The sequence below is a fragment of the Manis pentadactyla genome, chromosome 16 (genome assembly GCF_030020395.1).
Source record: "Manis pentadactyla isolate mManPen7 chromosome 16, mManPen7.hap1, whole genome shotgun sequence".
In the NCBI taxonomy this organism is placed as follows: Eukaryota; Metazoa; Chordata; class Mammalia; order Pholidota; family Manidae; genus Manis; species Manis pentadactyla.
This window is the reverse complement of record NC_080034.1, coordinates 23,501,415-23,569,792: the sequence shown is the minus strand read 5'-3', so window position 1 is coordinate 23,569,792 and position 68,378 is coordinate 23,501,415. Positions and strand designations below refer to the sequence as shown.

Here is a 68,378-nt window from a genome sequence, read left to right as displayed (position 1 = left end):
TCTTGAAACCGACTATTTCTCTCAAGCCATAATATTTTTAAATTGCTTGAGAAGGAAAAACACTTCATTTGGTAAGTCTTATAAAAAGAGCACTCTTTCTAATGTCTTTTCTTAATTGAAGATTTTGCCACTTGTTTAATTCTCATTCATTTTGTGTTTAGATCTAAATATTTCTCATTATCAGAAAACTTTGATGAGTGATATCCAATTCATTAGAGGGACAGAGGGTAGTATTATTATTAAATCTGAAGTTTCTTGAGATGGTAGATCTATATATATCATTCCTCTCATTCCCTAGCTTTCTTAAATAATAATGATTACATCCTTAGCACAGTTACATCCAACCAGACACCTCACTTGCCCAGCTACAGCTAAAGACAGCACCAAAGATACCACAATGGATACCCAGAATACTAACAGACTAAATCGAAAGATTCAGTGGTCGATTTCTATATTCAGACATTGTTTCCACAGATGTCCCAACCTCTTACTGCTCCACCTGGAGCCCAGTGTTATGAATACTGTTACATTCTTCTTAGGGAGACGATCCAACTAAAACTCACCTCACAATGGCACTGAGCCATAGTGGGGTGACTGGATTTTGGAGTCTTTACTCCTAAGCAGTTTAGTAATAAGTAATATTCAGATATCTTTCTCATACCCAGAATCATAACTTTGGGGAGTGTATAGACTCACTTGAGATCTTTTTTTTCTGTGTTCTAGGCACTGTCCAAAAGAATTCACATACATTACTGCCTTTAATCCTCACAACAGGTCTGTGATATTTGTTATGAGTCCCATTGGTTTAAAATCTTATCCAAGTATCTAAATCTGGTTAGTGGCAAAGGAGGACCTAGAGAAACCAGATCACCAGCTAATTCAAGGCAGAGCCAAACATAAACTGTAAGTTCCTGACTTGCAGACACAGTCGGCGACACAGTGGAATCAACTAAACATCCAATCCCTTGACAGACTTACAAATTGATAATCCCCAAAGAGCTTTCCTGGCATTGACTGAAAATCGCATTTCTGATTCTGAGGATGCACTGTCTTTCTTCTCTGGAGGCTGAATGCTCTGAAGCATGAAAATGGTCAACTACAGAGTGTGTCTAGTGAACCTGAGATTCCCATACCTACCTGCTGAAAAATATGTATTCTTTCTCTTTTTAGGGTTTTCACTTCCCAAATATTTTCATTCACCACAGAGATGCTTATCTATATAACCTGGAGAACACTTACAGTCCAGCAGCTTTAACTGTAGTTTATGGTAACTTCCCTCCAAGATTCCTCTGTGTTTGTTTCCTCATATTATCAGAGCTGCAGTCCCTGTGCTGCTGCTCTGCTGACCATTTGCCGATCTTCTCAGGACCCGGCCATCTCCATAGAAATGCCCTTTGACTACTGACCTCTGCTCCACCTCTCTGGTTTGTTCTCTGTCTCAGTCTCCATCACTGGCTGTATCCCCTGCCATAGGGAACATAGAGCTTGCCGAGCCTCACTGAACTGGTTTCAACATTCCTGTCTTCTTCCCCATGATAAGGGGAAGTGATGTGCCGAGCACACATGGGTGGTAGGTGCCCTAGCGTAGTTTCCCAAGTCCCTTCAGCATGTGTGCTCAGGCCAGACATTCTGTTCATTTGTGGCAACTTTTATGGTGACTTTCCTCATATTTTTCCCCATAATTTACCCTTGCATTATGGCTAAATTTGGGGTCTGTATCACTTAGGAATCTTTCAGGTGCAAAATAACAAACAAATGTATATAACAGCCTTAAACAAACAAAAAAGGGTCATTCATTTGCTCATGTCTGACATCTGACTTCAGGCACAAACTTGATCTAGAATTCAAGACATCTCCAGAATCTACCATGTTATTCTCTGCCTCAGATTTGGCTCCATTCTAGAGGTACACCTTACGACTCCCACAGTTTCAGGCTCTCTTGTGGCTGCAACACTTTCAAGCTTCTACTCTTAACACCAGAAGAATCTCATTCTCATTATTCCAACTTAAATTCCTGAGATTTACTCTAATTGGACCTTTTAAATCACTTACTCATCTATAACCAATTAGTATGTCTATGAAGAGGGTTAGCTTGACTATTTGAACTAATCAGAATTCACTCTTGAAACTACAAGTTTGAAGACACAAGTTGTGGGTTGGGGTTGTTCTCCAAAAGAAATCTGGGTTATTATTACTAAGAAATAAAAGGAAAAGTAAATGGTAGACAACAAAGTGTGTACTATAGAATTCCAACTGTCCTTAGGCATAATTTCAAATGTAAAACCTCTCAGCCCACCAGCTAATGGAGCCCGAGCTGCAGCCTAGAAACCATTATTTTTTGCCATTCTAATTCAAAAACTTAGATGTGCACCATGTCCCCTTATTGTTTTTTTAATTAAGGTATCATTGATATACACTCTTATGAAGTTTTCACAAGGAAAACAATGTGGTTATTATATTCACCCTTATTATTGAGTCCCCCCCATACTCCATTGCAGTCACTGTCCATCAGTGTATTAAGATGCCACAGAGTTCCCATTTGTCTTCTCTGAGCTACACTGTCTTCCCCATGTGCACCAATCATGACACCCCACAATCCCCTTCTCCTGCCCTCCCTACCCACCCACCCCTACCCCTCCCCTTTGGTAACCGCTAGTCCCTTTTAGGAGCCTGTGAGTCTGCTGCTATTTTGTTCCTTCAGTTTTATCACCTCACACAAGTTAGGATGGCCAACGTAGAAAAAACTAGGAACAACAAATGCTGGCGAGGATGCGGAGAAAGGGGAACCCTCCTACACTGCTGGTGGGAATGTAAACTAGTTCAACCATTGTCAAAAGCAATATGGAGGTTCCTCAAAAAACTAAAAATAGAAATGCCATTTGACCCAGGAATCCCACTCCTTGGAATTTACCCAAAGAATACAATTTCTCAGACTCAAAAAGACATATGCACCCCTATGTTTATCACAGCACTATTTACAATAGCCAAGAAATGGAAGCAACCTAAGTGTCCATCAGTAGATGAATGGATAAAGAAGAGGTGGTACATATACACAATGGAATATTATTCAGCCATAAGAAAGAAACAAATCCTACCATATGCAACAAAGTGGATGGAGCTAGAGGGTATTATGCTCAATGAAATAAGTCAGGCAGAGAAAGACAAATACCGAATGATGTTCCTCATTCGTGGATTATAACAATGAAGCAAAACTGAAGGACCACTAATTGTTGTTTTTGACACATATCTATCTGAGTCAGTCTGAGGTCAGTTAAATTCCTATATCCCTGGTATCAACACTTTTGTAGGCTTTTATCAAATGCAAGTTTATATCTAGTGGTCTTGAGACACCTTTCCATTTTGTAACCAACTTTTAAAAATTTGTTAAAGGCAAGTGTATCTGGCCTAGAAAGAAATGAGGTTCAGACACTCATTTATACATGTATTCCCTTGACATCATCGCCTCTCTGATTAAACTAATATTGCCAGGAAGACAGGACATTATGCCCAGAGTATTTAAATAGTGACTCACAGACAGTCCATTTATCTCACTCCTGACACTATAAAATCCCACCTCTAAAGGACCAAACTGGCATGAGCAAATTATAGGGTTATTCTCCTTTGAATATTTCATCAATTGCTTATAAAAATTCTAGATCAAATCTAAGGAAGTTCTTCTACTTATGGGACCCACACATATCTAAACATGATATTTGCTCACCTTAGTCTGTTCACATTTCATCTGTACTCACTAGCTTCAATTCATAAAGGAGATCTCACCTAAGACTAAATTATTATGAGGTGAACCCTTAAACTACCCCCATGCCACCACTGGCATCTATAATTTGGGTAGTAAACCTCTCCCCATGTCTACATTGTTAGCCACAGGCACTGAAGAGACTGCACATTGAAGTGAAATGCAAAACAGGGTATGGATTCAATTCACCTTACAAAATAAAAAAAAAAGCCCCTTCCATGGTAGTATACCATATGCTTACAAATATGAGTATTATATGAATATTAAACAATGACTTCCAAAGTGCAGATGTGTGTATGGAAGATTATAATGAACATTGGTTATTTTGTAGATGGCTAGTATGCAAATACTTTTCCTATTTGAGGGGAATCTGGATCCATCTCTTACTAGCTAAAAATAAATGACTGTCCCTTCCAGCCCTCTGGCAGCTAGAGCATGAGTGTCAGGCATGCACCAGCCAACATAATCTCACTTGAGAATTAGAGCCTTTGAACATTTAAAGAGTAATACAAAATATTTCAGAGAATATTAGGACTCAAACATTACTAGCAAACAAAATGTACAATATATAAAAATATATATATTTTTACACCATGAATGAGTAGGTTAACATCTGAAAATCAAGGTAATACACCAAATCAGTGAGTAAAGGGCAAACCGCATGATCATCTCAACAGACAAAAAAAATTTTTCACCTATTCCAATATACCTTCATGATAAAGAACAATTGCAAAACTAGGTATAGAAGGTAACTCAAGCTGATAAAAGACATTTGTGGAAAAACTAATACCATATTTAATGGTGACAGACGTTATGCTAAGATCAGAAACAACATAAGTATGTCCATTCTTGCCACTTCTATCAACATTGAATTGGGAGTCCTAGCTAGGGCAATTAGGCAAGAAAATGAAGTAAAAGGTAACCAGACTGGAAAAGAACAACTAAAACTACCTCCATTTTCAGATAACATATCCTGCACATAGAAAATCCTAAGGAATCCACTAAAAATCTAACTGAACTAATAAATGTGTTCAGCAAATTTGTGTGGTCCAAGATCAAATCCAAAAGCCAATTATGTTTCTATGTACAATGGCAATGAAAAATCTGAAAATGAAATTAACAAAATAATTCATTTAAAACAGCATAAGAGTAAATACTTAAGAATGAATGTAACAGAAGTAGTGCAAAACATACACTCTAAAGACTACAAAAATACTGTGCTAACATTGAGAGTCCAACAATAGCAGTGTCTAAGGATAAAAATGCTAGTAGGAGAAAGACAAATACCAAATGATTTCACTCATATGTGGAGTATAAGAACAAAGAAAAACTGAAGGAACAAAACGGCAGCAGAATCACAGAACCCAAGAATGGACTAACAGTTACCAAACGGAAAGGGACTGGGGAGGGTGGGTGGGAAGGGAGGGATAAGGGGGGGGGGAAAGAAAGGGGGCATTACGATTAGCATGTATAATGTGGGGCACGGGGAGGGATGTGCAACACAGAGAAGACAAGTAGTGATTCTACAGCATCTTACTATGCTGATGAACAGTGACTGTAATGGGGATTGTGGAGGGAATTTGGTGAAGGGGGGACCCTAGTAAACATAATGTTCTGCATGTAACTGTAGATTAATGATAACAACAACAACAAAAAAAAATGCTAGTGATATAGGGCCTGGTATCCTGGAGGCCAGTGTTTGGTGATAATGGAGCCCCTGGATTGCTCCTATTTGCATAATGGAATTTTAGTTGTGACATGGCTCCAAATTTTGGCTCACTTTCTAAGTCTATTGCTTCAGCCCTCCCTTAAAATCAAAGTTCTCTGTTTGTCCTTTCAACAAATCCCATTTAGTCAGAGTTGGTTTCACTGGTGCAGGTATTGCTGCTTAGTTTTTCTCCTTGTCCAGTGATTTTGCTTAGGAAAGGAAAAGTCTTTTTAATTCCAAAAGATATTTTTAGCACTTTCTGAGTGTCATTATTTTCCCAAAGTTTAACTCATTTCCACTATTACTTTATAACCTTGCAACTTAATAATAATTACCTTATAAAGCTTATGTTATTAATCTTATTTACATATTTTAGTGAGAAAACTAAAGTTAAAGGTTACATGATTGTCTACAGATGAAAATTCAGATCTGCTGAGCATAGGTCCTGGACAATTCCTACTATACTAAGCTGCTTCCTTGATTTTCTGTCCTCAAAGCACAGCAAGCTTGTTAGCTTGCCTCTCCCTGAGAAGAGCATTGAGGTCAAGTAGACTCCAAACTAAACAACATAAAAGCTCAACAACAGAGGAATAGTTCTATGAATTACTTATATCCAGTAAGAAATAAAGAAACAGAAAGCAATCATTAATAGTTAAAATTTCCAAAAGTAATTAATGACATGACATGGAAATATCAGAATAAACACTGTCAGAAACAAATCCAACTGTGCTATGTGAAAACACACATTTGTGTATGTCTGTTTTACATATGCATCAGACAGAAAAATATAAATATTGTACAAAGTGCTAAACATTAATTAACAGAAAGATAAGGAAGGAAAACTATAAATTTTGAGAAGAAAGGGGTAGCAGGAGCTAGGCAATTATAAAAAAGGTAAGTTGCTCTTAGTCATAGGCCATGGAGGAAAATCTGGGCCCTTGGCAGTCCTATCATGTCAGAAATGCTCATCACTTTCGAATTGCTTGGCTATTAGAGCTTTCTTAAAGTCCAGAGACCTCCCATATCTTCCTAAATGCTGACCTCTCCTGGCCATTTCTAGTACTGCAACTCTTCCAACCGTGGAACACTTTTGAGATAGCTGTCAACCTGTTGTCTTCATTGTTATAGAGGAGCTGAAATGACCAGAGATGCCTGAGAGGTTAACACTGCTGGGGACTCATTGCCAATCATCCTGAATCCCTTTGGTGTCAGTACTGCAGTTAACCAAATCCAAGTTCACAGTGTGTGGGCACTCTTAAAAACTCTCACCGTCTAGCCCCAGGTACTAGAGATCTCTCTGTTGTGGACACTTTTAGATTGGAGCAGTTTTCCAGACTAGGTTGTCATCACTGATTTGAATTTCTCAGTCTTCTTTGTGTTCCCTGTATCTTTCTGCTCACACCTGTGTCCTCCCTCTGTCTAACTGAACAGTATGGCTGATTTTGAGAACTATGAGTCTCCACACTAGACAATAAAACTACTGAATTTGGCAGCAATATCACTTATTAGAGAAGAAAGCCTGGGCCCTTGGACCACTGAAATTCCATCTGTCACTCTGGGGAACTTTCAGTGGAAAGGGCTCTGTCCTAATATCTGAAAGGAGGCTCCAGAAGTCTCCAGCTGTGGTTGAAACAGCTTTCATTTCTGTCAGTTCCTATGGACAAACACTACACTACTAAGCAATTTCATGGGTCATAAAACTGTTGTAGCACTAATGACCAGCCAGCAATCTTGTCAGAAATGGAACCAGACCAGCACAATCACTTAACAAGGACATCTGTCAGTCATTCAAGCAATATTTCCTCTTCATGCTGAAAGTTAATTGCTGACCAGTATAGAATTAGATGGAAAGCTTTAACAATGGAAACTATTCAACTGGTAATATGAATTTGATGCCATTTATATTATGATCATAGCCTGATAAATAATTTTAGGTGGATTATTTTAGGGGACACAAGTTTTAATAGCCTTGGGATTTACTGAGGGCAGTTCCCTTAGGAAGCATACTCACAATTTTGAGTGTTTCTGAGCATATTTGTGGAATAAAAGGAAGCATACTCACAATTTTGAGTGTTTCTGAGCATATTTGTGGCCAGGATTTCTGAATTTAAATTATTTTCTATCTTACTAAATTAGGTAAGTTTGATATACTGATGCCAAGAATGAGAAAGAGAAGAAAGAAGAGCCAAGTGGTTACTATAATGAGGTGAGAGCGGGGCTTTCTCAGCAAGGAGCTGTGAACCTCTGCATTGCCAATCTGCTGGACCACAGCTGGAAACACTGTCCTTGACCATAGTTTTCATTTTCACTGAGTCTTTGTATCTTGCCTACAGCACATCTGTTCTCAATTTAAGTCTAGTTTATCTCAGGCTTTGGGTGTGCAGAATCCTGGTAATGACATGGTCATATAATCTAAAACACCCACGTCGCAAAAACATACAAAGGAGATAAATATAATTATAATCAAAAAGGGGGTATTTAAGAATCGTAACTTAGTCTTGATACTGTGAAGGATACAATAGAAATATGTATTAGTTAGAATGTACTGGGAGCAAGGAACAAGCTATGCAGCTAAAACTGGTTTAATTGGTTAAGGACAGCATTTTCCCCCATAACAAAAGATCTGGAGGCAAGACAGTTACAGGGTCTGTGTAGTCACTCAACAATAGAATCAGAGGCCCATGTTCCCCAGAGCTTTCCACCCTGCCATCATTAAATTACTGGCTCTCATTTTTGGCTTTTCAACTTGTGGTGGCAAGATAGCCATCACAGCTCCCAGCAACCACAGCCAGGCAGAAAACAGGATGTGTTTTTTATGTGTTCTCTTTTTTGTTTGTTTGTTTTTCAATCAGGGAGTTAAATACTTCCCAGAAACCACAGAGCGGATTTCCATTCAGGTCTCATTGACCAAAATTGGACCCAACTGCCCAAGGCCCAGCTGCCAGAGATGTACTAAAGAGAATATTTAGGCATTTTCAGCCTCTGCAGCAGGATGAGGATACCACCAGCAAGGAAACACAGAAGAGCTTGCAGAGTGCCGATAGCAGGTGAATGAGCAATCAACACTTACAAGGTACATTTCACTCTCAAAGAGCTTACAGTTGACTATAATAATACTTTGATTAATAACTGTATCATCTTGCATGGTAACTGAAAGTTCACAAAACACTTCCAAATTATCCCACTTATTCTTCACATTACCTTGCAAAGTAAATTGAATTAATTACTCGTTCCATATTTTTAATGAGGAGAGTGAATTTCATTATGGAAAAGACTAATAATACAAATTAAACCTCCTTCAACTTTGTAAGTATAGTAGTTCACAAACTTAGAAACCATAGACATTAAGTAGAACTGGAAATGGAGACATTAAGATCAGAGACTGAGTCAGGAAACTACATATTACATAGCCAGACTGCTATCAAACATTGCTCGTGGTCTGGGAAAAGAGGAAATGCACAAACAAGAAAAATTAGTACCAGATAAATTGGTTAATTCTAAGACAGGGACTATAAATGCAAGGTCAGCTGAGAAGTTTAATTTCACAGTATTTATTGGACATCCACTCTCTGGGCAAAGTTTAGACTGCAGAGAAAATCAAATTAGACTTAATCTCTACATTCTTAGAGTGGAGTTTAATGTAACACCATTGAATAAGTGCTATAATAGAACATGAATCTCAATATTCCATGAATACATGAGGAAAGCTGGAAGAATATAGGCAGATTTTAGAAAAGCAGCAGCATCTTTGCTTAACATTGAAGAAAGGCCAGTGATCAGGAGAAAATGTACTACAGGTGGAGGCAACACTTATTAGCACAGGAAGACAGTAACAGACCGAAGTGTATGGAAGAATAGAAAAGAGAGCCTCACAGAGCAAGCAGACCGGATAGGTAGAAACTGATGGGTGACAGGGGATGAAGAATGGTATCCTGTGTTGTCATCATAAATGGCAGTAAATAATGCTCTTGAAATTAGGTGAACAGACATACAGTCAAGCCCTCTAGCTGAGGGGAGTAAATCCATGGAACAAAACATACAAAAGCAGCAGCCAAAGAGGAATGGGGCATTTATATAAACTCTGAGGCCCCCGGAGCTGATGCTGAGTTGGACTCTGCCGGACTTGAAGTCAGTTCTGCCCTGCAGGATTCTGTCAATCTATTTTGACGGTGAGCCTCTTTCCTTGCATTTACCCTCTGAAATATGCCTCTGACTTTTGGTCTTTCTTATGATATCCATCTTAAGAACTCCAGCACAAGCTCAAAATATCATGAACAAATCATCATGATTTGACCAAATATCAGGAATCCTAGACTTCCTTCTTTTTGTCAGTTGTGTTGCTTTACTGATTCTTTCTATAGGGCAGAGTAAAAGCTGCAGAGTTACAAAAAACACATATTGGAGCAAAGTGTGTTTCCAAAACTTTTTGTTTCCAAGGTAATATTAAAGAATAATTTTATTTTGCTTGCACTGGCTTTTGCTTGCACTTGCCTCTGTAATTGATGTTTCTCTAGACTTCAAAGGTCTGAGCAGTACAGACATTACCTATCTTAGGAGAGGGAGACACAGATAAAGCTCTATCTCCAGGGATAGGACCATGTCTCCAAGGATATGCCACTGCTTACCTGAGACAAGGCTACTTCACTCCCTCTTTTATGACTAGGATGCATAATTATAGTGGCATACCATCACAGCTTTTCCCTTCAAATGTAAAGAGCTGAGAAGAGGCATCTAACTATTCTTTAATAGAAGAATGAATAATAATGCTGAAATGCATTCAACCAACAATTCCAATCCTGGAAATAAATTTGAAATAAACGTTAAGGTAGGTGCATACACTGACCCATTGTTTATCAGTAGAGGAGTTGTTCCATAACTATGGTTCTGAAGTGCCAGAGAATTAAAAAGAATGGAGTAGGTCCATATATACACTGACATAAGACATATTACATTTTTATAAAAAGCAATTCATAGAACTATACATATGAGTTTGTCCCATTTATCTAAAAACAATGTAAAAACATACATAAATGATACACATATACTATTTTATAGTGATTCCATATGGAGACTGGGGTGAGGAAAGATTTTTGCATTTTCTTCACATGCTTCCATACTGTTTGCATTTTACATAGTGTGTACTGTCTGTCATCTATGTGACTTGAAAGGTTTTGTGTCTGGACATAAGTGGTGACGTGGCAGGACTGAACCAGAAGGGCCACATTCAGGAATCTGGCTTATCTGAACTCAGGAGATCTTGACCTGAAAGCTTGGGAGAGGACAGAAAGGAAGCAGGGGGGAACTTCCTAGGATGGACAGAAGGCACTGAGGTGAGATCTTGCCCCTGTACAGTAGAGGGCACAATGTGTCCTGTGTTATACTACTAGCTAACTAGCTTAACACAGGTAACTGAGGGCCTACCTATGCTTCACCACAATTTGGCTGTGAAACCTTCATGAAGTTATTTTACCCTCTGAGTGTCGGTTTTCTCACCTGTTGGGAGAGGGGAGGGGAGAAGAGCAATGATGGGAAATGCCACCTACCTTGGTAAAGTTGAATTTGAGGGAGCTGGGCACATCCATTTCTGCTCCTCGGCTCCATCTGACTTTGCATACCCAGATGACAGCTCCCTGAATAAACTAGACTCTCCTTTCTTCTAAGGACATTCAGAGTATCCTGGGCCTTCATCACTGTTTTTTAGTCAATTCTTTATGTCTTCTGCATTGCCTGTTGGAGGAGGTCATCAAGAGGACATGACCACCAGTTGACCCAAGAACTGGACCCAGGCAATCAGAGGCTTCTTACCTCCTCCCCTGTCCTTGGAATGTATGTTTCACTCACTGTTCCTATACTAGAAACTACTTAAAGGACACAGCCTTAGGAGACTAATGTGTTATTGAGACTACCTGGACCTTGTATGCAAATGAACCCTGTAAGACCCCAATATAAACCCTTAAGATTCTTGCAGTGGGTGCAGAAATCAACTCATCCTGTGGCTACCCAAGACAAGCCTCATATTTGTAAGTTATTTTGCTTATTAAAACTGCCACCTACTAATCTGGAGAATTCTGCCTCTTTCTTTGGTCTCTTCTTGCCCTCTGTGTATGGCAGTAATTTCAGATTTAACCCAAGAAGTTCCCTAGGCTGCAAACTAACATTGTCTGACCTCCAAGTAAACACAGCAAATCCAGATTGGCAGTCACATGAACTATGCCACACACATGGCATTTCAAAAAAATATTTCAGGGACCAGTCTTCCAAGTGTCATTTAGTATCTCATGCAACAGTGATAGCTTATTGCATATAAAGGTGAAATTGTTTCTGTGATGTGTACTATTGATGGAGAAGAGAAGCAGCCTCCTCAGTAGCTAATAAAAGGCCATCTGGAGACAGCCTTCAACACTGATGTGACATTTCATTTTTTTAATGCACTAGAGATTGCTTGGAAAATTAGCTTTTGTGAAAGGTAGCAAAGTGGCACAACTGTGGCCTTTCCTTGGGACTTTGTCATTTATATTTGATATTATTTTTAAACTGACAAGGTGACTCAAATCCATTTCCAGAACTTCCTTTGGATATACTGCTGTAGATTTCTATATATCACAAGTCCACACTTTGGAAATGGACTAAATAAATATCATACTTTATATACTAGTGTCCTCTGACATCTTCACTAGACAAGATAAAATAGAAAATCCGGTATTTTTTCTTTCCAGTTGTAACTGAGTGAAAAGTTTTGTCCATTGTCTTATCAGATAACCCAGACATTTGTTCTCTCTCTCCCTAAGGGAAGTAGAACATTCTTCATTGTTTACTCTGACACACACATTCATAAGAATACAGTTCAAGGAGGGTATTAAAGTATTAAGTAAACCGAGGTTCAGCAGGACAAGTAGATAAACTTACCCAGAATGCAACATCTGGTAAGAGACTGAAATAGAAATAGAACTTGGATCAAGTCCAAGTTCACGCTTTCTTTACAACTCAATATGATTTCACTGAGACTGAGCTGACATACTATATCCTAGGTGCACAACTATAAAAGCCTAGAGAGGAAGCTTGATCAAGAGGACAGAAAGCAGGAAAGGGAAATGTATTTTCATGTTAGATTCAGAGTCTTAGAAAACATACCCATCAATATCCACATTGGGTTACTTCCACATCACCTGGACATCTTTACTACCATTTCATGCAGCCTCAGCTAAGCGAAGAAACTGTTTTATTTTAGCCCTGAACACATACACACATACACATGTATGCACAAGAATACACTCCCATTAAAATACTCAGATTATTTTAAATAAAGATTAAAAAATAAGGACTTTGACAGAGGAAATGTGTCTGCTTAGATATGTTGAATTATTGTTTAGCACATTGTCTTCTTTCCACTCTTGATTCTCTCTGGAACAGTTTCTGTTGATGTTCTCTTCCGGAAGTGTCCCATTATACATATATTGGGCTCTCCTGATTATTGAACAAAATTAGGCCTCAGTAAAACCATATTTTCATTGGTAATAAAACATGGAGTAGTAGTGTGGAAGAGAGCATAAACTGTGCCCAAGTGACTAAAAGAAACTTTCCTGCCAATTTCCCATTGTTCAGAAAACCCATTGAAAGAATGTGCCTCAATCTCCCTTCTCTGTCCCTTCCCCCAGATTATTACTTACACAAACACTTTTTTAATTCTTTAGCTCATTTATAATTTCTCCCAGATCAAATGCATGTGTGTAAGAAGATCTAACATGAACTGTCAATACCTCTCCCAGAGTTATATACAATATACATTCAATTTTAACTGGAATTAAAGATATGGTCTACTGGTAAATGAATTTCCAGTGCAACTAAGCATTCAGGAAAGTATATTTTGGGGCAGTGTCTTTGAAATCCTACTAGCTGATTATTTCTTCTCTTGATCTACAAATTTATTGTCCAAGTGAATAGTGACTTTGGTGAGTCAGAAAGTTTGCATGAGATAAGATGCTGTTTTCTATGAAGTAAACAAATCATGGCAATCCCAATTAGCCACAATCTCAAAAAAAAAGATGGAGGAAAGGCATCTCACAAAACCATTTTTACTCTACTGAAGAGGTATTCATACCCACAGACTGGCTAACAATCCAATGTTTAAAGAACCCTTAGTGGGGTTCTTAACAAAGGGAAGTCTAGAATTATCTCAAATGTCTTCTATAATAAGGTCTGGCATTTTTTTAGGACAAAAAGGGCACTTTGAATCTTAAGACAAAAAAAAAAAATCCTCTCTGCTCCTGGTTTTTTGCTTGATGATCAAAAATAAATCTAGTCAAAAAGCCTAGTTTTGGAGGAGAAATGTCTTTTTTTGAGAAACCAATATAGGAAGTGATTAACTTCTCTTCCCCAAAAAGGCAAAGAACACAGATTGTCTTAATTTGGGGGCCCTTTATACATACTCTGTCTCTGAATCATTATATACAAATTATGCTGCCTGATTGGTGGTATTTACAAAATGTATTGAAACCAAGGGGTATTTTCTGAGCTAAACTGCATTTTTAGTAAGCAATCATAAAGGATTCCAAAGCAAGTGGGTCATATGACACAATTTGAGAACTATCTCCCTAGTCACTGAGGCCTTGGCCAATTGTAGGCAAAAAGGGAAGCAAAACGTCTCCCTGCCCCTTATCTCATTGGTATTTGAAAAAGCTATTAGATCAAAAAGCTCTTAGTTATAGAAAGGAGAGAGAAAAAATCTTATGGCTTAGATTTAAAATATATATATATATTTTAAATATATTAATATATTAATATATATATTTATATTTGGCTAACTCAATATGTCCTACTGAAATCAGCAAACTACCTGGAGGAAATTTTTAAGAAAGAATTCATGGTAAGATGTTTCTAATAATAAAACCCATATCCTATACTTCAACCTTATCATGGATTCATGCTTTAACCACATGACTGCTCCCATTTCCCTGAATATACTCTGTTTCCACATACCTCTGTTATACATATTCGTACCTCTGCCCACTCTCTCATTGTTTTAAGCTCCAGATGATCTCTTTGAAGCCTTCATTTCTCCCACAGGAGAAAACCAGCAACAACTTTTGTTCTCACAACACTTATGTGGAGACCTCCTTTACAACATGTAGTCACAGTCTTCTTATGAGTTCACCTTCTGCAAACAGGCTACCAGCTCCTTGAGAAGAATCATGTCATATGCATATATTATTTTTATTTCCAAGGGCTAGAGGTGAGATTATCATAAAATATAATAACAATAATTGCTATTGAAATCATTTAGTGCTCTTTTACTGGTGCACAGTTTAGAGCAGGTTACATGCATTAGCTCTTTTAATCCTTAAAACAAATATTTGATGTGGGCTCCATCATTGTCCCTCTTTTTAAGATTAAAAAATGTAGCACAACATATGCAGGGCTATGAAAATGACACTGCAAGACTACAAAGTAAATGGCTTTCCCTGGAGTTGGGCAGTGTACAACCTGTGCACAACTAGCAATGGCCCTCTCGGTCAGTATTTTTAGAATCAAATTTAAAATGTTCAATTTAATATTAGGCTTTTATCAGATGTATTTGCAATTGTAAAGAATATTTTAGAGATCTTGATGTCTTAAACCAAAGAACATGTTAGAGGCAGAGGGCCTAGTGTTCTTCAAAACTATCTAGATGAACATTTATTGTGACAAACATTTGTCACTAACATTGCTCCAATGACCAAATGGTCTAATAAGAATGACAAAACTAAAGAAGACAATAGGACAGATTGCTTAAAGTCAAGTAAAAACAGTCCAGGAAACCTGAGAATATCATCACTGTTACTTTACCCTTCTATCTCCCAAGCACGATCTAGGCTGTTTTCCATTCATAGAAAGAATTGAACAGCAAACATCTCATTGCTAGAGACATATATAATGCTTATTAGCCATGTAGAGCTCTGCTGAAACACAATAAAATCCCCTATGTTTTGATTTCCAAAAGTAAGAAAATGTTAAAATTTACTAAATAAGTCAATCAATAAAATTATATATTGCATGTATTCATGGCATTTAATTATATTTGGCCATGATCTTAGAATCAAAAGGGTATTAGAATAATCCTGAAAGAAGTTATTAAATTCTGCATTTCTCTTTTTTAAAGGACTTCAGGTGAATTTGTGTATTGTGTTATATGTAAATGCTCTTAATATCATGTCCTGTAGTCATGGTAAATGGTATAACAATATATATAAATTGTATAATAATAAGAGGATTGAGTGCAAAGGGAAGAAATAGGCCATGAAAAATTAGTAACTTAAAATGAGTCCATGTGAATTAGGGATGGATTTGCTGAATAGAATTCAGTAAGTTTCATGTCCAAGGTCATATTCTAGCTTCAATGCTAATGAACTAATCATTACACATAAATGCAACACAGTTCATGAACAATTATTAACATTTAATTTTATTGACTCCAGGTCACAATCATGGCAGATGACCTTAGGTGCATCTAAGCAGACTGTTAAAGAGATATGCTTTTTCTGAGTGTTTACAGCACCTATGAGTCTCTAGGATGGGCATCATTTCAAATATTGTTTCAGGGAAATAGAATAATCCTGGCCTTAGGGAGACACCTACAGGTACAGAAGAAAAAAATTAAAGGAGGATTTAAGAACTAGTAAACAATAGCATTATGTTAAATCAGAAAACCAAAATTAGTTCTTCTGTAAATATTTTTGAATGCTGAAGCATTTTTCGTTATGAAGTACAAATTACACAGAATAGTTTAATAGCATATATATGTACACACACACATAGAATTTTTATCTTTCAACTTTAGGCTACTTATAAAATCAAGCTTTGTCTAATGGCCAAAAGGATGGTTCATAATTCTTTGGAAATGACTCAAAATTTAACCTACTGGTGGAAATAACATAGTTGTTATCATCATAATCATCCTTTTTACTGAGTCTCTATTAAATAGCAAAAATTATATTTAGATATTCATCACTTTGGTAAGTTTTTTCACCTCATTTAAAATAAATTACCTCTGCTAAAACAAACATGTATTCCCTGACACATCTTAACATGAATGATTTTATTAGATCCATTTTTTATTTTTAAAAAAAGGTATTTGAGAGGAATGAAATGGATAGGAATTTTAAGATACTGGTGGAGGGTGGTGGTGACATGGCATACATAACCTTGTCTGTATAGACAGATCTAGAGATGTTTAACAATCCCTGTGCCTCTGCTCTCCATCCATGAATTCCCACTCCTGGACATGGAAATCAGAGGAAGGAGAAATTCATCCTGCTTTCTTTTGCTTTACTTTTATTTCTCCTACTTCCAAGTAGGTAGTAGGTTTTGCTCAGAAAGGATGCCTCTTTAAACTTCTCCTCCACTTTCTACACTACTTTTATAAACATACATAAAATATATATATTTCCATTAAGTTGCAAGGAAAGCATTATGATGTCTTCAGAGTACCCTAAAGACATCATTACAGTATACTTCCAAAGCCAGAAAAGCTTCCAAGTTCTAGAATTGACAAAATGATCACTGGAAAACAAATCCCGCAATTTTACCTTTTCCTGACGTTGACACTATGATGTATCTAATTATGAAATCACTGCACATCAAAGAAGACCCACAAAAGAACAACCAACTAGATGAGGGGGCATAGCATATTTCACACAGAAAATACCTAATGATCAGGAGCCGTTGTTTTTTAAAGATAAAGGCTAGATTCTGTCAACTTAATCTTCCAAAATAAGATCATATTCTCTCTGTCTCGGCCATCTCTGAGCAGCACCTAAGCAGATAAGCTGATGTATAATTTCTCTATTACATTATTCTAAGTCTCCTAACTCTTATCCCCAGTCTTGCCCCATTAAAAAGCATCTTCCACTAGCTGCTGTGCTAAAACAAATCTTACCAGATTATTCTCATAGTTAGAATCCTAGTATGATTCTGTTTTTATCTTCAGGATAAAGTCCAAATGCCTTAACTGTACAAGCCTCTATGTATGATCTAGCCTCTACCTACCATCCCAGGTTCATTGCCTTACCATTCATTCTTTTCATAATAGTAACACAATAATGCTAACAACTAAGCTATAAAACATTTACCAAATGTCAGGACAGTCCTACTTTTTTATTCTGGTAAGACATACATAAATTTCACCTTATTAACCATTTTTAAGTGCACAGTTTCACAGCTTTAAGTACATTCACATGATTGCTCAACTATACCACCATCTATTTCTGGAACTTTATCATCTTCTCCAGCTGAAACCCATTTAAACATTAATTCCCCATTCCCTCCTCTCCCCAGGCCCTGGCAAACAACATTCTTTCTGCCTCTGAATTTGACTATTCTAGGTACTTCGTAAGGACAGACTCATACAATATTTGTCTTTTTTGACTGGCTTATTTCATAGCAGGTCTTCCAGGGTCATCTGTGTTGCTGCATGTGTCAGAATTTCCTTTTTTAAGGCTCAATAATATTGTACTTTAAGTATATACCACATTTTGTTAATTCATTCATTTGTTGATGGGCATTTGGTTTGCTTCTACTCTTTGGCTACTGTGAATAATGGTGCTATGAATATGGGTGTAAAATACCTGTCTGAGACCCTACTCTCAATTCTTTTGGATGTATACCCAGAAGCAGACTTGGTGGGCCATTCGATAGTTTTAATTTTTTGAGGAATTATCATTTTCCCCACAGAAGCATCATTATACATTGCCACCAGCAAGAGCTCTGTGATAGGTGACTTTGTGTCAACTTGACTGGCCTCAGGATGCCCAGATTAAATATTGTTTCTGAGTATGTCTGTTAGGATGTTTCTGAATGAAATAAGCTTATATATCAGTGGACTTTCAGAATACCTTGATCTTTGCAATGTAGGTAGGCATCATACAATCTGTTGAGGGCCTGAGTAGAACAAAAGGTAGAGGAAGGAGGAACTCACCCCATTTTTCCTGCCTCACTAATTGAGCTGGGCCATCTCATATCGGCCTCTCTGACCTCTGAATTGGGATTTACACCATGGATTTCCCTGTTCCTCAGGCCTTCAGACCTAGACTGAATTACTAACTTTTCCAGACACATATACCCCCTGCTTCCATCATCATTTTGGAGGAAGTCATATTGACAACTTAAGCATTTTATGGAATATTCATAAATGTTCACCCTCCTGGGGCTAGAGCCAAGCCCAGCAATAACAAGGCCACATGTTCATGCCCAAAAAGAAAGTAAAGTCAGACCTGAAGTAATATTCGGCCATTTCTCTACTATTACAACCTTCAGATCTGATTTAATACTCTTATTAAGGTAATTCTGAGGACTACAACCACAACATATATACTCTCTCACTATTTTATCCAAGATACTTTAATTATTTTTTTCATATATGGATTTCATTTTCTGGTGGTCAAGTCAATATAGTGCTACATTGAAGAATGGGACTAGTCAGACTTTTTTTTAGGTAAAGTTTAATTTTTTAAATAGAAAGTAAATAGATTTATAAGAAATACTTCAAATAAACATGATGATTTTTTAAATACCTTTATCTAGAGTTTCTGATAAAGTATGTGTTAGAGAGAGTTTTTAAGGATAATTTCTTTTTAACTTCTAAAGTGAAGCTGCACATACATTCTTACATGCCAATATGCTTTTAATATTCAAAAGCATGCCAATATGCTTTTAAGTCAGGTATTTTTAATGTAAAGCTTTCAAGAAAGCATGTATCAGGTGTTGAATTAAATTGAAAACATGGCTTCCCTCTCTTTTTTGATCATCATTGGAAGAGTACTTTAGAAAAAAGCTAAAACAAAAACAGGATGTTACATAGATTGCTGCTTCTTTTCCAAACACTTCTCAATATCATCAAGCACTTGAACGGCAGCCTTTGGAATTCGAGTCCCAGGACCAAATACATTGGAAACACCAACTTCAAACAGAAATTCATAATCCTGTTAAAAGAATTTGTTTAATTAATAGAAGAGACAGTATTTCTAATTTCAAGGAAGAAACAAAGGTATAGGAACGCTGTCTTTTCTTCTTTGTCCCCAGTGCTCCAAACTTTCTCACCTGGTACACTGTTGGCATCAGGGCTGAAGAATCCTTCCTGGATTGGGACTGCTGATAGGCACTAGACCCCCTACACTCCAGGTCATTAAAAGAACACACACACTGAGCATTTTCCAAACACCCCAGTGTGTTGTTTGTAGCAGGAAGCTGTGACGACTGCTGACTGACAACTTCAGAGTCTTAAACCAGAACTTTCTCTCACATAAATTGTCACTACTTGTCATTATTTTTGTTAAATTTATTACCACGCTGCAGCTTTGGGTTTACAAGGTCACTTATCTCCTCCGAAGTATTCTGTCTGCAGTAGTGGACTGCGGTACTCTGAACTTGGCTCCCGTGGAATCTGATCCCCATGAAAGGGGATCAGCTCATTTGTAAAAAGACTCTGCTGTCACTGTTGCTGCTTGTTGGTTTACTTTAAATGGAAAGTTTGAGTGAAAAGAATCGCAGGGCACATGTACTGCTCCAGGCTTCAGCTGTTTCAACAACAGATATTTGCAAATATAATATCAAGTTTAGGACAAGCTTCAAAGCCCTGAGCCATACCCACTAGAGTAATCATACATTCCAGGGCTTTCTGGTTGGTCTTAGTGTTGCACTTTTTTGGTCATGACTCTTTTTTGAATTCAGCTATAACTGACATATAACATTATATTTGCTTATGTATATAACATATGTAACCATAATGATTCAGTTGTTTGTATATGTTGCAAGTGATCACCATAAGTCCAGCTAACATCCATAGCCATATATAAGTACAAAATTTTGTGCATGTGATGAGAACTTTAATGATTTATTCTCTTACCAACTTGCAAATACATTATACAATATTATTAACTGTAATCACCATGCTATTACATTCCATACCAGGACTTCATTTTATAACTGAAGGTTTGTACCTTTTGACTCCCTTTACTCATTTTGCCCACCCTCTACCCACACCTCTGGCAACCAACAACCTGTTCTTCCACACATAAGTGAGATGATGTATTTGTCTTTTCTGTGTGACTTATTTCACTTAGCACAATGCCATCATGGTCCCATCCATGCTGTCACAAACAGCAAGATTTCCTTCCTTTTTTTGGTTCAATAATATTCCATTGCATTTATATATATATATATATATATATCCTATCTTCTTCATCCATTCATGCATCAATGGACACTTAGGTTATTTCCATGTATTAGCTATTGTAAATAATGCTGCAATAAACATGGGGTTGCACATATCTTTTCAAGTTAGTGTCTTCATTTTCTTGAGTTAAATACCCAGAAGTAGAATTGCTGGACCACATGGTAGTTCTTTTTTTTTAAGGAACCTCCTTACTGTCTTCCAAACTTGCTGTATCAATTTACATTCCCACCAACAGTACACAAGGGTTCCCTTTTCTCCACATCCTCACCAACACTTGTTTCTTGTTTTTTTGATTATAGCCCTTCTAATGTGAGGTGATGTCTCATTGCATTTTTGATTCACATTGCCCTGATAATTAGTGATGTTGAGCATCTTTAAATATACAGTTGGCCATATTCTTTGTCTTCTATGTCTTCTTTGGAAAAATGTCTATTTAGGTCCACTGCCCATTTTTTAATGAGACTATTTAGGCTTTGCAACTTTTTAATAGCACCCATTTTTATTCTCAAAAATGATCACATTTGGATAATAAGTCATATGGTCATGATAATTATCTTCCAACTACTCCTTTGCTGTCTCTGTCATTTCCTTGTAATAATTTTATAATACTATACTTCTTCAATGGCAGTTAACACATTTTATTGAACTTTTCTCCTTCTAGTCTGTACACTTCTAAAGGGAGAGATCATATCTAATCATCTTTATATCCTCAGCACTTGACACAAAAAGATATTCAAAACATGTCATTATTCTCAGGCAGGTGCTTATAAATTTCAAGACTTCATAAGAGTTGTGGATTTGGAATGGAGGACTCATCTGGAAGAGGACTATGAAATACTGCAACTGGAGAAAGGGTCCTTGACTTACCTAAGGCCTTACATAAGCCCTGCAAAATGTAGTTTAGTAAGGAGATAAAATGTTAGAACAAGTGAATCTGAGTAAAGGGTATACAAGTGTTCTTGGTATTATTTTCATTGTGTACCTTACCTGTTAGTTTGAAATGATTTACAAATAAATGATACTAACATTTAGAGCCAAAGTAATTACATAGCACAAAATATTAGAATTAAAATATGAGTTGAGAAAAAAGACAGCCTTGTTATATAAATGAGTTGACATTTTCAAGAAATATATTTCACACAAGGTATATTAGCCCTCCAGATATTTGAATTACCAAGAACATCTGGGCCACACATATCACAGTGCCTGCTTTATGATGGAAGTAGGCATCATGAGGATGCTTACCCTGCCTAAATTACTTAGAAGCAAACCTATTAGGAGGGTTATAGATCCTAACATAGAAACACATACTGGTGAGGAAAGACCATATTTATTTAATCATGCTGCAGAAACTACAAGCTCCACAATGGCAGTAGTTATTTGATTAGTCACCATATTAGTGCTTTCTAATTTAAAAGCTAAGTGATTTTGAACTGAATAACAGCAACATTTCATGTATTTACTGCAAACAATCAATGAGAAAAATGGTGTTGACTGCTATATTATAAATGATATCCATATTAACACAGTGTGTTATAGAAAATGATCCTTAGTCTTTAATCTCATGGGGAAAAAGTATGGAAAACACCTACAGATGTTCTTGGTAATTCAAATATCTGGAGGGTTAATATACCTTGTGTGAAATATATTTCTTGAAAATGTCAGCTCATTTATATAACAAGGTTGTGTTTTTTCTCAACTCATATTTCAATTCTAATATTTTGTGCTACATAATTACTTTGGTTCTAAATGTTAATATCATGTTGAGGAGCTTAGTATAAACTCTGAAACTACACTACAAATAGAAGTATTCCACAGAGAGCAATGAAGAATAAATTATACTTATGAAAATAATAGGCAAGTACTTCAACAAAATCAATTTGTGTTGACTCTATACCTTAAGTATTATGTTAGAAAAGAATAAACAATAGTTTGTTTCTAGACCCACATCATTACCAATTTCACAAGCTCATATGTGTATATATTCTCATTTCATAAGTAGTATATAAGTAGTCCCTACTGAATATTTTGAGTTTAATGGAGGGAAAAAAACTATAAATCTATAGATAGATTCCTGTGCCTTTGTAGCATCTCTGAATCATACATTTAGAGTAATCTCATATACAGTTTTTCTAACTAAATATTTTTTCCATTCTTAGTTAAAAAAAATTTTTATATAATTGAATTGGATTGGAAATAGAACCAAAATGATATGTGGAAGGTATCCCCCACCCTACTAATAAGTTAATTGACATCACTGATTATTACCTAGCATCCATTCCTCCTTTCCTAAGAGAAGCCACATTTTTGTTTAAGAATCTACCCCTTCCCCATCTAGCCAATAATTTTCAAGACAGGCTGATTCCATTTATGTCTGAATTAGGATATTTTTGGCTCTAAGAAAACTATACCCTAGTTGAATTAGCTTTAATAAAAGAGGTGTTACAGGACTATGTAACTGATAAAGCTCTGAATTACGACAACCTTTAGGGATGGGAGAAGTGGACAAGATAGCCACTCTGTAATAACAAAACCAAGTGCTGCCAATTGGCTAACCAAAGGACTCATAGCAAACCAGGAATGCTCACTAAAGCTCTGGCTTAGTGAACCAGGAGTAAACCAGGAGTGCTCACTAAAACACTGTGTGTTTACAATCCGTCTCTATTCCAGCTGTGAGATTTTATTACTTATATCCTGTTCCTTCTCCATCATTGTTTATTGACTATGAAGAAAGTAGATCTCTATCTAGATTACTAGTTTGAAAGGAGGCAATTATCTCATAGATGCTTTGTTAATTGTTAAATTATACATAATGAATTACAATATAGCTTAAGTAGAAAACAACACTGCCTACTTGCAAACTTTGTAGAATTTACTTATTTAGTAAAATCACCAATAAATAATTTGGCTCAAAGTCTACAGTAAGTTCATCTTTAGTAAAGTATGCAGTAAATTAAAGACCTACGTATAAAGCTATTATTACTCAGGATTCCTATTATTGTACTAGAATAATATAGGAGATGAAGAATACCTGTGGTGGTATCACCCCTCCACACATGACAAGAATGTCTGGCCGTCCCAGAGAGTTAAGTTCTTTGATGAGCTCAGGAACCAGGGTTTTATGACCAGCAGCAAGTGTGCTTACACCCACCGCATGCACATCTGCATCTACAGCCTGCTGGGCCACTTCCCGGGGAGTCTAAGTGATTGTAAAACAGAGACAAATCATCATTTATGCCAAAAATGTCTTTAAAATGTTATTTACTTAATCTACATTTCAACATTTTCCTTGTTAAAAATCCTGAAGTGAAATATAACCGTATTTCATCATTCTCAAATGATAAATACCAACTCATCCAATGGATGTAATAAAGACCAGTGTTGTACTTAATTCTAGAATTTATCGATTAGATTTAAGTTACACCAAAATGTAGTTCCCTAAAAGAATCTTAAAAATAAAGAATAAAGGAAAAATACATTATTTCTCATTATAATATTTAAAAAATACAAAAATTCTACTGTCTTCATTATCAATGGTTGAGTGGTTGTGCAGTGCATGGCAAGATGTTGTTTCTATGAAGAAGTAAAAGGACCAAACATAAAATGCAATGTGAAAAAGTGAATCTTAGGTTTTAAAATAGAATGGGCAAGAGTAATGTTAGCAAGGAAGGAGTGAGAAGCCCCAGGACCTTGTTTTCCTACAAATACTATATTAACAGCAATACATGGAACAAAATAATGTGAGCACTCTAGAAACCAGTTAAGGAGCTATAGCACCCAGGCAAGTGCATGAACAAGAGACAATGCCAAGGAGGGTGTGTTTCTCATTTATTTACTGGATTTAACCAGTTTGGGATACAGAATCACAAAGGATATTTTTAAGTATTCAATTATGAACTGAGTTACCCAAGATCCTTTCCACTGTCTACAGTGAATCTGTGACAATGCCTTGATAATTTACATGTATTTAAATCACTTCACATAAAAATGTCTGTAAGTTTCTCATTGTAATTATAATACAAACTGAGAAATTTGGAGGAGATAAGGCCACATTAGAAACCACTGCACAATTACAAGCATAAAAAATTACCAAAATCTGTATATTTTATTAATTTATCAAGATTTTAAGGCTCACAATTTTAGTGTAGAAACAAAAGATTCTACACTCAGTAATGGAAACACATTCAAGAGGATCTCTAGGTAAATAATACAGCACATAAGTAAAACGTTGAGTCTGTGAAAAATAACACATGAAATTAAAACCTTTAAAGACAATGTACGTATTTTTGCTGAGCACTCTAGAAACCAGTTAAGGAGCTTAAAGAAATTGCTTATGAAATTTAATTAAGCATGATCTGTCATTGATATCATGTCACCAAAACTTACTAAATTTCCACTTAATTCAGTTCAAGCTTTATACTTACATAAAATGTATTTTACATATCAAATGTTTGAAAATTTCAAAATTTCAAATCTCATTTTGACTAAATCAGTCATCAGAGAACTGCAGGATTGTACCTTCAGACACAGATAAACTTTTTAATATTATATTAGCAAAGTTGGTGGTACTAAAAGGCAAATTATACTCTTATAGATGGGATGTAATGGAGAAATGAACTTTCAGGTTCTTTGAGAAATTCTTTTAAGTGACAATGGCTAACAATCTTTTGAATTACTTTTATTTTATGAAAAATATTTTCTAAAAGCTAACTACTAAATATTGGAAATATATTTGATCACGATTTAAAACAACCAACCAAACAAAAAACTAAAGTAAAAGGGTAGTAGAACATAAGTAAAAAAATAGAATAGGAAAGTACTTAACTATAGGAAGAATGAAATCAATCTAAATATATACATATAAATATATAAAATAACATAAAATATTAAAAATAATATAAATGTATTAATGTATAAATATTTAATTACTTATTTATTTGAGATTCTTAACAAAACCTATAAGACTCTGAAAACATTTATGAATTTACCTACTGACACAGTTCAAGGTTCTATCCCACAAGTTCAGACTAATTCTTTATAGTAACAATTTCTTCCAGGTTTTCTAGAGTAATATTTAAACATTTTAAATGAGAAACTCTTATTGGACATTCTACAAAGGTTGGGCCTCTTCAGGAAGGTTTACTTCTTTGCTAGCGAACATGGAATGATTATTTGTCAGACTTGGTCGAAGCTGACCAACATGCGGTGTGTAGTCACAGTACCTCCTTCTCCTTGAAACTCTTCTTCCTTAGTTTTTATCCCACTACTCATCCCACTTCCTTTCACTCCTTTGCTGCTTCCTTCTCCTCTATTCCTTTTTAAGTTCAAGTTCTCTTCTCATCTTGTTGTATCTCATCTTTACGGAAAATTACATCCATTTTCATGGTTTTAAGTACCATTTATGTATTAGTAAGTCTCAAATTCTTGTCTATAATTGAGACCTCTCTCCTATGCTTCAGACATGTATATCCAACTTAACATGAATGTTCCATATATTTATATGAATATTCCACAAGCTGGTTCTCTTAAACCTGCCTGATATCTGTAAGTAGCCCCTTCATTAAATTTTCTTCAAAATCTTAGCTGACTTTTTATTTCTGCTAAGACCCTGACACTGCCTCGGTTAAAGTCTTTATTGTTTCTCATTCAGATCACTGAACATCCTAACTGGACTCCTTGCATCCAGATGCTTCAGAAAGTTGTCTTACTAGAAAGTGAGCTTTTGAAAGTGAATTTTTATTGTGCCACTTTACCCAAACACCTTTGTGATGAAGTTCAAACTCCTCAGAATGGCATTTAAGGCTACTCATCACAATGTACACACCTATCCAAGCACTGTATCCTAATCTTTCTGAACGTCTTGCAGTTACCTGAAGACATCATACACTCTCACAGCTCTGCACTTCCGCTCAAACCAACCTTCTTAGCATGCCCTTCCCTACCTGGTTCTCCAGGCTCCTGAAAGGAGCAGCTCTAACCTAAGTTCCTAGGATACCTGGGCAAGTTCCTTGTCCAAACTTTAATTACAGTAATTATTATTACTCTGCTGTGGTTACTGTTTAAGTCAATCTCTCTCTTAGGAGCCTGTAACCTCCCTGAAGACAAAATCATATCTTATTCAACTCAGAAAACCTAGCTATCTGGTAGATAATCAATAAATATGTAGTGGATAAAGCCTTTAACATAAAAGTTATTACAATGTATTCCTCAGCCAAAGGTTTTTATAGTGAATGATTAATGTTTTATCACTCTATAGAGAATTTCAGCTTGGTATACTTCCAACAAATCATTTTCTTGTGACAACTAATATTCAGTGATTAAATCAAATTATACTGGAGTAGAGAAAAAAGAAAATCTAATTATGACTTAAGCTCACTCTGATGCTTGATTTCCCTTTTAAAACACTTTCCTCACCAACCTGGTGTGCTATCTTGACAAAACATTAGTGAAATCTCAAAAAATAGTACCATGAAGTCTTTGAAAGTAATCTTCTTAGTTTCAGAAGCCTAATAAAATTTTAGTTCTAAACAGACATTGATTTTTACAAAGTCTGAGTAACAAGTACATAAACATGATTTATATTTTATTCTTATTTCCATGTAACGAATTGGAGTATATGCATTAAAAATAAATTAGGGAATTTGTTAAATTCATGTTCTTCTTTTACAGCTTTACAAACATCATCTTGGTGTATCATCTTCACACTATTTTTTTCTAAATGTAAGTGATTTATGACATACTTTTTGAAATCCCCAACAATTTTCAGTACCTGAAAAAGAGGACCTATGTCCACATCAAAACCAAGATCAGCAAATCCTGTAGCAATAACTTTTGCTCCTCTATCATGTCCATCTTGTCCCATTTTTGCCACAAGAAGGCGAGGTCTACGACCTTCATGTTCCATGAATTTATTAACCCTAAGAGCATTTCAAAATACAAAAGTTACATATTAATTGTGCAAAAGCTAGATATAAAAACTATACTTACATCAAATCTCTTGTTTATTTAAAAACACCTAATCTGTTTACTTGTATTTTGTTAATATCTCCATTTTACCTTGAGAACTGCATTAAAGCCTGAGTATGTTACCATCCCCCTTAGAGGAAAGTTTGAAATATGGCACAGCCTGTAAGCCCGTAACACTGAGAACATCACAATGAAACAAGATGAGAAAACAACAACTTTTCACTTTTCAAGCCAGTCTCCAGAGTACAATACACAGGAATATTTTGAAGTAACCTATAAAGTGCCTTTCAGCATTATTTATACATACAATATATGACTCCCTAGCTGTGTTGAACTGTCCATATCTCACCTAACTTTCACAAGTGTGAACTCCCCCAAGCTGACTGCAGTGTGGTATCTTACAATGATGTCTAATCAAAATGCTTGCTTAAATCAACAAATTAACACTACACAGGAGAAAGCACTACATTTATTTTTGTTTAAAGGAAACAATGTCCCATTTCAACTTTACCCTTGGCTGTTTTGATACTTATCTCATATACAAGTAGTGTATATGTTAGTAGGAAATTTATTACAAAGACGTAGAAAAACAAGCATCAGGAAACTACTTTTTATATGGGAGGCATGATCAGTTTACATAAACTTCTATTTTCAAATCATGCTTGACAGTGTTATTTACCATCAGTTCAGTGATGGCTGATTTCAATTTATTTGAAATCAATTTATTGGAAACCAAATATTTACTTTCAAATAGGAAAATTAAGATTGTATAATATTTGAACAATTAAACAATGTAAATAAATTAATAAAATATGAAGGTATACCATAGTAAGGAGACTGAAATCTAAGTACCTGGAGGATATGAAGCAATATCAATGTTAGTTAAACACTTGTTTGAAATGAGAAATCCCTGAATGGGACTACGATGAAAGTTCAAAATACTATTTTCATAAAACTACATACTAACAGAAAAGTCAATTCAAATATTTTCTAAGTGGTATGTGAGAAAATTAAGCCTGCAGTAGATTCATAGGGATGTGTTAACAGAAATGATGACATTCTGGTTTAAGAAATCTCACTTATTACCTCTTAATAGCAAATGATATCTCTTTACTTTCTCCAAATTCCTGGCGATAGGCTCCACTCACCATACGATCACTAGCTTTATGTTCACCAAATATCTTTTTCATGGCATCTGTGATTTCTCCAACTGTACATCTAAAATATTAAATGAAGGTTCTGTTAACATCATTATTTGTTATGTTATATTCAATACTTACTGTAATATTCAATATAATTAGACATTTTATTATCTAAAAATAGGCTCTTGAAAATCTAAGAATGCTTTTTACAGCACTCATGAAAACATCTTTCTCAGAATGCTTATGAGAAAATGATTCTGAATGCCTTTATACATAGTAATATTTTCAACATTTGTCAAACAAAATAATGACTGAATGACCAAAAACTACAAATACACAAGTATCTAAAGTTTGAAGAATAATTCAACACTTAATATGAATGGGAAAAGAGCAAGATTCTCATGTATATTTTTTGATAAAAAGCAAATATTTCAACACATTCCATCTACTTGTTAATTAATTAATTCAACATGTATTGGTGCCTAATAATATGGGCCAAGCAGTGGTAAGTGGTAGAGATACAGTGATAATAAGACTGAAAAAAGTATCCGCTCTTAAAGAACTCATCATCTAGTTAACAGATACAGATGATATACAAACAAACAATTAAATAATTTCATGTGGTAGTAAGTATTGCAAAGACACTTAAATAAGCAAAATGGAATTGGATATCTGGGAAAGCCATTTTAAAGATAATAAAGACACGAAGATGTAACTTTTAAACTATGACTAAAATGATGAGAATGAGAAACTAAAGGGAACATGGAGGGAAGAGTATTTGAAAAATAAAACACTAACTGCAAAGACCCTGAGAGGTAGGAAAATATTATTTTTTTTTCAAAAAATAGAAAGAAGGACATTGGGGACACAGCATAATTAAGGAAGTAGGGTAAGATGAGGTCAGAGAGGAAGGCAAGAGTCACATCTAGCACATTCTTGCAGGCCATGGTAAGATTAAGTATTAATTTAAAAGGAATGGGATACCTTATGATTTTAAGCAGAGAAATCATTTTATTTCTTTTAAGAAATTAAAACTGAAAAATAAATCATTTTATTTAAGAAATTGAAAGTGAAAAATAAACCAACCCACATACTATTTGCTCTACCTCTTAAACACTTAAAACATGTTTAAAAAAAGTTCATTATATTAAGCAAAAAATTAGAAAAGCAAAAATAATTTATTTAGTGACTATCACATATTGGAAGAAAAGTTTCTGTGGATCACTCGCTTTTCTGCACATCCTGTGAGGCAAAGCACTGCCTGCCTTTTATTCTGGACTATCTTTTCAAAGATGTCTATACAGTGAATAGGCTCGGAAGAACAGACATTGTCTACCTCTGGACAAAGGGCAGTTTGCTTACTATCTAACAATAATGACTCCCTATACTCAAAAGTCAACCTGCAAATCAGTGACATGGACTCATTACAATAACATCAAATGTCCTGAGCTATAGGGAAATACACTGGTATTAATACACTCCATTCAAAATATATGAATGTTTTAAATGCACAGGTGTTTTAAGAAAAACAAAATTAGTTTCCTTTATTTTCTTTAAGGCTCACATGGTGCACAGGATCAATCTTTTAATTAAGTACACCCTGGAAAGCTAAACTGGTCAACTCTTAGTATTTGGAAATCTCCAAATTTACATATCCTCACCTTGCACGAGCTGCATCCACTGCGAGAGCCAGAATATTCCCATCGCCACTGGCAGCACACTCAGTCAGGGCAGTGAGACACCTCGCAGCCACAGCTTGATCCCTGCTGGATTTAACCTTATGGAAAAGGTCAAGGAAAGAGACAATTTACTTGAACAGAGACTAAAACAGAGATCACGAATTAGACTCTATCTACGTCATATGGAAATTTTTCCATAATCCTAACCTCAAAAACAAAAGAAAAAAAGAGAGAGTAATAGGTATCCCAGGGCTGATATTCAATTTATTCATTCAATAAACATTTATGGATGTCCTAAAATAATTAAATTCCGTATAACCCTGATAAATCAGAAAGAAGTGGGGTAATAATAAGTAACAGTGCTGACTCTTCCAGCAGTATCTGTACTTAGGCTTTTATAATATACCAAGACATTGAAAACAAGTGGATCTCTTATATGAGGAATTTCAAAGGCATGCTAAAGATTAACAGTGAGAAGGAAGAAAAAAAAGATTACAACTTTAAGTTTCCCTTAGCTAATTAACAACATATTGGTAATAACATGTATGTATATTGTTATGCTTTCTATTTAAAAATAATACCAGTAGATGGCCTAATAAGTCTTCCCTTTCCCTACTAAAGCCTATTCCTTAACTGAAAATAATAAAAATAATAATAATAATACTGGGAGAGAGAGAGACAGAGACAATGAGAAATACTGCAGCAGAGAGATAAAGACAGTAAAAAGCACAGTTAAAAACTTTTCCCTCAGGTCCTAGTTATACTCTGCTCTGCCAAAAACCTGCCTAAATAAACAAAGATACCTAAAATGCAACTTCTTTTACAAGTTTTACTAGCTGTAGAAAAATCTAAAATATTATACTCCTCTAAATGCCACTAAAATCAAGTAGTATCTATAAGCAGAGATGGACTAGAAAATTTAAATTAAGGATAAAGAAAAACCCAACTCCATTATCATTATAATATTTGATTTCTCTCTCTTGCTCGAAATAAGATTTACCATCATTAAAGGTAGACATAATTCTTCAAGCTGTGAGGACCTAGAGTTAGTAAAAGCCTAAAATATAAGAGAGAAGAAAAGGGGTTTTCCAAATATAATAAATATTGAAACTTTTGTGATCACTGGGAAATAAAATGCTATATCCTAAATAGGGCCTTTTTAAAAAATGACAAAAATGTAAGAGGAAAGTCATTATCTCCTGATTAAGGATGAAAAAGGAAATAATATTAAACATCTGCCATTAATTCTACTAGAAAAAAATAATAGTCACACATTTGGTCTAACTGGACAAAGTCTATTAGATTCTTAAAGAATATGTGAATTGAGGGGAAAAAAGTCCTATCTTAAACCATCACAGGGAAAGTAAACAGAGAAAAACCATTAAAGAATTTTAAATTTCCTGCCTTAGAAAGAGCAATGATTACAAAAGCCATGGATTAAGAGACCAAGGTAGCTTCATACAATGGAGACAAACACAAAAGAATTATGTGTTTTATCTGTTTCAGCATTTCATAAACTTTGGATCATCTCAGTGCAAAATTGGAAATAAAAAGTTAAGACAGTACTCTAGTTTCAATCAAAATAAATACATTTCATTATAAACTATGTCATACCAAAGCACTATTAAAATGTATTTTAATTAAAAAAACAAAAACAAAACAGAAAGCAAATGATTATTTCATAGTAGTATCAGAAAACATGGTCTACTGGAAATAAATTACAGTGAGAAGCTCTGGGTTCAATTACCGATTCTAAATTTAATATTGCTTTTAACTTTGAGTGAGTTACATAATAATCTAAACCTTAGTTCTAATCTGAGGTATTATTTTTACTATTATGGTGTGGTTTTTTAATAACTCCTTATCAGTTTCACAGAGGCAGGTATCATGATTTAAAACATGAGTGTTTGGTATCAATACACTTAGATATCAGTCTTGAGTGAGCAATTATTTATCCCAGTTAAGTTTCTCAATCTCCCTTATCTTCAGTCTCCTTATCTTTAAAATGTTGGGAAATAATACCCACCTCAGACTGTTGTTTTGGGGATTAAGCAGGACAATGTAAGGGCTTAGACAGTGCCCAGAACACAGAAAACACTCAAAACTTGATAGCTATGATTACCTTCTTAAGTTTTTCAATCTGCTTGTTACGCACTGAAGTATTGTCAATAGCGAGAACATCCACAGATTCTTCTTTTTCCAACTGGTACTTATTTACTCCAACAATTACCTCAGAACCTGTTAATTTCCCAGAGAAAAATAACATGTAGATTCTATTCACAAATAATTGCCTAATAGTAATTATCTGATCTTCATGTATTTTCCTTATAAGTTTAGTACTTTTAAGAGTGTTAACTCTTTATGAACCTTCAATATAGATTATAAAATCCCAATACGTGATAGGAATCGGAAAAGAAAGAACAGGTATATATCAAAATCTCTGTAAGGGAGGACTTTTTATTATTTTCTCAAACTACATTCTTTCCCAGAGTTTCAGATAAACCCTCTTCTGATACTACAAAATTAATACAGTAATAGCAGCTACCATTTAAGATTTATAAGATAGAGGACTAACATTCAATAGCTTTCTAATAATTCCTTGAATTCTTATAGCCAATCACTTTTAACAAAAAATACCTTTAAAATCTATAAGCAATAAACCAGAATTACAAAGACACTTCCTTAAAATGATAAAGAATATACTTCACCTCAAGCTACTACTTTATTATTCTAAAACATCCTGCCACCTCTACCTCAGGATATATCCCTTCTTATTTCCTTCATAAAACATATCTGAATTTGTAATTATTATTTGTTCACGTGTTCATTTTCTCTCTTGCTGAAATGTAAGCTCTACAGACACAGAGACTATGTTTCTCTGTTCACAACTATATGCCCACACAGTAGTGTCTCAAATACCAACAACTAAAGAACTACTGACTGACTGAAAAAATGAATGAATGAATGAATACTCCAATGTAGAGCACAATGACCAATAATAATGTCATCTTCAAAATATTGTAAAGATCCACTCACACACATGTACATACACACAGTGGGCACACTGCCACACCTACTTTTTACATGATTGCTCATATGCATACATGTATATAAAAATACAAAGTTAGATAATTAGACATAGATAAGAAACATTTTACCCAAGTTTCATTGTTCTATCATTTTTCTTTTATTAAACATATATGTAATCTCCAAACAGAAATTATTATTTACTTTTAAACACTGGATTTCACATATAAACTTTTCCACTTTATCTTACCAGAGTCTATTCTAGCTTGTTTTCGGGCAGCACATTGTTCAATTTGAAGTTTAGGTATTCCCTCTGCTACAGCTTTGGCCATCCCACCCAGCTCTTCAATTTCATTAATGAGCTAATAAGAAAGACAGATTAATAAGACTAGAAGAGAATATGAATATTTTTGTAAACTATACAAAGGTGTTATGTTACATAACTGCCCATACTAACAAATTTATAACTATTTTAGTGATAAACTTAATGTTTCATAAAAGATAATTAAGTTAACATCAAAAGCATGAATTAGAAGTTCTGCAGAGTTAACAATACTATATTGTATATTTCAAAGTTGCTAAGAGAGTAGATCTTAAAAGTTATCATCACAAGAAAAATAATATTAACTAAGTTTGGTAATGGACATTAACTAAACTTATTCTGGTAATCATTCTGCAATATATACATATATGAAATCATCATTTTGTATACCTTAAACAAATACAATGTTATATGTAAGTCCTATCTCAATAAAAAAAGAAAGAAATTCTGTTTTTAAAGTGACTTGAAAATATAACAGAAAAACTAACAAGTATATTCTGGAAAACACAAAACTTCCCATTCAATCTTGGTGGAAAACTAAAGATAACATCAATTCTCTAATCTTTATTTTTGGTTACATAAATAAACTTTTTGTGGTTATATACATATATAAATAAAGACTATTTAAAAAATATATTTCTAAATGCAATTTTATATTCTATTTGAACAGCAGAGTAATGATACAATGCCATCTTTAGTGATACAAAGAAACATGTAAACTTTCAATCACAGCCTCATATATACATGAGATGGTGGAAAATGGTTAGTAGAATGGTAAATGACCTAGCAGAAAGGAACAAGGTCAAACCAGTTTTCCCCTGAAGAATTTGAAGAAGAAAAATCTGTATTAGGTTCAATAGCAGCCAAGGGTAAGACAGGGAGCTAAAAAAGGGGAATGACTTGAGATTCCAATTCTGTCATCAGAACCAGTTTACTGTCTGTAGAAAATGAACTAGAGAAGCAATGGACTATCAAGCACCAAGGAGAGAGAGGCAAGGGTAAGATGTCTTGCTGAAATAAAAAGAACTGCATTCTGAATGAAAGACTAAAGACAAATGGCATACAAAGGAAACAAACATAGGATAGAGAAGAAAATTTTGAAAAATATAATGAATACCTTCAGGAAAAGAAGAAGAGATTCTCTATTAATGAAACAAGTAGTATGACATACAAGGAGGAAAATTAGAAAGCAAAAATGAGCTTCTGGACATGAAAAATATGGTATGTGAATTTTAAAGTATTTAAGTAGAATGATAAAGTGTGAGTCAAGAATACAGAACAAAAACTCAAAGATGCAGTATAGAACAGATAAGTATATCAGAGTATCATTTAAGGAGATCCTTCCCCAATAACTAGGAGTTATAGAAAGAGAAACCACAGAAAAATGGCAGGAGGAAAAGTATCAAAGAAATAATACAAGACAATTTTCCACAGCTCTGAGAACATGAAAAATAGGCCAGATGAAATATGACCAGCAAAGCTTCAGTACAATGTAGGAAAAAATACACACAAGAAAGCACATCAACACAGAAATAAAGAAGACATCATGAAACTTTCAAAAGAAGGATCCTGAGTGAGAATGGCATCAGATTTCTGAACAGAAATATCAGAAGCTAGAATAGAAGATCAGTCAGTGCTTACAAATATGCTTACAAACTTCCAATATAATTTCAAACCCAGTCAGCCTATCAATCAAACATGAGAATAAAACAAAGATGTTTTCTAATGTTAAAAATTTCAAATAATTCATCTTCCATGTACCACTTTTAGGAGGTTCCCATCAGATGTGCTTCAACATAACAATGGATAAATAAAAAAAGAAACAGACACAGGATTCAGGATACAGATTCAACATAGCACAGGAGAAAAGAATTCCAGGATTATGGCAGGAAGTCAAAGGGCAGCAAAGGGCAGCAGCTCTAGAGAGAAACCAGTTTAAATCAAAAGAAAACCTTAGAGGACTTCAGGAAGGCTTTATATTGAGATACACTTACATTGGTAGTATGGGAGAAGGGAAAGAAGTGGTATCAGCTAAAATACTAAATTACCACACTAGCAAGCAATAGATGGTGTCTAAAATTGATGGAATTTGAACACTATATAATTTTTAAATACAGAGATTAAAAACAAAAGCAAAAGATGTAGCTAACTTAGGGAAGTAGGAACAAAAGAAGGTGGAGGAGAAAGAACTGCTTTTTTTCTTATGGCCTTTTAACACTAGTTGTCTTTTTAACTCTTTGAATAAAATACTTTCATACAAATACAAATGTGTTTTTAAAATTGCTTCAGTTTTGAATACTATAAAGTCAAATCTAAAATTCCCTTTTCTTTTGCACATTTTATAAATCTTTATATAAATTTATAAATGATTTCTTTTATAAACCAAAACAGCTATAAATCCTGGAAGCAAAGTTTCAAAGTGGAGAAACTGACCTTCAAGGCAGCATCACAAACATCATTTGTAAGTGACTCCATCATATATGAACCTCCCCAAGGATCAGCCACTTTGGGAATCCCAGATTCTTCCTGAATGATGATTTGTGTGTTCCTGGCAATTCGAGCACTTTTCACCGTTGGCAAACCCAAGGCTTCATCAAAAGAATTTGTGTGCAAAGACTGAGTCCCTCCAAACACTGCTGCCATTGCTTCCACTGTGGTACGAATAATGTTATTGTAAGGATCCTAAAATATTCAGTGAAAAGAAAAACAACAAAACAAAGCAAGAGTTGATGTATATTGTAGCTGTAAAAGATGGTACGAATAAGCAGTGACTGCTGCATACTTTCTTTGCCAATGTCTATGTTAGGCTTCAAAAGAAAATAAATTTAGACAAATCAGTAAATGAGCTAGACTTAGACTAAAGAGCCAGAGTGCCTAGTCTGCTTAGACACTACAACAGTTCCCTTGTAATTGTCCAAAATATCAAATACTTGTGCTTGCTTTTGTATTGCCTAAATGTTCTTCTATAAATGTATCAAGAATGTACACTTTGTCTACTTAGATTATTAATATCCTTCATCTCATAACTCACTATCTCCTAATTATTTTGTATACCTTGAAGTATCCACCATAATGAGGTACCGAGCACTCAATAAATGATTAATAAAACAGATGAACAATGGACTATGAGATAGGAAAGCTGGATTCTAGTTCATTCTGCTTCTTAATTGTGCTTTGAGCAAGTCATTGGACCTTTTTTAATTTCAGTTTCCTTAGCTATAAAAGTGAGAAGATTAAGACAAAAACAATTATTATAGTACCTTTCAGCCCTGAAATCTATATTTCTCCATTTATAAGGACCTGAAGTTATATTTAATATGGAATTTATTAGTTTTTATTTGCTTTTAAATGTATAAAAGAAATGTAACATGAAAGTTTTAAATTATTTTTAATGTATCAAAATAATTTATATGTAAAGAAAATACATGTAAAAAAGATCATCACCACAGAATTTTCTAAGAGTGAAATAAATTACTCGAGTGATAATCATCTTTAAATGGTCTGATTGCATGCATGCTTTTTAAAACACTAACTAAAATAAATAATATATATGTATAAAGTCAACTTTTAATTAAGTTTTATGTTAAGAATTTTAACTCTTAAAATTATTTGTGACAATATTAACTAATTATTTTCACTTCTTCCTCATCATCACTTGTTTTTGTTTTAAAAAAGTAGAAAACAGCATCACAAATAAGCTGATTTAAATGATTATATTTTTTAACCACTAGAGGGAGGCACTTATATTATAATACAGGTGAAAACAAATGTTCATTGGGCTTCAGAATACTTAAGATTTTTAAATATTAGTGTATAGATTCTTAATCTATTTTATGACTGTGCCACATTGCTTAGAAGAAAATATATGACTTTACTAAAATTCTACACTTTAAATTACATGCATACCTGCTCAGTAAGTGACCATCCTGATGTCTGACAATGTGCTCTCAGAAGAAGAGATTTAGAGTTTTTAGGCTGAAACATTTTCTCTATTAAGTGAGACCAGAGTTTTCTCCCAGCTCTCATTTTTGCAATTTCCATATAGAAGTTCATCCCAATTCCCCAGAAGAAAGACAACCTAAAATAGTAATGATAGTAATGTTAAATCCAGAATTTGATTATACTTCACAACATAATGGAAAATAAAACCAATTATATCACACACTGAAAAAGAAAACCATTCTCCAGATTTTAATCTCAAACAACTTAATTTGAATTAAAGTCAAGCATATATACTTAAATAACTTTAAATCTAACATGTAAAAGTACAGTTGCATGCATACAGAAGAAATGGCTGTGATTATTTGCTTCAGGTAAGAATTATATATTTTACAACTGGTTTTCTATAGGAAAGAAGTTCCCCTTGTGTCCTTAATTAAAGAATGAATCATTTTCTAGAAATAAAACATTTCAAGAATACCCAGTATGTAAGGCAGGGGTAGCCTACAAAGGGAATAAAAAACCAAACTTGTTTTCTTTGGGTAGGAAGGAATTTTTCTTCTAAAGGATGACTGTGTATTTGCCCTAGGCATGTATTTATCCAATTTTCCCCAACCCCACTACTACCTCTTACCTATATCCGATAGCTGATTTATACATTTATTAACTTGTCTACATCTAAAGGCATAAAGGTTGTGTTTCATTATATGAAACAAGGTGAACTTGAAGGAAACTAAAACCTAATAAAAATTCTCAATACACACTTGGAAGAGGTTTTTAACATAGCAGTTCTCAAATATTTGTCTCAGGATCTTTTTCCACTCTTAAAAATTACTAAAGATCCATGGAATGATACTTCATTTGGATAATATCTATCAATATTTTATATATTAATTCATTTAGAAATAACAATAAACTTAAAACATGTTAACATACTAACATTTTTATTAAAAATTACTTTACTGAAGCAAAAAAAAATGTAATAATCATTGTTTTACATTTTTACAAGTCTCTTTAATGTGTGGCTTAAGGGAAGAGAGCTGCAGTATTGTATCTGCTTCTGCATTCAATCTGTTGCAACATCACATATCACTGTCCCTCTGGACAACACTACTGTACACTCCTGAAAGACTGAAAGTGAAAAAGACAAAGTCCCAATATAACCATTCAAACAGTTTTGACCTTGAAGACCTCAGGAAGGGTTTTAGCCACCCCAGAAGTCCTTGGACCACACTCTGAGAACCCTATCACAGTAAGTATGCAACAGTCCCTAGTGTAAAGGAGCATTCATTATAAACTATATTCACTATAGTCTATAAACTCCCCGAGAGTAGAAGCTGTATTTTCACATGTTGTATTCCCAGCATACAAACTAGTGCTTGAATCACAACAAAGTTTAGCAATTCATTGCTCATCTGAACGATTTATGACCTGCTCACCAATTTTAAATTCCTTGTAAACTTAATTTTTTCAACATTTTTCATAGAACTTTATTAACAGGCTGTTTTGAAACTGAAATGTTTTTAATAGCACTGTGCATTTCAAAGAATTTATATTACGTAAGTGCAATGAAAAAAAAACGATAGATGACTTCTGTTTAAATAGAAAATTTTTAAAGAATAAAAGCAAATCTGTCTCAGACATCATGTTTACATTTTAATATTAATTATCAAAATGTGCATATTGTGTTTTCTGAATAGCTGGAGACAAGATCCCTCTAATTTAACAAAAAGTAGAAATTTATTTCAGATTTTGAATTATAAATAGTATTGGCTTGTTATCTCATTACCACTTAGATAAAACATGAGAGAACCTATATATTTACACATACAAATTCATTGTAACAAGATATGTTGCTATACACTCATAAAATGGTCCTTTGAATTTTCTTAATGTTGAGATAGTATATGAGTGAATTTTCTCACCTTGGTGCAAACTCATCAATTGTCAGGCCTGCTTGGAGTCCAGTTCTACAATACTCCAGTCCATCTGCTATAGTATAGGCGAGTTCCAGAATGGCATCAGCCCCTGCCTCTTGCATATGGTAACCACTAATTGAAATTGAATTAAATTTTGGCATGTGCTATAGAAAATAATAAATACCACAGTGAATAGAAATATTAAAAGGTTTTATTAAACCTATTTCTAAAATATAATATTATTTTTAAATGATGTTCAACTGAGATATACCAAGTAGTTTTTAATATAAACTGAGAATATTTAATGTTTGCTTTGCTTCATGTAATTCATTCTTCAAATTAAATGGCTGATCCACAGTGAACCATTGTAAGGACTGTACCTATTTTATTTTTCTAGTGGAAAACAATTTTCACTGACCTTCCTTCAGAGCCAGTTTAAAGTTTGAAATAAGCTAGCTGAGTTTAGAAATGCAACCTTTGGTCAAAGAACTGAATAAAACATCTTTAATTCCAAACCAATGACTGCAACCTCGCAAGAGGTCCTAAGATCCTATAAATTTGGGCTAATCTGCTGAACACGTATGAATTTAATTATTTAGTAGGTATATTTTCTTATTTATCCACGTACATGATGGAGGAGAAAAAGGAAAATGATTTAATCTTTAGCACTACATATTGAAACAAAACAGGATGAAATGCACGGCTTAAAAATCAAAGATTTCAGTTTGATTTACTGTGACATTTAATGCAAAGCATATCCCAGATGGGTTCGTTCTACCACAATGGCATTTCCACTGTTGGCCTAAAATTTCATCTTAGGTAGAATATACTACAGAGCCCCAAAATTATTATCCTTTCCAAGAATCAACCCAACACAAAATAATAAAAACTAAATGACAGAAACTCAATACAGTGGTTAAGAACATGGGTTCCTATACAGTAACAAGGAACTAGCAGAAAGAGAAATCAGGAAAACAATTCCATTTACAATTTCATCAAAAAGAATAAAATACCGAGGAATAAACCGAACCAAGGAGGTGAAAGACCTCTACTCTGAAAACTGTAAGGCACTCATGAGAGAAATTAAAGAAGCACAAATAAATGAAAATATATCCCATGCTCATGGATAGGAAGAATTAATATTATCAAAATGGCCATCCTGCCCAAAGCAAATTACAAATTCAATGCAATCCCTACCAAAATACCATCAGCATTTTTCAATGAACTAGAGCAAATAATTCTAAAATTCATATGGAATCACAAAAGACCCTGAATAGCCAAAGTAATCCTGAGAAAGAAGAACAAAGCTGGTGGTATTATGCGTCCTGACTTGAAGTTATATTACAAAGCTACAGTAATTAAAAGAGTATGCTAACAGTGAAAGAACAGACCCATGGATCAATGGAACTGAGAGCCTAGATATAAACCCACACATATATGGTCAATTAATATATGATAAATGAGCCATGAATATACAGTAGGAAAAAGACAGTCTCTTCAACAACTGGTGTTGGGAAAATTAAGCAGCTACATGCAAGAGAATAAAACTGGATTACTGTCTAATTCCATATACAAAAATAAACTTGAAATGGATTAAAGACCTAAATGTAAGACATGAAACCATAAAACCCTTAGGAGAAAACAGGCAAAAATCTCTTGAACATAGGCATGAGCAATATTTTTCTGGACACATCTCTCCAGACACGGAAAAGAAAATAAAAAATGAACAAGTGAGACTACATCAAACTAAAAAGCAAAGTTTTTAGTTTGTCTGTGCAGCAAAGGACACCATCAGCAGAATGAAAAGGCATCCTACAGTATGGGAGAATATATTCATAAATGATTTATCCAATAATGGGTTAACATCCAAAATATATGAATAACTCCTATGACTTAACACCAAAAAAAAGGTAATCCAATTAAAAAATGGGTGGAAGATCTGAACAGACATTTTTCCAAGGAAGAACTACAGATGGCCAACAGGCATATGAAAAGATGCTCCACATTGCTAATTATCAGGGAAATGCAAATCAAAACTACAATGAGGTTATCACCTCACACTAGTCAGAAAGGCCACTATCCAAAAGACAAGAACATGTACTGGCAAGGATGCAGAGAAAAGGGAACCCTCTGACACTGTTGGTGGGAATGTAAATTGGAACAGCCACTGTGGAAAGCAGCACGGAGGTTCCTCAAAAAACTAAAAAATAGAAATACTATACAACCCAGTAATTCCACTTCTAGGAATCTACCTTAGAAAACAAAATTCCTGATTCAAAAAGGTATATGCACCCCTATGTTTATTGCCACAATAGATTAGTGAATAAAGATGTAGTATGTATACACAATGGAATATCATTCCACCATAAAAAAGAGAGAAATCCTGCCATTTGTAACAAATTTGCCATTTATCCATGTATGGACCTACAGGGTATTACACTAAGTGAAATAAACCAGGTGGAGAAATGTATGACTTCACTTATTTGTGGAACCTTAAAACAAAACAAGGCAAAGTGAAAAAGATAGCAACAGACTCACAGACACTGAGAAGTGATGAGTGGTTACCATGGGAGATGGGTTGGTGGGGAGATTGAGGGGGATAAAAGGGTACAAAAATTCCCAATCATAATATAAGTTGGTCACAGGGATGGTAGTGCAGTATGGAGAATATAGTCAATGATTCTGTAACAATTCCTATGTTGACAGATAGTAACTATACTAATGGGTGTGAGGATTTAATAATATGGGTAACTGTTGAAACACTGTTGTATACCTGAAACCAATATAAGATTACATATCAACTATACTTCAATTAAAAAAAAAAAGAACAGAGGCTCTGGAATCACGCTGCTCAAATTCTAGCTGTGTCACTTAACAAGCCATGAAGTCTAAAGGAAAGTTTCTCAGCCTTGTTACTCCTTGGCTTCCTAAGTATAAAGCAGAGATAATAATTACACCTCCTCATGGACTCATTATAGGATTAAATGAAATGATTCACCTAAACCACTTAGTATTATGGCAGAATATATTAAGCATTCAAAAACTGTTAGTTGTTAACATATGCTATGGATTACCTGTAATTTACATCTGCAAATATTTCATTTGTAACTAACCAAAAACTCCCGAAAAATATCCATCACAAAAACAATAAGGGGATTGAATCACATGGACTTGAGAGACTACTTGAGTATATGGAGAGTTTTCAAAGAAGCAAGGGAACAAATAGGTGCTTCTTTACAGAGAGGTTTAAGTAGCAGCAGAATTTAAGAACAGAAATATGGAATATTGGCACATTATGCAGCCTTAAAAAGGAAGTTAATTTTATGGGTGAAATTCAATACTATGACATGGATGAACCTTTAGGGACATTATGCTAAGTGAAATAAACCAGTCACAAAACATAAAACACTGTATGATTCCACTTATATAAGGTACCTAGAGCAGTCAAACTCATAGACAGAAAGTAGAATGGTAGTTGCCAGGGGCTGGAGGGAGGGAAGGATGGGGAGTTACTATTCTGCAAGATGAAAAGAATTCTGGAAATGGTGATGGCTGCACAAGAGTGAGACTACTCAATGCAACTGAATTGTACACTTAAAAAAAGTTAAGATGGTAAATTTTATGTTGTGTATTTTACCACAATTAAAAATTTTTTAAGAGAATAATACAAAAGTCTAATTTACAAAATGCTACAATATAGCATTATTTGATCAGAATCTGAAACTTAATTTTTATCACTTACATGAAAGATGATACAAAGTAATTTTGAACTTGTAGATGACATTAGGATCTTTCAAAAGGTCATAAATTTTTACCCCTGGTAGCCTACCTTCCACCTTCTTTTTGATGAAAGAGAACTGACTCCTATTTAGCTTAAGCTACTGCTATTTGTGTGTTTGCCACAGGCTAAACGCAATCTTCTACATATGTTCTTGAAATTGAAAAGGGTGATAGAAATATGCAATTCTATATAAAAAAACTTCCATGGGCAAATAAAATATATGAAAAGAACTAAAACTGCAAAGTGTAAAAGCAAAATATCAAATTAAGAGAGCAGGCAATGCTTGCAAGATATCTGAGATAACAGCAATTATAAAAGGTAAGAGATCAAATAAGAGGTTTAATGGTGGATGAGAGAGTTGCCTTTTGCCATGAAATAACAGTCTAACATCAAGGTAGGTAAAGGGCACAGCATGCCAGCAAGTCAAAGTGAGAGTGATGGGGGAAAATATGTGAATTACTCAGAGGAAAATGGAGTTTTATGTTTCTCTGTGGAGGGATTGCTGCTAAACAGAAACACTCTAAGAACCTTCTTTCCTCAACACTCTGATTGAGGAAGATAAACCTAATTCAGGGTGAAATATTAGGACGTCACTGTGGTTTCAGATATAACTGATATCTTCAAATCCAGTTTTTAGCAGAAGTAAAACTTCTATTTTACACTCCATCTGTCTGACACAGTGTGTACTTCCAAACTGAATCTGAACTCTGGATAGAAATAAGGCAGTGTAAATTATGAGCCCTCCCTGATTCTAACAATTACCAGAGAATAAATTTTTAATAAAGAAAATACAGTAAATGTCCCGTACACAGATTGCTACAGACCATAAAATTAGAACATTAAAAAAATAAAATAAAAACTAACAATATGCATAAAACCCACACTCTGACTTTATACTAAAATTCTTACTCTGCCTCAGTTACCAAATTCAAATTAGGTTATGGTTATTTCATTAAAATTCTTATATTCAGAAGACTACAGCAAAAACATAATAACCACAGATGATACCTTTGCTGTATACTGGAAAATGTCTGCAATAATTTTCATGGATGGTTCTGGAGGAAAAATGTAAGTATTTCTGACCATAAACTCCTTTAGTATATCATTTTGGATTGTACCAGTAAGTTGTTCTTTAGGTACGCCTTGCTCTTCTCCAGTTACTATAAAATTTGCAAGGATTGGAATAACTGCTCCATTCATGGTCATGGAAACTGACATTTTTTCTAAAGGAATTTCATCAAAGAGAATTTTAGTATCTTCCACAGTGTCAATAGCAACTCCAGCCATTCCAACATCACCACGAACTCGAGGGTTGTCTGAATCATAGCCACGATGTGTTGCCAGATCAAAGGCAACGGATAATCCCTGTTGACCAGCTAAATATACAAAGAAAAATAATGTAGGGTTATAAGGCTGGCATCAAAGTAAACCAATTTACTTTAACACTCTTCAAAGTATTGATTCATCTCATCATAGTATGCTTTTATAGCAAACATTATTTTTAGATTTATATGTGTCAAAATAAATGTAGATATACTTCCTAAGCTATTTCCCATGTGCTAAAATGTACACATTTTGTCAATCCTCACTATAAGAATGGTACATCTCATTTATCTCATGTTAAACTGACATTTTTTATCTTAACAATTTTTGACAGAAATTTTTGTAAGATTCATGAAAAGATCTGGCTGTCAATAATTAACAATTTAGTATTTGTATGCTCTCTTAGCTATTTTTGTTCTTTTATTTAATATAACCATAATAGGGTGTCTTGACTAGTCAAATATTCTGGGAAACTGAAATATGAAAACCATGCAAAAAAAGACAAGAGAGTCTAAATATAAGATCAGTCCTCCCTGGGCCAAACAAACTTACATTTCCTCAAGCTTAGCATTCAAACAATGTGATTTTAATTTAGATAAGAAAAAATAGTAATTAAGATAATTTTCAGAGACATGAAGCCAGATTGTACTACATATATTTGTATCACATTATCATTTGTTTATTACTTTCTTTTGGCATTATTTAACCATTTTCCCCTCCAATTCCTATCCTGACAATGTTATTAAAAGATTCTCAAAGGCAAACCAATTTGTTTTCTTCATACAAATTCACTTTACCTGATTCCTTTTACACAATGTGTATGTAAGTGTTGCTTGCTTTCAAGAATTTAGCACTTTATTCTGCCTCACATATCTTTTTAACCATGGAAGTTGAAAAATATCTTTTTTTTCCAGTGTATAGTCTTAACTGCAAAATTATCAAGTGACTATCTTTATAGAGATTAACCAGACTCCCTTCAAAACAGCCAAGATTAGGAAGTATACGTTTGATCATAAATATTAGGTCTCATATTAAAATCTGACCTTTAATATTGTCCTTATAGAACTTATTGCTCTCTTCCACAGTACTAAAACCAGCATACTGACGGATGGTCCAGGGCCTAAAGGTGTACATGGTAGGATATGGTCCCCGCGTGAACGGCTTCACTCCTGGAAGTTCTTCAGGCAAGTCCTTGGTATCCCTACTGGAATATAAGGGCTTTATGGAGAGCCCTTCTGGAGTGTGCCATATTAGGTCTTCTGGGTTTTTGCCTTTCAGCTGCTTTTTAGCCAGAGCAGCCCATTCTGGGTGAAGAGGCAGTTGCTGGTGCAGAAGTCGCTGCCATATAAGCCTGGAGTCTGATGATTCTTTTAGCTGCTTCAGGTGATGAGGTGAACACATGAAAAGCCGAGTCTTAGCCCTCAACATGATGAAGCATGGAAAACACCCAAACAGAAAGTCTGACCTAGAAGAAGAAGCACAATGTATGTGTATTTAAAGAGAGGCAAAATGGTTTAGTGATACCAAAAACAAAGCAACAAAAAAAAAAAAGGGCAGTTCCTGTGTGGTAACCTCCAACGAGTTCTACACAAGGGTATAAAGGGCATATAAAAGTGGAGGCAAAGGGTCTGTTTGTGTTTATACAGAGGATCAAAGCCTAATTGGGCTACCCCAAAAATGAACTAAGATACGATATGAAAAAGAACTTCCAACATCTGCACTCTCTGGAAGACTCATGCCAGAAGATGATCATCAAAAAACCCCAACAAAGATCCACGCACTGCTACAGCTGTAGATGCACTCATCCCACCAGTTCCTGGACTTGCCATGGGAATGAGGAAGGAGATATCTAAGCTGGCCTGTGCATACAGTAGAACAACAAATTTGACTGGATCTATACTCTTGGAACTCAACCAAGAATTAGGAGAAGTGCAAATTGTAGCACTCCAAAATCTTACAACTACAGACTATTTACTGTTAAAAGAACATATGGCATGTGAACAGTCCCCAGGAATGGGTTGTTTTAATTTGTCTGATTTCTCTCAGACTGTTCAAGTTCAGTTGGACAATATCCACCATATCATAGATAAGTTTTCACAAATGCCTAAGGTGCCTTAATGGTTTTCTTGGTTTCACTGGAGATGGCTGGTAATTACAGATATGCTTTGGTTATGTAACTATACTCCTATTATGTTAATGTGTGCGCAATTTAAGTAGTAGCTTAAAACCTATATATGCTGAAGTTACTCTACAAGAAGACATGTCAAAGAAATAATCAATCTTCCCATGTTTTCTTCCATCTGCTACTTCTATAGCTTTTCTTCTTCCTTCCTAATTACAACCCTTAAATAGAATTCGTGCCTCATATCAAATTTACCAAGTATCATAACTCCTCCAAGTGGTAAAGATACCTCAAGGCAAATGCTGGGCATAGAAGCCACAGGGCATAAATAGGCAAAGAAGTAAAAAGCTAACCTTTTCAAACAATAAGGCTTCCCTCTCAATTACCAACTTCACATTTCCCTGTATGGCCCCGGAAGATGACTGGTTAGCCAGAGACGGGTAAGATTCCTCAAGGGAGGAACAACCTAAGACAGGCACAGTCGCAGGGGGGCCATCAGGTGAGAAATTGGGGATCAACAGAGGTGAGGCTTAGAACCTCACCCCCCCTGTTCTGAGAGAAATCTTCTGCATACGTGGATGTTTTGTTGCCATGGTCTGGCTTGGATTAACACATAGTCTACGGGCACACACCTGATCATCTACATTTGCTCTCTTACAACACTAAACTATGTTTTCTACCTTTATCTTGTATCTGCCTACCACTTCAGCATTTTATTAAAAATAATAATAATAAAGAGAGAAATGTGGTATCCACATATAAATCACGTATAAAAACCAAATGAGTATTCATATTTGAACTGACTGTTTAGAGTTCATAATGCATGAGCAAAACCGAAAGTTTCTGTGATGACTGCCCTTGCACTGTTCACTATGTAACTTATTCATTATGTAAGAATTTGTTCTACATGTAAGAACTTGTTTGTTATGCCTCAGAAGATTGGAGACTGACGAAAATTGGGCTTGGGGTGGATTAATGATTGTGCATTGAGCATTGACTCCCCTATACAGAATTTTGTTGTCGTTAGCAACCATTTGATCAATAAATATGAGAGATGCCCTCACAAAAAAAAAAAAAAAAAAAAAAAAAAAGGACAGACTTCCAATGGTAAAATAAATAAGTAACCGGGATGTAATGTATAGCATAAGGAATATAGTCAAGATATTGTAACAGCTTGGTAGGGTGATAGCTGGAACCTAGAATTATGTATATAAATGTTCTACCACTGTGTTGTACACTTGAAACTAATGTAATGTAATACTGTGCGTCAACTACCCTTCAATAAAAAATAATTACTTAAAAAAAAAAAAAAAAAAAAGAGAGGCAAAATGGGAGCTACTAGTGAGAAGGGAAACAAGAAGGAAGAGGGTATATGGGTATGATTTTTCTCTTCTCCTTTTCTGCTTCCTATATCTGATATTTTATAACTTTGGCCCCTCTAGTCCACAACTACTATCATTGTTCTAATTCTAGTCTTGCTTAATAGCCTCTTAGCTTGTTTTACCAACCAGTCTTAGACTCCTCTAATCCATTCTACACACTGACACCAAGGTAAATATGATCACGTCACACTTCTCATAAGCATTTTCAAAGGCTCTGCATCATGTAGAGCATAATGTATATCCTCCTAATTAATTTTTTCATTCAAAAAGTTCTCATTTAAAGGAACAACAAATGCTGGCAAGGATGTGGAGAAAGAGGAACCCTCCTACACTGCTGATGGGAATGTAAACTAGTTCAACCACTGTGGAAAGCAATATGGAGGTTCCTCAAAAAACTAAAAATAGAAATACCATTTGACCCAGAAATTTCACTCCTAGGAATTTACTCTAAGAATTCAGGAGCCCTGTTTGAAAAAGACATATGCACCCCTATGTTTACTGCAGCATTATTTACAATAGCCAAGAAATGGAAGCAACCTAAGTGTCCATTAGTAGATGAATGGATCAAGAAGATGTGGTACATATACACAATGGAATATTATTCAGCCATAGGAAGAAAACAAATCCTCCTATTTGCCACAACATAGATGGAGCTGGAGGGTATTATGCTCAGTGAACTAAGCCAGGTGGAGAAAGACAAGTACCAAATGATTTGTCATGTGTGGAGTATAATAACAAAGCAAAACTGAAGGAACAAAACAGCAGCAGACTCACATACTCCAAGAAGGGACTAGCAGTTACCAAAGGGGAGGGGTGGGCGAGGGCGAGTGGGAATGGAGGGAGAAGGGATTGAGGGGCATTATGATTGGCATACATGGTGTTGCAGGGGTCATGGGGAAGACTGTGTAGCACACAGAAGACAAGTAGTGACTCTGGCATCTTACTACGCTGATGGACAGTGACTGCAATGGGGCGGGGAGGGGCTTGATAATATGGGTGAATGTGGTAACCACAATGTTTTTCATGTGAAACCTTAATAAAAATAAATAAATATAAAAATTAACATAGTTAATTCACACATATTTTCTGTTGTTCAAAGTATAATAAGTCAACCTAAATGTCTATCAATAGGAGATGCTAAGTAAGGTATGGTAGATTATTGTGTGTGGAAATACGGTGCAAAGTTTCAAAACAATGAGGTAGATTTTCGTGCACGATATGGAAAGATGCCCAGGATTTATTATTAAATGAAATAAGCAAGTTACAGAACACAGAATGTGTACAATGTGATCCTATTTGTGTTAAACACCTTTCATCCCCAAGTCTGGACAGACTGCTATCAAATTAACAAAAATGGCTCCCTTTGGGCAGAATTGGATGGGAATCCAAAACTTTTGACTTACTATATACATTTTTTAAGAACAAAAATGAGTTACTGTATTATTGTTTGATGGAAAGTATATTTCAGGAAAGAAATGTAGCAAATGAAAAATGGCTAAGTTAGCCATTAGCATTGAGTGTTTTAAATGTTAGCTGTTTGAGTTTGAGCTGTCACAGTATAACAGCTTATATTTGTGCTTTGCTTGACAGTAAGCACAGATACGCTTTATATGTTTTGTTTTATTTCATAATAAAATTATGAATTTTCTGCTGTAAAAAAAGTTTTCATTAAAGATCTACTTTGTGACAGGCATTGTGTTGGGTGCTGGAGAAAAAAGTGTTGAATGACACAAAGAAGCCCTCAAGGCCTGCACGGCACCATCCCGCTTACCTCTCAGACTTATCTCTGCCTTTTTCCTCTACACATTTTGTATTCCAGAAATACTGGATTACCTACAGTATTCTGGATATGTTAAAGTTCTGTGACTTGCTCTAGCACTTCTATCTGCTTTCACTGTTCCTCCTCAGCTAATTGAGCTAAAGCTTCATTTCCAATATGCTGAGTTTTCTATGTGATAGGCACTTCTCTAAGGACTTTGTGTACAGTAGCTATTTCAGTCCTCACAACACCACCAAGAGACAAATACTAGTACTATTCCCAATTTACAGATGAGAAAACTGAGGCACAGAAGAGCCAGCATTTAAGCTGAGGCAGGAGGTTTCAAAGTCCTTGCATTTAACTAATATACACAGCCTCTTCCTGAACCCACGAACTGAACTAAATGGCCTCTTTAGTAATCCACACCATGGCACTGTGTCCCTGCTTATACATCTATCATCACCCGCACTATTATGTACTAGAACAGTTTTTATGTTTGTATAAAACATGTTTATTTATATATATTATATATTTATACAAAATGTATGCAAAGTTATATATATAGACATATCTTCATATATTTTTTCTCTGCTAGTCTATTAACTACAATATTACAGCTGTATGTTACTAACACAACACAGAGTCTTACCAGTGACTAAGTACAATTTCATCATTTTATAGACATAAAAATTCAGGTCCAGAGAAATTAAGTAATAAAGTAGCTTAATCAAAATTCCACACAGCAAACTGTTAAACTGTTCACCTGTACTACTAAATACTTGTCAGGGTCATATAGCCTCAACATATATAACTTGGTATTTTAAAAGATTTTGAGATGAAAATTTTACTAAAATATTTACCATGCCGTATAATGGACAAGGCAATAAAGTGAGCTTAAAATTCTATTTTCCATACCATTTCTTACCTATAAATTTAGTGAAGCTTTAAAGATAATACAAATACCCAAATAAAAGACATAAACCAGTAGGGGGACTATCAACTGCTTTAATTGCTTTGGAAAGCAAATTACCAATATGCACAAAAAGTCTCAAAAATGATTGTGCCATTCCACTGAGGAACATCACTCCTGGGAGTAACTACATAAAGTACACATTGCCTATATTTTTACTTGCAATAAAGAAAACTCAGAAAAATCATCAATGTCAAACACATAGGAATAAGTGAATTATAGAATATACAAACAATAAATTTCTATGTAACTATTAAAATCTTTAGGAAATAGGCAAAACTCATCTTTAATGTCAGAGAGCAATTATTTATTGTGGCTCTTATGGAAAGGGTGCATGAGAGAAGCTCTGGGGTGATGATCTGAATGCTTATATATGTGTTCAGTTTGTGGACATTTGTCAAACTGTACAATTATGATGTGTGCACTTATCTGCAAGTATATAATACATAAGTGAAAATTTAAAATATGTTATGAATAGTTTCTTTAAAAAGGAAACAGGCTCAAAATGTACTATGTAAAAAAATCAAGATAAAAAACTGTAAATGCAATACATTCAAAAAGGTAAAAAGTGCATAGAATGAAGTCTAAATATAGTACAACAAAAACAATTTCTATTATTTTTTAAAGCTATTATGATTTTATTCTATTAAATCCACAGGGTTCTGTCATCCACCTTCTTGCAAGCCTTACACTACATGTACTAGTTAAAAGGTCGGTGAGAAAAATAATTTACAACTGAGCCATTTGGGTGGTAATGATATAAAAGGCAATTTGAAAACTGCCTGAGACTAGACTGTGGATAGAAAGTATCACACTCATTTCACACAAAATACTCGTGGAGTTTTCCAAAACTTGGACAAATGATAGTGAAGAGCCATGTAGAACTGACTTCCTGAAATTCACATGGCAAATTGGTAAACGCTAGAATTAAACATCATTTTTAGATAAAAACACAGCTACTGCTGCTGGTAACAGGACATTGAATTTTCTCCTAAGATCCATTAACACGGGCTTCAAGCATCCAGGGAATCAATATGCAAAGCAAATATAATAAATTATAGATGATTAGTATGTATTGAAGAGCAATGATGAAGCCCACCCTTATACTCCCCAAAATTATGGGTAAAACACCTACAGTTCTGAATCAAGTAACTTTCAAGTTTTGACTGTTGACATGAGGTTCCACATTAATACTTGAAGAAAGGCTAGCAACTCCAATGTTCAGCCAATTGGGGTTGGAGCTGACAATATAAAGCATGACAATTAAAGTTAATATTAGCATAAATAAAATCATTAAACATAAGTAAATATTGGGAGGAAATCATCGAGCGGTTGAAAACTTAATATACATAATGCACGCATACATCATCCAAGATTTCAAGCGTCTAAAAGATTGCTTTTTCTAGATAAAAACTGAGAACAAGTTTGCAATTTGCAGTTTCATGGCAATTTCGACCGGTGTCTCCTACTCTAACCTCTTACCCTCACCTCCTTCTGTATGCTGAAAGTCACTTCCAGTCAGACCCGCCACATCTTAGAAAAACCCTCACAGTAAAGAGGGCCGCGGCCCAGAAGGCTGGCGGCTGTGGGGCAAGCGCACCCCTCTGTAATCGTACTAGTGGATCGCACGCTGCCTGGCGAAACTTCGGAGTGCTTGGGTGCCCCGGGCAGATGGCGACATGGCCTCTGGGGCATTAGAAGCACCTTCTTTCCAGCAGTACTTCTGAACTCCTACGGACCTTGCTGAAAGTGAGAGGGCTGTCGAGAGTCTAAACCTACAGAGAAGGTCTAGGAGAGCGGGATCCCGACACTTTGCGGATGAAGCTGGGAGCAGGGAAAGGTTCAGAGGGCGGGATGGGCGGGGGAGATTGGAGCCAGAACAATGGCGGGATTTGAAAGGCTGACGTGCCCCAGGTGCACAGTCTTACTCACTGGCCGGCCTGTTTCGGCCCTCAGCTGTGGGAGAGACCGGCTGGACTTGGCCGCCCGTAGCTTACGCGCCTGAGGTGCACACAGCTGGGTCCCCACTGAGCCGGCCCAGCGCGACAGGGGGCGGAGGCCGACACTGCCCTCCCTCCAGCCAATATCCGCGCGCTGTAGCGGGCGCGCTCCTGATGACGCCTCGCCTCAAAAGCGCTTCCGGTTTCTGCAGTCCACTTCCGGGTCTTCCGGGCTTTCGAGTGTTTAGGCGCGAATTTCTCTGAGCGCGGCTCCCTGAAGGATTCGCGAGGAGTCATCGGTGAGTAGTGAAAGCGCGTAACCCGCCGCTGGGTCCAATTTGGGGGACGAGGTTTGTGGCCCACGCTTTTGTGGCTAACTCCGCGACTTGTATCTGAGAACGCGGGAGGATTTCCCAAGGGGAGGGAAATCCCAACACGTCGGCCCTTCGGGGCCAGAGATTGAAGTATTTGATTTGCTCCGAGAGACTGACGCAGTTCAGGGTTCCCCCCTCCTTGCCCCGAATCATCCTCATCCTCCTTTCTTAGTATCTCTCGGCCAGTCAAGGGACGAAGTGATTAGTCTTTGCGCCTTGAGGTAACTGCGGTTTGGCAGCGTCGCTACCCCGAGGCATCATTTGTCCAAAGGTAAACATTGTGTATTTGTGTTTTGCCAGCATCGTGCTCAGCTCTTATGCCCACTTAGAGGCCTGGATTGATCATTGGTTTCCACGCGTTTCAGCAAACTGGTAAGGAAAACAAGACAACCTAGGATGCTTCCTTGTTTCCTACATGAATTACACTTCAAGGTGTAATTCAAATACTACCTTTTTCTCTGAAAACTCAGAAAACCCTTCATCCTGCAGACACCAATTTGGGATAATGACACTCATTTGTCTCCTATAACACTTGCCATATTGTCCGTAATTGTATATAGTAATTGTTTCATATCTGTCTCTACCCACTACAGCTAGGCTATGGTTTCCTGTGGATGTAAGACATAGTTTCTATTTCTTCCTGTATATGCCGCAGTTAGCCCAATAGAGGTAGAAAAACTATGGCTTTTATTTATTGAATTCTTACTATGTCCCGTGTATCATTCTAGGCATTTTATGTATTTCGTACAAAATTTTAGCTTTACAGAAAGTCTTTGAGGTGAGTCCTTTTAGTAACTTATTTAACCGTGAGGAAAGTGCGCAAATTTACTTACCCAAGGCTGTATATACAGATAGTTAAATGGCAGAGCCAGGATTTGGAACCTGGACAATTTATCCTCCTCCTGGGTTCCCTTTTGACGGTGGTTCTTAACCTGGGGTGATGTTGCACCAGGGGACATTTGATAATATCTGGAGACAATTCTGGTTACCACTTGCTGTGGGACAGGGAGAGTGAGCAGGATGTATTGGCATCTCGTGGGAGAGACCAGGACTGCTGCTGAACATCCTGCAGAGCCCAGAACAGCCCCAACAACAAAGACTTATCCCACGCAAAATGGTAACAGTGCTGAGGCTGAGAAACTTCGCTGTATTATTGGTTTATTGCCTCAAGTTGGTATCAGTGAAAACAGTGCTTCTCAGACTGACTGTGGTAAAGGACCAAATTTTGTTTTTTAATCGGTCACAACTGATTCTTTTGTAAAATACAATAAAAAATAAATTGCTAGTCAAACCCATAGAATGAACCCTAGTGTAAACGATAGACTTCTGTTGATATGATGTGTAAGTGTAGGTTCATGGATTGTAGCAAATGTACGTGGTATGGAATGTTGATAGTGGGGAAATTTGGCAGAGAGGGGCCATCCGGCAGCATGGGGAGTATAAAGGAGCTCCGTACTTTATGCTTAATTTTCCTGTGAACCTAAAATTATTCCAAAAAGCGAAAGTATTTTATTTTTAAAATGAATAACTGGAAAAGTAGAATTTAGAAAGAAAAAGCAACGCCAATTTTTTAATTTAATGATCAGATTAAACATACATAAAATTGTCAAGTTGCTATGAAAGTTTCTAAATGAATACTCTCGTTTTCTGTACTTTGGACTGTAGCAAACAGTTTGTGAATCAAATTCTGGAATCACACTGAATTACATGTTATTGAGTAAAGACTATCTAGACAAAAAAATTAACATAACCAAACTATAATTGCCAACTGAGAGAGACCCATGAACCTACAGACTTAGAGAACAACTAAGTAGAGTGGTTAGAAAGGCTTTGAGAAGCAGATGATGTATAATCTGAGAGGGTGGGCAGAGACAGGTGAGAGCAGCTCAGGTAGAGGGTACAGTGTGTGCATTACTCAAAGTGTGTTGAGAAAATAGTCAAATCTAGAGAGGGAGATTGAGTGAAGGAGTAGTGGAAGAGAAGTATGGAAAACTAAGAAGGACTAGATTGCCAAGGACTGTAAATGGCATGGTAAATTGGATGTTATAAGGTAGAAACTGAGGAAGGAATTTTTTTTTAATTAAGAAAAGTTACTTACTTTGTTACAATGTGGGATTGGAAATGACTTCGCAGGCCTGACTCATGTCTTTTCCATGTAGTGTCAGCTGCAGCATATTGGCTTAGGTACATGGGCCTGGCTGACAAGTTAACGCTGGCTGTTGCTGGGGCCTTTCTCTGGGGATTCAGTCCCTCTCCATATTGTCCTTCCTCATAGCATGGTAGTTGGGTGCCAAGAGCAAATACTCTAAGGAAGAGAAATTGCAACTGCCAGCCCATGTTTGGGGCAGAAAACTGGTTCAGAACCATTTTCACCATCTTTCACTGCTGAGGGACAGAATCTGCCAAGATTTAAGCAAGCATAGACTTCACCCCTCAAAAACAGGAATGAGAAGGAATTTGTACCATTTTTAATCTACCAAATGGAGAGAGGGCTAAATCTCAGCTCTTACTTGCCCCCTCACTCAGTGAACAACCTGAACTGCTGTATGTAGCAGCCCTTCCAGGAGAGGTCCACAAGTGAAACTCTTGTATGGATTGTTTTTTAAGTAGGGGAAGTATAAGGGCATGGATCTCAAGTTGAGAGAATTAGACATTTCAGGAATGGAACTCAGGAAACTGGGTGTGGAGAAGGTACCACATTGTTCAAGAGCAGGGTAAAGTACATTTTAACTTCCACTGCTGTTTATAAGGGATCTGACATGTTATCCCCGAGTGTAGTTTATGATCTTTCAGCCAATTCTTTCCCACTATTTTTGTCAGTCTTACTGGGGAAAAAAAAAAAGGCAACTTAAAACTGTTAATTTTGAGGGAATAGATTCACCCAGAGTACCCCCTTTATTGTCTGTCTCTAAATCTGCATGTTTATTTAAACTGTATTCATATAATTAACTCTAGATTTTAGAAAAGTAATGGTGACTGATTTTATATAACTAGCTGTATATGCCTAGAAAAAAACATTTATATAAAATGTTCACACCACACATATGTATGTCGGTATGTATGTGTTTGTATATATATATATATATGTCCCCACATATACAATACCTAACTTCTAAGCTATCTGTCCCTTACAGTCTAATGAAAGAATAAGTGTCCTATTCCTCTGTCCCTTTCAGCAGCCATGAGTTAGGTGATAAAAGACTCTTAGGGAAAAGGAGTCATTTTGTCATCAACATCCCATCCACACTCCTGTGCCTCTTTTGTAATTTGTGGGAAGATATTTAATAAGTATGCTTATGTGCTTTTGTTAAAATGCACATAGTCCAGACAGAGTTATAGCTTAAATCCTTATGTGTGAATTTACTACATGAATTTCCATAACACAGATTCATAGTATAATCCTAAAATTTATCTCCTTCCACCTTTGGCATTAAGGTTAATTGACAAATCCACTAGGCTTAAAATAAGAAGATCTGAGTAGAAAATCAGTAGTATTTGATCTGAGTAGTACTTGATCTGTGACCAGAATAAGATAGTCCAACACTTTATATATCCATTTTCTTGGATTTAAAACTGGAGGTAATGTTATTTTATGAGGGAATATAAAGTAAGAGATAGGAAAGCATTTTTAAATGATTTTTTTAAAGCCATGCAAATGGAAGACATTTCTAGGAATGAAATTGAATTAGATATCCTTACTCTAATGAAACCAGCGTTTGTTTTAAAACGTTTAAATGTTTTAAAAACACAGAATGCTATCCCAAAACTTTATTTTTTTTTAAAGTGAATTTGGAACATTTATAGATAGTCTTTTTAACAAAATATTGTGCAAGTCTTAAGCATTATTCTTTGTCCTTTTTATCTTTACAGATTTTTTTGAAACATTGTTACAGTTGTTTAGATCAAGATGTCTAGCAAAGCAAATGTTTCCAAGAAAAGGTCTCAACAGTTAAAAAGAAATCCAAAAAGAAAAATTGATGAGGAGGAGGCAGAGTTACCAGAAAAAGAGGTAATGAAAATACTGAGTTTATTATTCAGGACTCTGATTAAAAATATCAGATGTTCTAAGTAAAGGAGTATGTGAAGACTAAAGGTCAGTTATACTACAAATTATAGTAATTCATTTTGCTGTGTGGTTGCTATTGCAACATGACTTGTAAAAGTTTTCAGATAAAAATTGTTTACTTCAATTTCTAAAGAATCAGAGAATTCTTTGGAGAGTTGAGGTCATGGGGCATTGCTAAGGTGTCCAAAAGGCAAAACTAGGAATAAAGTGCTCAGACTCTATGGCATTCATATATTAAATGACAAGCATATCTGCCAGTCAGTCAGTGAGATTTTTATTAATATACAGAGATATTAGTCTGGGAGGAATTAGCTTTTTTCCTACCATAATTTTGCCCCTCTTTTACAAAAGAATAAATGAAATAATCAAAAAATTTTTCTGTGTTTTACTCTATACTAGGCAGTGCCTGTATATTTATTTGTAGGTAAAATATGTAACTTTCACAGGCAAAATTAGTAATGATTTCCTTAAAACATTCTTTGATACCATATGAAATTCTATTATACATTATCGCTATTGTCCAAGAATTGCTGTAGTATACATGACAAGTCTATACCAAAAGCAATGGCTGTTTATCAGATGTTTAATTCTGTGTGCATGTACATTTGTTTTTCCCTTTAGGTTAGAAACACAGCAAAAATAAATAAAAGTCATCCAAAGCATCTGTCTTCTGAAGGTATTTCTTTTTTATGTCTTGTTTTACCTGTCTCAAGCTATTAACATTCATGAAAAAAATCCTCAGCATCTTGTTTATGAGTTCTGCAAAAGTAAAAAATAGTAATAAATAGCTGAACTCTCATTTTTGCAAAAGTAGTACTGACTATTCAGTTATTTTGATCAACTGACATTCTACTTAGTACCTCTAGCAAAATAATGTGTAAGGTTCTAAATTGATAGGAACTAGAGAAAATCAAAGTGTCTCACAGTCTGAATTATTACTGATCTGTGAGATATATATATATATATATATATATATATATATATATATATACATCTACTGATTTAAAACAAATATGCTTCTGTTCTGCCACCCCTGTATAGATTAGTTTGGAGCCACTGTCTGAGTTTGCAGTAAATTAATTTGGAATAGTCATCTTAAATATCACTTCTTTGTGGAAAATTCCATACCTACCTCTCTTCACCAAGACCACGTTAGGTCATCTGGGTTTACACTGCCATAGTGCCATACTTTTTCTTTAATACTTGTAATAAATCTTTTTATACCTGTAATTAAAATTATTTAATCTCCCTTTTATCCAAAACTAATCTTCATGTGAGCCAATAGTATATTTCCTTTGTTTACCCCTTGTAAATAGAACAATATTAACAACTTTGTAGACATTGAATATCTGTTTGCAGTTTGGTTAGTCTCTTTTGCTTCCATTGCCATTCAACATTTGGTAGAAATAGTTTTCTAGTCTTCTCAATGAAGCTCTTCAATTCAGGTCATATTTGAGAACCAGATTTTCAGGTTTCTCCTGATAATTATAGCTTGATTTGTCATTTAAAATGTCTTGGTTTTGTATTTGCAATATCAGTTAATAGTATTTCAGCTAACATAACAATAGCATATTCATATTCAACAATGGCTGTGCAATAAAAAAGAAATTAAACAGTTTATACAGCTTTATAATATTTTGGTTTTTATAATTCTGCTAGCTCTTTTAGAAACATATATACATGAGACACTTTAAGTAAAAAAATACAAGCTTCTAGATTGACCAAAATCTCTTCTTTCATTAATAACAGGGCATACAACACATACTAATCTAAAACAGGTAGCGATAGCATCCGACAAGAGAAAAAACTGGCAACCTCTTTCAAAGAGTAGCAGAGAGCATCTGCAAACAATGATGGAATCAGTAATAATGTGAGTATGAGATTTCTCCACTCACTCTTCTGAGTTTTACTGATATGTCTCCTGTACACAAAGTCCTTTTAAATGTTAGTAAGTATCTATTTTATGGTGATAGTTTTTCTTTTTCATAAATTATATTTAATGTCTTTTGATGACATTAGCCTCCAGCAAAAAAAGCCCTTGTTAATTTTGAAAACTTGGAATTCCACCAGTGAAATAAAAATTAAGTATATGTGCCCTGGTTTGCTATCTGTAAACTTTTATCTTGTTTGATCAATAGCAGTACTTTAGGAAGAAGTTCAAATTGAAATTTTTTATGGGTGCTACCATGCTAGGGGAGGGGACACAAAGAAACTAAGACAGAATGCTGCCTTCAAGGAGTTGTAATTCATCAAAAGAGTCAGGCATATTAATTTCAGCAATATAATGTGATGAAAGAACTTTGATTAGATCTCTGCTTAAAGTATACTTAATACACAAGGAAAAGTGATTGATCCTGCCTGCTTGTAAGGTGGGGCACTTGAAAGAAAATATAGAGAAAAAATAAACAGATTACAGTACTTGTGTTTCAAATTAATATTTATTCAATCTTTTTTCTCTTTTCTAGAGCAGTTTTGAGTAACAGTATAAGAGAAAATGAACAAATTCAATATCATCTCAACCACTTGAAGAAAAGGTAATATAGCTATGCAATAAAAAATGGTTAAACATAATTAGTAAAAGTCTATAATCTCTACCTGTATTGCCAGAGCAGACATTTGTGGAATATAAATATTCTGTTTCGGGTTTTTGTTTTTTTGTTTTTGTTATTGCTTTATAAGAAGATGATCAATTTGGGAATATATTTTCTGCCCTAAATTGCTGCCGAATGCAATTCTGAATGTTAAGTTCAGAGAATTTATAGAGAAGAATCTGAAAATCACAAAATGCCTCCTTTCACAGTTCACTTTTCTATATTGAGATTTGAAAAATATTTTGTCCACTTTAACTCCCTTCAACTTCATTTTAAACAATTTGAAGGTAATGGTATGCTACTCTTACCTGATATTTATCATATTGCTGTATTTTTCCTTTACTTCAAATTGTATTATGTTATTTGCACAAGCAACAAGTATAATTTTCCAGAATATTACTGCTCTTCATCTTGTGACAAGTCACAAATAGAGGTGCTTTTCCAGTGCTCTTAAAAGTCACACCAGCTGCCAATGATTTTCAGTGACTACTTGTTCCTGATATTTACACATCTTTTTCTTTTCATATTAGTATGTTTTGCATCTTACTTTAAGGTGTGCCTAAAATGCTTGTGAACTAGTAAGTAGTTCTTGGGAATAGTAAATATGTTCTTGGGAATTCTAAGCACAGATTCTGCTTTAAGTATAACTCTCAACAGCAGTAGCAAAATAGAAAAGGTGGGATGGGATGGGAGTTTGTAGAGAAAAGTTGAAGGGGTAATAGAAAGACTGCTAGCAGGCTTGTAAACTGCTTGCAGGAAGGACAGCCTAATACTAAAGAAGAAGGGATGTACTGAAAAGCCAATTAGCTAATATGTAATCAAAGTGTACCTGGTTTAATATTGGACAAATAATCATGTTTGGTGTGTGGATGAGAGTATTACAGTACATAATAGCTGCTCTTCACAGTGATCACCCTGCATCATCAGAAAAGGTGACCTTCATCTTTTAGGCTATCTCCTCATCATGTAGCTGCAACTATAGAGATGTATTTCAAAGACTGCCCATTGTCTAGTTTTTGCTTTCACAGCTCACTTTTTTTTTTAACTTTTAAAAAATGTATTCATTTATTTTCTTATTGAGGTATATACAATAAAATGCATAAATCTTAATGTACAGCTCCATGAATTTTACATATGTATATACTCATAAAATCATCACCCAGATCAAGGTATCAACATTCTCACTAATGCTTCCCCTCTTCACCTATTTCACCCATTACTTCACTCCTACAACTAGTTCAAAATATTTTCCCTTCTACTGATATAGCAATAACAATACTGAAAATACTTTCCCTTCTACTGACACAGCAGAGTGCTGCCTTGGATCTCTGAATTTTCCTATAGCAACATTTCTCAAAGTATATTTGGAACACGTGTTCTTAAAAGATATTCTGAGTAAAAGTGATACAGAGGTATTAGTGGTACCTCTATAAAATTAAAGTGATAAAGTGAATTATGTTTGGGTATGTAAGCATATTAAGAGTCCTGCATAGATCAAATCCATTTCATTTTGTTTAACATCTCCCAAATTGGTCATTTGCTACAGTCTTTATTTCATATATCAGTCTCATCCCTGCTTCACTCTTTCAGACAAGTTGTCTCACTAGAACGGTAGACATAGCTCCCAATTTATCTTTTTAGCCTTATGAAGAAAGAAGAGAAAAAAAAAACTCTTAACCATCTTAGGTTCAGTTAGAAAATTCTGGGAAATACGCTCTGATTGGCCCAGCTTAGGTGATGTGCCTATCTTTGGACTGATTTTGTGACAAGAGCTGTTAACGATTGATATACACTGGGTCATATGTCTACCTCCATGATCAGACAAATGGAGTTACTAATCAAACAGCCACTGTGGCTATACTTTGGGAAAGTCTGGCCAATAGAAACAATGTTATAAATGGTGATTAGGTGTTGATAAATAGAACATTTGGAATAGTGAACGACTTAATACACAATTGACTTTAATAAACTTTCAGAAGAAACTCTTCATAAATGGATCTTTATTTTAGTTAAGAAATCAGAAACCTAACCTTCTTGGAAAAACATACAGACAGTTCTTTATGCTTAAACATGATGGCCTACTGATGATTTTTGGATAACTGAAGTTTATCCTAGCAGTTTAATGAAAATTATGATTGGTGGGGTTAATACTGCCTACATTTTTCTTTACAAATATTAATATTTTGAATAGGATCTCAGAGAGATGGGTCTTGGGTTCCACTATTGTTCACATTGCCTGCAAATTTAATTAGCAGGACTATTTAGAACCCCAAAATGCTATTAAGTAGAAGCAACCAAACTGAGATTTTTGTCCTTGATTTCATGGAATTAAAGAATCAAATCTAACACAGTTAAGTTGCTCTCTGCTAGAAGTGAGAGTAGCAATAAGTCAGTTTCTATTGACAGTCTAATCAACCCAATTTGAAGAACAATTTTTTTTACTTTAATATTGAATACTACTTATTTTGCTAGTAATTTAGAATAAAGCACATTAGAGTCCAGAGTCATAGTTAAGACAGAGTACTACTATATCTCTTACCTAACAATTTACAATAAATGATAGCCCTGTGTGCTGTATTAGTCTAGGAATCACATTTAGAAGATACAGGGAATTTTTTCCTTTATGAAGCAGCCTACACCCCATGGTTTGAGGTAAATCTTAATAAATTGAAAGGCCAAATAATGATTGTCAGGACTTTTTTGAGGGGACTTACTGCTAAGATTAGTTACTGTTAATAAAAGAATATTGTAGTCCTAGAATATGAGGGCAGAAAAGAGATGACAACAGTATTTCAAAAGAAAAAACAAAACAAAAATTAATGGTACTCAAAAAATAGGCAAATAATTTTTTTTATCTTATCTCTAAGATTGCTACAACTATGTGAAACCCTAAAAGTCCCTTCCAAAAAGCTGAAAGGTCTAACTAATGCGTCCAGTCTACTGAAAATGGAAAGGTCACAGCACAGAGATAATGAAGAAGGTCTGGCATTATTGCAGGTATGAAATTTGAACAGGGAATCCATAATTAGAGTTAGCAGGAAGGGGAAGAGATCTTTAAATCATCATGATATTCTTCTAGTAATGAATCCTGGATCTTAAACCAAGTTTTTCTTTCTTTTTTCTTTCTTTTTTTTTTTTTTTTTTTTAATTAATGCAAAGACTTTGCCTGAATTTTGGGCTTCAAAGGTAAAAGGATTTCTAATATATTAATGATTAGGTAGCAGGCCTCTTTTTTTCATCAAACTTTAACTGAAATTGAACTATCTTGGTATTTTTTATTACCAAATTATAGGAACTCATCACTAAATGCTATAGAATTTCAAAACATATATTAGTTTTTTCATTTGTATACTTTATTGTCAAAAGGAACACAATCTTTATCTTATTGTTGTTAATCTTGGCTAACATGTAATGAGGGCTTTCTGTGTTCTGGGCAATGTTCTAAGCACTTATATCCCTTAATCCTTACAACATTTTAAAGAGGTCTGTACCTTCACAAATGTGAAAAAGAAAAATTGATGTTTCTAGCTGAACCTAAGCAAACTGCTTAAATTTGTGAGGCAACCCTTAGTCCATCTGACTTCAGAGGATAATTCTTAATCATTCTCCTGTAGAAGATAATAGGAGATGACAGCTGTCATGATTAACTGCAGGCTTTCAATTAGTAGATACCCAGTTAAAAAAAGCAACCTTAACTTTGAATACTTCCATAAATCACTTGAAAATTATCAGAGATAGCAAGTGGCAGTGTGATTTTTGTAATACTGGAGGCATTTCTGTTTTACAGCTAAAGTTGGATCTCCATGTGCCAAAAGCATAAATGTAGTTAAGTGGGAAAAGGTTTTTTATCTATATTCAACACTTCTGACACCAAATACATGGGTTTTCTACACTGAGCAATTTTCTAATTCTCTGTAGACACCAGCAAGGTGCCCTACAATTGAATTCAATTCTGACACTGATCACCTAGAGTTAGTATAGACCTTAGGGGTTAAGGGCTCATTAGTCCCATAAGACTGCCCCCCACTTCAAATGCCAATTGCAAATCCAAGCCTCCTATACTTCTCACTGACCAAGTATAAATCAGGTGTTCCCTTGACCCTCCCTCCCACCCACTCCCACCCCAGATTGGATAATTTTTGGAACTCAGGAAAATACTATTACTGGTTTACTTTTATTATAAAGGCTACAGTGCAGGAATAGCCGTATGGAAGAGATGCATAGGGCAAGGTATATGGGAAGGGGCACAGAGTTTCCATGCCTCTTCAAGGTTGTCCCCTCTCTGTGTTTCCATGTGTTCCCCAACTTGGAGGCTGTCTGAATCCCATTGTTTAGAATTTATGGAGGCTTCATCATATGGGCATAATCAATTATTAACTGAATCTCCAGCCCCTCACCACTTCTCAGAGATCAAGGAGTGGGGCTAAAAGTTCTAATCCTCTAATCATGTGATTGCTCTGTGACTAGCCTCCCTCTTCTTTGAGTTATTCATTACCATATATTCAGGTATGGTTGAAAGGGGCTATATTTATTAATTTTAAAAGCTGTTCCTCTCACCCCAATCACTCATAAAATTACAAGCATTTCAGAGTCTCTGTGCCAGGAACCAGAACAAAATCTAAATAGTAAAATATGCTCTTCAAACCCCTACCACTCAAGAAGTTATGAGGGTTTTAGAAGCTCTGTGCCAGGTACCAGGGATGAAGACTAAATATATTTCTTACATCACAATAGTCTGTGCTTTGCTTGACAGTCAGTTACTCAGTGGAAGCACTGTTGACATTTTGGTCATAAGAGTTCTTCATTGGAGTAAGAGAATCTTTGAAACAAGAGTTTGTAGATTTTGTCTATCTCCATTGTTTTCTCCTATGTGCCTTACTTAAAACCACTGCTTTTTCCCACTGTGGCCTACAGTTATTGCTTATAGAAACTTTCCAAAACCATATTAGCTGTCAGTAACAGCAATTGTATTCATTCAACAACATGTTCTTTGAGCTCCCCCCACTCAGTGACGGTTCTAGGGAAAAGGCAATGGTGAGCAAAGTCGGAGATTCTGAGAAGATGGACTTCGACGTCTCCAAATCCAACAGCCAAGTCACAGGAAATTCAAGCTGAAGAACAGGTCCAGTTTGACCAGTAAATGAAGTCTGCAAAACTCTTGACTGTAGGAAATTCTACAGAGCTAACTTGTCTATAGTTTCCTGTACAAATTGGAAGGAACCAAAAAAATTAGAGTGGAAAACTGGATGAAAAGAAACTTAATACATACCCATTACAATAGCCAAACTCCAGAACACAGACCACAACAAATGCAGACTAGGATGTGTAACAAATAGGAACTGCCCTGTACTGCTGTGGGAGTATGAAATGATACAGCCATTTTAGAAGACAGGCAGTTTTTTACAAAACTAAACATTACTCTTGCCACATGATCCAGCCATCATGCTCCTTAGAATTTACCCAAAGAATACTGCACACAGATATTTGTAGCAGCCTAATTCATAACTGCCAAAACTTGGGAATAAAACAAGATATCCTTCAGTAGGGGAATGGATAAACAAACTAGGGCACATCTAGACAATGGAATATTATTTGGCACTAAAAAGAAATGAGCTATCAAGCTCTGAAAAGATGGGGAAACCTTAAATGCATATTAAGTGAAAGAAGTCAATCTGAAAAGGCTACATACTTTATGATTACAACTATATGACATTCTAGGAAAGGCAAAACTGGAGACAATAAAAAAATCTAGTGATTGCCAGGGTTGTGTGGTGGGAGTAAAAATGAGTAGTCCGACACAGAAGATTTTTAAGCCATCAGTCCTTGGGCTTTGCTAGATTCACACTCTGAAACTAGCATATTTGGTAACTTTTTGAGGAAACAGTCTTATACATGCATATATCTCCTTGTTCCAGGGAAATTAAGTTTTTTTATAATGCATTATTGGTAAATTAATTCCTAGGAAGTCTGATTTTTGAAAGAAAAATGGAAATTTACCACTTCTTCTAGAAATGTTTCAATATATGAGGTGTTTTAAAAATATGTTTATGTATATTAATATCTATTAGGTTTCATTTAATAATATATTTAAAATACTAACTTTCTCTTTCTGATTCAGGAAGAAATAGATAAAGTAGTAGAAACCGTAGAGTCAGTGACTATGAATATACAGAGCTTAAAGAACAAAATTCAAATTCTAACAAGTGAAGTAGAAGAGGAGGAGGAGAAGGTAAAACAGGTAATTGTTTAACAATGTATGCTAGACTCCAGATATAATTTTTAATGATTTCATTCTACTAAAACAACTTTGGAGTGTAATCAAGTGAAGTTGCCCTTTGAAATAATCTGTAGCTTTCTTTTTCTACTTTAGATGTTTCTGGTAGATGGGAGTGGGGTGCTCTCTCTTCCAGAACTTTCTCAGAAGAGTCTCAAAGCACCCACACTTCAGGTAGGTGCTAATTTACCATATTGACTGTACCACCCATTATGAATTGCATATATAAAAGCATTATATCCTGTTCCTTTTTTTTTCTTTTTAACAAATAGAGTCCAGGATATAAACTGTTAGGCAAAGTTATTTTTCTCATTTGACAATATAATTTAAAAATCTTTCTTTGTCAGTTCATGTAGATCTGTCTCTTTCTTATCAATGACTAAATAACATTCCACTGTGTGCGTATACCATAATGTATTTCACAGTAAATATAAATATCAAGTCATTATGTTGTACACCTGAAGCTAATATAATGTCATATGTCTGTTATATCTCAAAAATATTTTGTTTTAACTAGTTATACTATCATATCCACAGAAAGAAATTTTGACGCTAATTCCAAACCAAGATGCTCTTCTGAAGGACTTGGATATTCTACGTAATTCATCCCCAATGAAGAACATGTTAACTTTCATTGAAGAAGCCTATAAGAGACTGGATGCCTCTTAAATAGTTCTTTTTAGATTGTTCTATATTAATTTAATGTTTATGAACTTATAAAACTATTCACCTATGATGATATTGCAGAGGCTGAGGCTTCTTCTGGATTTATCTTCAAATATGCACTTTAAAATTGGCCTCTATCTTAACCTACCATTAGCATCTAATGTAGTCCTGAAAACTTTGTTTTTAGCAGTTGCCAAGTCTGAGAACTCAGATATATGCTACAATAATTTGCCTGAAACCATACTGAATAGAGTTCATTTATTAATGCAGAGAATATGTGATACTATGATGCTATATATGTAAAATATTTATAGTACCTAGTATATAAAAACATAAGTGTGTATCTCATTTATTATTATTTAGCTGATGACGTACATTTTTGGGTTGGTCATCTGGAACTTGAGAAATCCCCAAATGCCGTTATTCTTTACATAACTCCCTAGACTTTGTGGCATAATTAAGATTTGCCAGTTATCTCTAACTTTGGAGGTAGCATGAACATTTTATTTATTTGGTTGGGTTAATGAATAGATATTAAATATTTATTTTCTGCTTTCCTCAAAGCATACTTTTATAAAAAGGCTAAGTATATTAATTCCCTTAAAAATAAAACCTGAGGGCGGAGCCAAGATGGCGGCATGAGTAGGACAGTGGGAATCTCCTCCCAAAAACATAAATATTTTTGAAAATACAACAAATACAACTAATCCTAAAAGAGAGACCAGAAGACACAGGACAACATCCAGACCACATCCACACCTGCAATAACCCATCGCCTGGTGAAAGGGGTAAGATACAAGCCCCAGCCCCCCGGGACCCGAGCGCCCCTCCCCCCAGCTCCCAGCGGGAGGAGAGGAGTCGGAGCGGGGAGGGAGAGGGAGCCCAGGACTGCTAATCACACAGCCCAAGCCATCCGCACCAGAGCACAGACACAGTGCATGCATGGAGGGCTGGAAACTAGGGAAACAGGACAGCAAGATCTTTGAGTGGGTCCCAAAGCTGACGCCCCTGTGACAAAGAAAAGCGAGTGCTTTTTGAAAGTCTTAAAGGGACAGGGACACAACAGCTGGACGGAAGCATCCCAGGTCACAGTCCAGCAGCTGGAAATTCCAGGGAACTCCGGGCGCACTAACCCCCTGGGCAACAGCTCTGAGACCCCTCACAGAGGTAAACAGCCAAACAGCCCCCCGTCCATTACCCCTCTGGGGCCCCACCATAGCAGAGTAGCAGCCTGAGGCTTGACAAGCCCACAGAAAGGGAGCTTCTTCCATGCCGGCCGGGCAAGATACAGAGAACCAGTCTACACGCAATTGCCCAACACAAGCCACTAGGGGTCGCAGTTGTCCCAGTAAAGAGGCCAGGAGCAAGTGGAAAGCCTTAGCTCTCCCAGCTGACAGAAAGCCAATAGCTCACTACTGCACCTATCAACATGAAAAGGCAAAAAAATTTGATCCAGACAAGACTAA

General features: G+C 35.3%; 2 protein-coding genes across 4 annotated transcripts; one reads left to right on the top strand and one right to left on the bottom strand.

Annotated features, from left to right (window-relative positions):
* Positions 1-15,876: 15,876 nt before the first annotated feature.
* MMUT (methylmalonyl-CoA mutase) lies at positions 15,877-53,089 on the bottom strand. The gene is made up of 13 exons (XM_057494384.1): positions 52,930-53,089; positions 45,812-46,233; positions 44,454-44,821; positions 39,671-39,828; positions 37,713-37,884; positions 36,240-36,488; positions 33,735-33,846; positions 32,580-32,695; positions 30,440-30,555; positions 28,723-28,854; positions 27,440-27,587; positions 23,702-23,869; positions 15,877-19,417 (listed from the first exon to the last, which is right to left on the bottom strand). The coding sequence occupies exons 2-13, from the start codon at positions 46,194-46,196 to the stop codon at positions 19,289-19,291; spliced, it is 2,253 nt and encodes a 750-aa protein (XP_057350367.1). The 5' UTR covers positions 46,197-46,233; positions 52,930-53,089; the 3' UTR covers positions 15,877-19,288.
* A 79-nt stretch (positions 53,090-53,168) lies between these two features.
* Positions 53,169-67,258, top strand: CENPQ (centromere protein Q). 3 transcript variants are annotated; one of them, XM_036916417.2, is made up of 10 exons: positions 53,169-53,240; positions 53,616-53,687; positions 57,186-57,324; positions 58,003-58,057; positions 59,131-59,251; positions 59,847-59,915; positions 62,840-62,969; positions 66,091-66,210; positions 66,343-66,420; positions 66,784-67,258. In XM_036916417.2, exons 3-10 carry the CDS (start codon positions 57,223-57,225, stop codon positions 66,913-66,915), a joined length of 807 nt encoding a protein of 268 aa, XP_036772312.1. In that variant the 5' UTR covers positions 53,169-53,240; positions 53,616-53,687; positions 57,186-57,222; the 3' UTR covers positions 66,916-67,258. The 3 variants fall into 3 exon arrangements, with proteins under 3 accessions (XP_036772312.1, XP_036772311.1, XP_036772313.1); XM_036916418.2 differs by lacking the exon at positions 53,616-53,687 and adding an exon at positions 53,488-53,586 and having other exon boundaries at positions 53,224-53,240; XM_036916416.2 differs by lacking the exon at positions 53,616-53,687.
* The last annotated feature ends 1,120 nt before the right edge of the window (positions 67,259-68,378 follow it).

Excerpts from the sequence above, each read along its gene's own strand:
- MMUT (XM_057494384.1), bottom strand. The coding sequence starts at position 46,196 with ATGTTGAGGGCTAAGACTCGGCTTTTCATGTGTTCACCTCATCACCTG. Across the intron at positions 44,822-45,811 it reads CTATAAGGACAATATTAAAG|CTGGTCAACAGGGATTATCC; the intron begins GTCAGATTTTAA and ends TTGTATATTTAG. Across the intron at positions 19,418-23,701 it reads GAGGGGTGATACCACCACAG|GATTATGAATTTCTGTTTGA; the intron begins GTATTCTTCATC and ends TTCTTTTAACAG.
- CENPQ (XM_036916416.2), top strand. The coding sequence starts at position 57,223 with ATGTCTAGCAAAGCAAATGTTTCCAAGAAAAGGTCTCAACAGTTAAAA. Across the intron at positions 58,058-59,130 it reads AAAGCATCTGTCTTCTGAAG|GGCATACAACACATACTAAT; the intron begins GTATTTCTTTTT and ends CATTAATAACAG. Across the intron at positions 66,421-66,783 it reads TCAAAGCACCCACACTTCAG|AAAGAAATTTTGACGCTAAT; the intron begins GTAGGTGCTAAT and ends TCATATCCACAG.